Below are 72089 nucleotides of genomic sequence, written 5' to 3' on the forward strand. Positions count from 1 at the left end.
TACTATACTATACAAAGTGGTAGGACACGCCCCCACTACCTTGGCACGTAAGCTGACGGGGCGGGCCCTAGGAGATGCCGTTCGGTCCTGTATAACAGTGAATAGAGCGCTATACGGACGTTATGGGGAAGGGATAATAAATGAATGGTAAGAAAATATAAAATGCACACAATAAAAGGAAAATGACATAACAGGCAAATAGAATATAGATAAAAATACTATCATAAAAAGAATATATCATGTATAAAATTATATAAGGCATAGGCAGTGGCATATGCTATTTGATTAGAGTACTGCTTCACTCAGTTCATGGGGTGTTAGCGTATCAAGTTGGTATATCCAGAAGACCTCCCGTTTTTGTAAGATATCAAACCGATTAAATGGGTTTTCAGGTATATGTTCTATAGGAGTGATTTTTATTGGGTGTTTTTGTTTTTCTGTGGTTGTCGCACAGTGTCTTGACAGACCGTGTTTCTGATATAAGCGTTGTATATTGTGTCTATGTTGATTCAGTCGACAGTGTAGCTCCTGTGTCGTGCGCCCCACATACTGCAGGCCGCAACTGCACTCAATTAAATATATGACGTAGGAAGACTGACACGTCATGTATTGTTTTATGGGGAAGGATGTTTTATTACGGTTTGACATGAATGTGGTTTGATTGTGGGTAATTGTTTTACAGCATAGGCATCGCCTAGACCAGCATTTATAGCTGCCCACATTCTGTGCCGTAATTTTACTAGATTTGTTTTGTGGTTCATTGTGTTGTCTAGGTTTGCTGAGGGCCAAGATGCTTTTTATCGTAGGGGCTCGTCTATATGTAATGATTGGTTTATGCGCTAGGTGTTTTGAGAGGTATGGATCTTGGAGTAATATATGTCAGTGTTTGGCTAGAACATTCTTAATATGCCCATTTGACGTGCTGTACTGGGTGATAAAATTAAGACGATCTTGTTTTTCTTGTTTTTTGGAGGTTTTTGTTAGACACTCCTCCTGGGACACAATGGAGCTTTTTTTCAAAGTGTTTTTTATCAGTTTAGCTGGATATTTTTTTGCCGAAAATCGTTTACGAATGGTGTCTGTTTGTTGTATGAAGTCTTCTTTGTATTTGCAGTTGCGTCTTATTCGTTTAAATTGGCTGTATGGTATGTTTTGTAGACACTTTTTATGGTGAAAACTGGAATAATGGATATAACTGTTGCTATCTACCGGTTTGAAGTATGTTTTGGTGGATATGGTGCTATTGTGACTCTGGATGATAATATCTAAGAATTCGATTTCCGTTTTATTAAAGTTGAGAGTGAAAGTAATGCCCCAATCTGTTTCGTTAAGGTATTGGCAAAAGGTTTTGGCAGAGAGTTCGTCCCCATCCCATATAATGAATATATCATCGATATATCTCCTGAAAAAAATGATTTTGTTTTTATAGGTTGAGTGCTTGGTTATGTGTAGTTCTTCGAACTCCCCCATAAATAAATTAGCGAAAGACGGCGCTACTCGTGTCCCCATAGCGGTCCCCTTACACTGGTGGTAGATGTTTCCATTATATATGAAATAGTTGTTCTCTAATATAAACTGTAAGCTTTGTAGTAAAAAAGAAGAAACTTGGGATGATTTTAAGCTGTTGTCCCTTTCCAGCACTGATTGGATGCACCGGAGGCCTAGTTCGTGTTTAATGTTTGTATATAGTGACTTGACATCTAAAGTGAGAAAAGCATATGATTCTTCCCAGTTTATAATTTTTAATTCCCGGATGAGCTGACTGGAGTCATGTAGATACGTGGGCAGATTTTTGACATATGGCTGTAAATGAAGATCCATATATTGGGATAGATTGCTTGTCGCACATTTGGTATTGGAGACGATGGGCCTGCCTGGGGGGTTATCTTTATTCTTATGAATTTTTGGAAGGTGATAGAAATAGGGGTTGCACGGAATTTTTGGTAGAAGGAAGTTTTTTTATTTTTTATTTATGTAACCCTTACTATGAGCCTCTTTCACTAGGTTGGTTAGACTGGTATTTACATTTATGAAGGGGTTATGGTATATTTTTGAATAATATTCGGTATCGCTTAGAATCCTTTGGGCCTCGTTTTCGTACTCAGTGTAATTCTGGATGACTATTGCCCCCCCTTGTCGGCAGGGCGGATAACTATATCTCGGTTGTTTTTGTCAAATTACCATTATAATTATGAATAACAGATTTTTTGGTTAAAATCTTAAGGTCAGCTGAAATCAAATAAAAAAAAGTGGGTATGCAGTGCCCTTGACTATATGATGGGAAAAAATTGGATTTCGGGCGTACATCGATATGTCTGTACTCCTGGTCTGTTGAATTGGTGTCATGCTTCTGTAGTATGGGGTTTTCCCTTGAGAAGTGTCTTTTTATTGTTAGAATCCTTCTGAACTTCTGGATATCGATAAAAAGCTCAAAGGGGTTAACCTTATTGTGTGGACAAAAGGAAAGACCTTTTTGCAGTAGGCCGGTCTCTTGCTTATTCAGTTGGTATGTGGATAAATTGAATATTTTGATGGTTGTGTTTAGGAGCGGTGTAGAGTTCTTCTTTTTGGTTACTTTAATTTTCCTTTTTTGGACTCCTCCTCTCTTACCTCTCCGTCTAATTTTCTTTTTATTGGTGTTGGTCTGAAGTATTTGGTTATTTGTTGGTGTTTTTTTGGAATGGCACCTGTGCTCCTTGCTACCCCTAAAAAAGAAGGGTGGGAAAAAGAAGAGTGGGAAAATGGAGGGTTTGATTCACCTACTTTTCTCGGTGATGTCGCAGGATTTAAAAAAGGTACAAGGCCCCCTTTCTTGGGATCTGTATTGTCAATTATAACATGACTAGTGGGGGTCTCGGTGGTAGGTTCAGGTAATTTTCTTCACTCTCTGCTGTGTTCACCCCCAAGTACACCACCACCACCACTATATCCCCTCCGCCCGAGTCAAAGGAATTATTTTCCCATACATTCCAAAACCTTACGGATGCGCAGCCATTCTTGGCATCGGCTCAGGAAGAGGAGGTATCAACGGTCGCCACCCAGCAGTCTGACGACAGTACCCAGATCAGCCCAAGGATTGTGGTCCCCGCTGTTGCTGCCTACTCCGAGATCTCTAATGTCAGTGGTTGTGAAGGTGACGAATGCGATAATGACGTGTCGATGGACGTCACGTGGGTGCCCACAAGAGAGGAAGAGGAGGGGAGTTCAGAGGGAGAGATGGAGCAGCAGATAGGGAGGAGAAGGAGGAGAAGCAGGCAGAACTTATAGTGCACAGGAGGCAAAAATCAGACTGCTAATGTATCTGGAACGAAACATCCACCATGCACGGTCACATCTGGTGCTCCCAGGACGCCGGCACATGGCTCCGCAGTGTGGGATTTTTTAAATGTTTCCGCTGCTGACAATAGTGTTGCCATCTGCAGCCTGTGCTGTCAATGCATAAGTCGCGGTATGCCCAACACTCACCTAGGGACTACCGCCATAAGAAGGCACCTGGCCTCCCATCACCGAGCCCAGTTGGAGCAACACCATCAGAACCCACAAAGCCACACTCCCAGCGCTCACCGGCCTTCCAAGATACATCTGACCACAGACACGTGGTCTAGCAAACACGGGCAGGGAAAGTACATAACTTTAACTGCCCACTGGGTGAACCTTCTGACGGCCGTCAAGCATGCAACCCATGGCACCCGTGTAGATTTGGTGTTACCGCCACGGATTGCATGCAGGCCTGCCTCTTCTTCTTCTCCACTTACTCCATGCTCCCTCTCCTCCTCTGCTGACTCCTCCTTTTCCACTGCTACTGTCTCTTTCGTGCTCCCGCCAAGATCCCCAGAACATATTCGACGTGCCAGGTGAGACGTTGCCATGCTGTGCTGCGTCTGTTGTGCCTGGAAGCCAAGAGCCACACCGGTCCTGCACTCCTTTCAGCTTTGCGGTCACAGGCAGATCAGTGGCTAACCCCGCTCAATTTGACAGTTGGTAAAGTGGTGTGCAACAATGGTGCCAATCTGCTGAGCGTGCTGAAACAGGGCAAAATGACACACGTGCCTTGCATGGCACACGTCCTGAACTTAGTCATGCAGCAATTCGTTGCCTAACACCCCCGGGGTCCAGGACGTCTTGCGGCAGGCCAGGAAAATTTCTGGCCATTTTAGAAGATCTTACACGGCCATGGCTCGCTTTGCTGACATTCAGCGGTGACACCACCTGCCCGTCAGACGACTAATTTGTGACTGCCCGACGCGATGGAACTCCACCTTGTATATTCTTGATAGGCTGCTTCAGCAGAAACGTGCAGTTAATTACTACCTGTACGAACTCTGCGGCAGGAAAGGTTTTGGGGAGCTTGTTCTTTTTTCACCGCTCCAGTGGCTGCTCATGCGCAACGCATGCAGACTTCTGCGGCCACTTGATGAGATCACCAAACTGGTCAGTCGCAGCCAGGGAGCCATCAGTGACATCGTACCTTACGCCTTCTTTCTGGAGCCTGCATTGCGTCGCGTCATTGATCAAGCCGTCGAGGAGCAGGAGCAGAAAGATGAGGAAGTCGCAATGCTGGATGAATTCCCAGGGGGGCTACTCCATCTGAGACAAGTCAACAACAGGAGTCTGAAGAGGAGTCAGAGGAGGATGGTGCCGGGGCGGAGTGCTTTAAATGTTTCTGGGATCCCTGGTGTTGTCCGTGGATGGGGGAGGAGAACGAGGATGACATTATTCTGGATGATGAGCAGGAGCCAGGCCACTCCACCGCTTCCAGTTTAGTACAAATGGGGGCCTTCATGCTCCAGTATATGAAGAGGGACCCCCGTATAAAAAGCATAAAGGGCAAGGACCAGTACTGGGTGGCAACGTACTTAGACCCCCGGTACAAACACAAAATGGCGGAAATGTTACCACCATCACAGAGGACTGTCAGAATGCAGCACTTCCAGGCCTTGCTTCGAGAAATGCTGCATTATGCTTCTGCGGGCGCTGGCAGAGGAATTTCCACTCACAGAGAAACAGGTACCAATCCAACAGCGCATGGAAGAAGAGGGCGGTTTGAAGATGTGTTGGTCACTTCGGATATGAGATCATTCTTGCAGCCAACCCATCGACAGCCGTTTTCTGGATCCAGCCTCAGGGAACGCCTAGACTGACAGGTGTCCGACTACATCGGGTTAACGGCCGATGTGGGCGCTCTGAGAAGCGATGAACCCCTGGACTACTGGGTGTGCAGGCTTGACCTGTGGCTAGAGCTGGCACAATTTTTCATGGAACTGTTGGCTTGCCCCTCGTCCAGTGTCCTGTCCAAAAGGACGTTCAGCGAGCAGGGGGGATCGTGACCGATAAGTGCACTCACCTAGCTAACGACAGTGTGGACTACCTCACATTTCTAAAAATGAATGAGGCATGGATCTCGGAGGAATTTAACACATGTGACGAGTCGACTATGTTTGATTGAATTTCCTCATGACAGCCCACAAATATCCGCCACCACCCAGAACAAATCATGGTCCCTGTCTTAGGTAAATACAGCGGCATAAAAGGCCTTTTATGTCAGTTGAATGCCTAATTATTAGGGCCTGTACTGGCCGACAGTTACAAATTTATCCTGTGACCGCCTAATGCACCTCCAGCCACAGAATCCAAAGTTCTTTGCTGTCAGGTGAACGCCTATTGGTTTATTTTTGGGGCCTGTACTGGCCGACAGTTACATATTTATCCTGTGACCGCCTAATGTACCTCCAGGAACAGAATCCAAAGTTCTTTGCTGTCAGATGAATGGCTATTGGCTAATTTTTGGGGCCTGTACTGGCCTACAGTTACCTATTTATCCTGTGACCGCCTAATGTACCTCCAGCCACAGAATCCAAAGTTCTTTGCTGTCAGGTGAAAGCATATTGGCTAATTTTTGGGTCCTGTACTGGCCGACAGTTAAATTTCAATCCTGTGACCGCCTAATGTACCTCCAGCCACAGAATCCAAAGTTCTTTGCTGTCAGGTAATGCCTATTGGCAAATTTTGGGGGCCTGAACTGGCCGACAGTTACAGTTTTATCCTGTGATCGCCTAATGTACCTCCAGCCACAGAATCCTACAAAGTTGTGTGCTGTCAGGTGAATGCCTATTGGCAAATTTTTGGGGCCTGTACTGGAGTGGCAAGTTCTCACAACAATACTTAGTGCACCAATCGGCTACAGGCTCTATCGTAGGGACGGGCTGCTCCTCAATGGGGAAGGGGCAGCTGTGTTGGGGAGAAAGATGGCTAGAAGGTTGGAGGAGTGTTTAAACTAGGGACTGGGGGAGGGAAATTACATTATAGGAGGGGAAGATAGAGCAGATAGAGACCGGGGGCAAGGTAGTGCGACTGGGGGAGGAATGGAAGGAGGGACTAGAACAGTTCAGAAGGAAAGATGTAGGGTAAACAATATACATAAACCTCTCAAATGTATGTATACTAATGCCAGAAGCCTGACTAATAAAACTGGGGAACTGGAATTAGTGATGTGTGAGGAGAACTATGACATAGTGGGAATAACAGAAACATGGCTGGACGATAGCTACGGATGGAGTAGAGTTAACACTCCTGTTTTCTGAGATTTCTGAGTTGTGTTATCTAATCTAAGCAAACACCTTCAATTGCTTTTCAATTGCTTTTGTCTCAAGATAACGCGATGAGTTAAGAAATTTGAGTTAAGAGCTGGAGTGCTAACCCTGCTACATCTGTATGACTGCGCAGTTAATGTACAAGTTTACAGTTTGTTTAGAAAGAATCGTCAAAACCGGAGAGGGGGGTGGGGGTCTGCCTATATGTAAAGTCCTGTCTAAAGCCCACACTCCGTGAAGATATAAGTGAGGGATATGAACATGTGGAGTCACTGTGGGTAGAGATACATGGAGCTAAAAACAATAATAAATTACTAATAGTTTACTATAAACCACCTAATATACCAGAGTCCACAGAAAATCTACTACTAAACGAGATAGACAAGGCGGCAAATCATAATGAGGTGGTTATTATGGGGGACTTCAACTACCCAGATATAGACTGGGAAACTGAAACTTGGATATCTCATAAAGGAAACAGGTTCTTGGCAATAACAAAAGACAATTACCTCTCCCAACTGGTTCAGGACCCGACTAGAGGGACAGCCATACTGGACTTAGTATTAACCAATAGGCCTGACAGAGCAACACCTGGGAAATAGTGACCATAAAGTAATAACCTTCCAATTATCATTCAAAAGAGCGTTTCTACAGGGAGGAACAAAAATACCAAACTTCAAAAAAGCTAAATTTAGCCAACTAAGATAGGCCATAGGCCTAACTAACTGGGACAAAGTCCTTAAAAATAAAAATACAGCCACAAAATGGGATATCTTTAAAAGCATCCCAAAATCTCATTGTGAGAGGTACATACCGTATGGGAATAAAAGGTTAAGGAACAAAAAGAAACCAATGTGGATAAATAGAACTGTAAAGAAAGCACTAAATGACAAAAAGAAAGCATATCAATCACTAAAACAGGAGGGTAGCACGGAAAAACTATAAGGAAAAAAATAGAACATGTAAAAAACAAATAAAAGCGGCCAAACTAGAGACCGAGAGATTAATTGCCAAGAGAGTAAAACTAACCCTAAAATGTTCTTCAATTAAATAAATGTTAAAAAGTATAAATCTGAAGGTGTCAGCCCTTTAAAGAGTAATGAGGGGGGAGTCGCAGAGAGTGACGAGGAGAAAGCTGAATATTTTTTTCTCCAATGTATCCACTGAGGAAAATAAACTGTCAGATGACATGCAGAATGTAAAAATAAATTCCCCATTAAAAGTGTCCTGTCTGACCCAGGAAGAAGTACATCAGCGACTTAAAAAGATTAAAATAGACAAATCGCCAAGACCGGATGGCATACACCCCCGTATCCTAAGGGAATTAAGTAATGTCATAGCCAGACCCTTATTTCTGATATTTGCGGATGCTATACTGACAAAGCCTGGAAACTATAGGCCGGTAAGTTTAACATCTGTTGTGGGTAAACTGTTTGAAGGTTTTCTAAGAGATGCTATCTTAGAGCATCTCAACGGAAATAAGCAAATAACGCTATATCAGTATGGCTTCATGAGGGATCGGTCATGCCAAACTAGTTTAATCAGTTTCTATGAGGAGGTAAGTTCTAGACTTGACAGCAGCGAATCAATGGATGTCGTATATCTGGACTTCTCCAAAGCATTTGACACTGTAGCACATAAAAGGTTAGTATATAAAATGAGAATGCTCGGATTGGGAGAAAATGTCTGTATGTGGGTAAGTAACTGGCTGAGGGATAGAAAACAGAGGGTGGATATTAATGGTACACACTCAGATTGGGTCACTGTCACTAGTGGGGTACATCAGGGTTCAGTATTGGGCCCTATTCTCTTCAATATATTTATTAATGATCTTGTAGAAGGCTTGCATAGTAAAATATCAATTTTCGCAGATGACACTAAACTGTGTAAAGTAATTAACACTGAAGAGGACAGTATACTACTACAGAGCGATCTGGATAGATTGGAGGCTTGGGCAGAGAAGTGGCAGATGAGGTTTAACACTGACAAATGTAAAGTTATGCACATGGGAAGGAATAATGCAAGTCACCCGTACATACTAAATGATAAAACACTCGGTAACACTGACATGGAAAAGGATCTAGGAATTTTAATAAACAGCAAACTAAGCTGCAAAAACCAGTGTCAGGCAGCTTCTGCTAAGGCCAATAAGATAATGGGTTGCATCAAAAGGGGCATAGATGCCCGTGATAAGAACATAGTCCTACCACTTTACAAATCGCTAGTCAGACCACACATGGAGTACTGTGTACAGTTCTGGGCTCCTGTAAACAAGGCAGACATAGCAGAGCTGGAGAGGGTCCAGAGGAGGGCAACTAAAGTAATAACTGGAATGGGGCAACTACAGTACCCTGAAAGATTATTAAAATTAGGGTTATTCACTTTAGAAAAAAGACGACTGAGGGGAGATCTAATTACTATGTATAAATATATCAGGGGTCAGTACAGATATCATTCCCATCATCTATTTATCCCCCAGGACTGTGACTGTGACGAGGGGACATCCTCTGCGTCTGGAGGAAAGAAGGTTTGTACACAAACATAGAAGAGGATTCTTACGGTAAGAGCAGTGAGACTATGGAACTCTCTGCCTGAGGAGGTGGTGATGGTGAGTACAATAAAGGAATTCAAGAGTGTAATAATATTACAGGCTATAGCTACTAGAGAGGGGTCATTGATCCAGGGAGTTATTCTGATTGCCTGATTGGAGTCGGGAAGGAATTTTTTATTCCCCTAAAGTGGGGAAAATTGGCTTCTACCTCACAGTTTTTTTTTTGCCTTCCTCTGGATCAACTTGCAGGATGACAGGCCGAATTGTATGGACAAATGTCTTTTTTTGGCCTTATGTACTATGTTACTATGTTAATCACTAATATCTCATGAGATCTTATAAAATGTGAAGTTGTGTGTATCATGAAAAAAGAAATCGCATCATTAGGTATTTTCGCAATGGCGCTTTTTTTAAACACTCGATTTGCATATATAGCGATTGTTATAACATGCATGTGAAATGTAATCAAATACACTGCTTTAATGTTAAACTACTTACAGTGATCAGAAATTCTTCCTCAACGTCACAAAAATTGTTGCCAACCATCTTTTCTGATCGCATCCAACTTCGGTCTGGTGGAAACCCAGCTGCTGTAGTAGGCCGTGCCTATTTTGCGCATGCGCATAGGCGAAAATTACATTGCCGATATTTCGCATAAAAAAAAATAATGAATGGAGATTGCAAATTCTAATAATACATCTGGTATGTCACTGTCCATGTTGTGGGACTATTTGTGCACTTCTAGTAAGTATTTGGTGGCTGCAAATATGACCTGAAGGTATTCCAGGTTTGCCTGCCTTTAAAGTGAATGGGGCCCGCCGCAAACTTGCAGTTCGCGAACATTTAATCGCGTTCACGCGATCGCGTTCGCGAACCTTACCGGCCGATGTTTGTCCATCACTACTGGTATATCACACCAGTTCCAATTAGTTATTCCAATAGCGTTTGTCTCTATGTATAGCTACAGTATCGCAGCAGAACCGCACACAACTGCTGCACAATACAAATGCACTATAATATACTTTCTATGTTAGAAAGTATATTATAAGTATATTACACCCCTCAGTAAGTCACACCTATCAATAGCACACCTATACCAGTCCTTAAAAGGACTTTTGTGGCTCTATTAGCTAGCGATTGGTGTCTCTATACTCTCTGACAGTCTGTCCCTGCTCCACACAGCAACCTCTCCCTACACTGGCAAAAGACTGAATGTAAAATGGCTGCCAGATCAGGTTTATTAATAGGGTAGGGGGTGTGTCCATGTGCTGAAACTTCTCAATTGGCTGTCCTGTCTCACCTGATGGATGCGTCATGGGTCAAAGTTCTGCACAATGCAAAAGAGTATGGCGCCGGCAGACATTACCATATGTTCGCCGAATTGCAAACAAGCAAAGTTCACCGTGAAACGACCGCCGGGTGAACCGCAAGGCCATTTCTACTCTGACGTTCTTCTTCATTGGCCCAAAGCTGAGAGGGCTGCAGCATAATGTTGTTTTCCCTGCCGCATCGAGGCACCGCCGAACAGGGGAACCATGACACATACCTTGTGAAATTTGTGATGGATACTACGGTGCATGTATATCAATGTATGTGGGCATGTGGTCATTCATCTAGTTTTTTGTGATTAGTTTCCTGCCTTGAAACAGTGTTTCATACAGGAAGATATGCTGGGCTCTTGTATTGGTAAGTGAGAGAGGTTTAGCAAGGAAAGTTAGCAACATTGTGGGTACAGGGTATGGGAAATCCATAATATCATGGAGGAACGTAAGCTACTTGGGTCAGAAGCCCTGAATATGGGGACAATAAAGGGGCTTGATGGATGATATATAGCTAGGTGGTTCTTCCGGATATTGAGGGAACACTCAAGTGTCTCCTTCCAGTTCCTTAAAGGGGTTCTCCAGGAATGAAAAAAATGAAAATACTTAAATATTACTTTATTAGAAATTTATTCCCAAATACCTTTCATTAGTTATAATGGCTTGTTTTGTCTAGGAAGCAATGATCAGGGGACATAACATGGCGCCGTCATATTAGTACACACAAAACCTGTCCTAATCACACTGGAGGAAAAGTTACTTCAGAAGACAGAGAGCTGCCTCATCCTCCTCTCTGATTTGCTTGTCAGGGATTATGATCCTGAATATAGATAAGATCTTCAGTTGAATCTCTGTAGGAATGGAGTTCATGAGGAGACATGAAGTACAGAGAGGATGGACAGGACAGACCAGGGAAAATGGAGACTGGATACAACTGCTGCTGCTCATCAGCCACATCCCCACCTCCTCTCTGTACTTCATGTCTCCTCATGGACTCCATACCTACAGATATTCAGATGAAGATCTTATCATCTGTATTCAGGATAATTACTGACAAGTAGGAGAGGAGCCTCAGGCAGATCTTTACCTCAGTGCTGTTAAGTAACTTGTCGTCCTTTGTGATTAGGACAGATTTTGTGTGTACTAATAGGACAGTGGCCAGTTTATCTCTCCTAACGATTGCAACCCAGACAAAACAAGCCATTATAACTCATGAAAGGTATTTGGGAATATATTTATAATAAAGTAATATTTAAGCATTTTCATTTTCTTAATTCCTGGAGAACGCCTTTAACTCTCCAACGACTGCTCTTGTTTTCCTTTAGGCCAGATTTATAGGACACGGAGCTGCTAACCGTGAGAGACAACTGTCTCCAATGGTCTCCAAAAATACGTTCCTTGAAACCAGAATATTGCATGCCCTGAGTTTCTCCGCACAGGCCCTTGGTCCATGTGAAAAAAAGAAGTGTGAATTGTACTATTGACTTGTACACAGAAAATATGCTTGTCTGAATCAGGTCTTGTGTCACTGTGTGTCAGAGGGGAGCTCATTCAGCTGCAGTAGAACTGCCTATATGACTCCTAAGTATAAAAAGAGGTTTAAAGAACTAAATTATAAGTTTTGCTGAATTTTTTCCCCATAAAATTATATACATATCTGCTCAGCTCCTCCTGCTTTATAATATGTTCAAAACTGTAACCAATTTGATCCAGTGTGTAGTAAAAATAGTAAACTTTATTTCAAATAAAGAGGCAGACTCCATCGCTTACATATTTCAACTGCTACATGCGGTCTTTGCCATAGCATAGACTGTGACTAGTCTCATTCACACGTCAGTGTTTTGGTTAGTGATTTCGATCAGTGATTGTGAGCCAAAACCAGGATTGGAGCCTCCACCGAGATGAGGTATATTCGAAAGATCTGCACCTGTTCTCTGGTTAGAGCCGCACCTGGTTTTGGCTCAAAATCACTGATGGAAATCACTGATGGAAATCACTGACCAAACACTGACTGTGTGAATGAGGCGTAATACCGTGAGTAGTGGTTCAAACACTTTACATTTTCAGCTACATTTGCTATGTTCAGCCATCTTGCATTTCCTCTTAATGCTTTCAATGGGGTGCCTAAAATAACATGAAGTCACTGATTTATTGATAAAATGCTGCCCATTGGAAAAAAAAGAGAAAATATTGACTGACTAGATGTATTAATCAAAGGGGAAATATAATGGCTTAGCAAATGGTAGATTACACTTAGGGCAAAGGCCCGCAATCTTCTGGTACTAAACTTATAGTTATATAAGCTGCTTGTCCTTGAGGAAAACTGGGCCTATATTTACCACTGATTATACCTACTGTACAACACCTGGAAATATTCCCACTGTCAGCTAGCACTGCTTCAATGGTATATAAGGAGATGCCACCAATGGGTTTGCACAGGAGATTTTTCAGGAATCATCTCACAATGCTCAGGTTTCTCGTACTAGCTGCTCTTGTCATTTGCGGTAAGTTCTCCTGTATTTTGCAGTGTGATTACTGTACTTTATTACCATCTAGTAAGGAAAGTAATTTTCAATATTTTCGACAATGGTGGAAATATAGAAGAGCAAATTTCTTGAAATTCTGATTAGTCTCTGATTTCAAAAAACTTGATTTGGGTTGAAATTGATTCTAATCATAATTAAATATGCTCCAATTGCCCTTAAAATTGGAAAATAACACTCTAAGGTCTCATAGGAATCATATTTTTTCTCTCAAAAACCAGAGAAAACTCTGAGTCCTAAAGTCTGAATTTTTGGGGAAATTCAGAACGAATTCCGAATTGGTAGTATCGATTCACTCTTTTCTAATAGAAATGTATAGAAATTTTTCCTCTTTTTCTTTATACCTGTTTGCTGAAATAGTATTCAGCCAAGTTCTTCTAGTGAGTCATTTTCTGAAAGGACATGTACATGCCATAATTTGATGCTATCCGAATAACAGAAACAGAGCGGCTCGCTGTACTATGTTGTTTGCATAGCGCCCATTCAATGGTGTCGGAGTGACACAAACAGTAGCACAGCCCATTGAGATGTTTCTGTAAATTCGACAACCCCCGGCTGGAGAGGATTATTCTGATCTCAGCTATGAGAGGCTGAAATGGGAATAACCCTTTAAGTGATGCAGGTTCCACATAGTATTGAAAATATTGTACACTGATAATCTTAATTGATTAAAACTAATGTTGTAAATCTACATCATTATTACTACAGTATAAGTCACACTATTAATAATATGTCTACCTGAATGTACTAATTACGTTATATTTCTTTGGAAATACATTCCATACACATATAATTTAACATCTTTACCTCATTAAAAACATCAGTATTAAGAAAGATAAGAAAATCGGCAAAAATATTTTCTCTGCATAATAGCCATTGCATATTTTAAGATCTGAATTATTCTGACTGTAGGACAATGTCACGATGATGACATCCGCTATTTTGAAGACATTGACAATGACAATGGACGTGTGGTAGGAGGAACTAACACAGCAAAGAACGCCTGGCCCTGGCAGGTCAGTGTTCACATATATGTTAAAAAGATGTGACAATCTGTATATAAAAATCTAATATATAAAGCTGGGTGTATGTGTGTGTGTGTGTCTGTATGTTCGCTAAAGAAATCCGCACCGTCGCATTTACAATCACAAACTTTGGCACACAGGTTCATCAGGTGTCCGGGAAGGTTTTAGACCGGGTCTCAGCTCTCTAGGATGTACCGTTCCTGAGATATTTCCCAAAAATTCATTAGCCATTAATAGAAGCTTGGTCACATGACCCTTATCAGCCAATAGAAGCTCGCAGGTCTTCCACCCTCCACATACACAGTTTTACTCCAGGTTTCTATAACAACCCAGCCATTTTTTTTACTGCTGTAGGTGAGCTTTAAAGGAAATCTGTCACAAGGATAATCGCTGTTGAAGTAAAGACATGGCCTAATAGCACTTAGTAACTTATTTCAAGATGTGCCTTTGTTACAGCAATAGATGTTTTTATCCTCTGAAAATTCAGTTTATTTTGTATGCAAATGAGCCAGTAAGGTGCCCAGAGGGGCGTCCCTCTTGCAGGAAGGAGCCCAGACATGCCCCCTGCCACAATGTGTCCACCCTCAAAAGACTTAAAATCCTGCCCCCAGGTCCCACTAAGCCACACCCCTTATCTGGTTAGGCCATGCCCACTCCCACTCCTGAGCCAACGGGGATTGAAAAAAATGAAGGTAAAAATCAACTTCTGTCAGCTGCAGAGGTGGGAGGGAGGGTGACTTTCTCCCTGCAGCCTACACTCAGACAGCACAGTGCTGCTGTCTTAGAGTGAGCTGTTAAAAAAGAACACGCCCCTGATCCAGTTACGCCACGCCCCCTCCTCAGCCAACTGAGATTGAAAAAATGAAGTTAAAAATCAACCTCTAGGTCCTGATAAGCCATGCCCAGATCTAGTTAGGTCACGCCCCCTCCCACTCCTGAGCCGACAGGGATTAAAGAAATGAAGGTAAAAATCAACTTCTGACAGCTGCAGGGGTGGGAGGGAGGGTGACTTTCTCCCTGCAGTTTACACTAGGACAATACAGTGCTGCTGTCTTAAAGTAAGCTGTTCAAAAGGACACGACCCCAATCCAGTAAAGGCCACTGTTAAGGGGGCAGGCCCCTGTGGAGGTCACTGTCAAGGGGGTGGCATGCTGTGAAAGTCACTGTTAGGGTCCATTTACACGTCCGTTGTTTCTTTCCTGATCTGTTCCGTTTTTTTGCGGAACAGATCTTGACCAGTTCTGTACTCATTCATTTTTTCAATGGGTCCTTAAAAAAAATCTGACATTGAGTTGTCCGATTTTTTTCAGGACCCATTGAAAATGAATGGGTACAGAACTGGTCCAGATCTGTTCCGCAAAAAACGGAACAGATCAGGAAAGAAACAACGGACGTGTGAATGGACCCTTAAAGGGGAAGGCTGCTATAAAGGTCAAAGTTAAGGGGGTGGGCTGCTGTGGAGGTCTAATTTTAAGGGACGGGGCACTGTGGGGGTCAGTGTTAAGGGGTGGGGGGCTGTGGAGGTCACTGTTTTGGGGGAGGGGTGCTGTAGATGTCACTGTTATAGTGGATAGTGTTGATACCTTTTACCGACACACACAAACATTAAATGAAATAGATTAAATATACCCGAGCGAAGCCGGGTCCTTCAGCTAGTATAATTTATAAAGATAAAAGAATCAGTGTTTTGAATACCAAGATTTTCCCTTATTAAGGCTTAAAGGCCTGTTTACATGGCCCATCGCAGCAGACGACTGTCGGGAAGGAAGAGTTTCTTCCTGACAATCACCTGCTCGTCAGTGGAGGTGAAGAGCTCCATTTACATGCAACGATCCCTTCCACTGTATGGGGATGAGCAATGGCTACTGCTATCACTCATCCCCATACAAGTTCATTTTTTCAGGGCAGCAGGTCACTGTTTACACCGCATGATCTGCTACTCAGAAACAATGATTGAGGTGCCCATATGAACGATTGTTTCACCCGATAATCATGTGTTTCACTTGTTTATTTGGTGATCGGCGGCACATTTACACTGGCAGATTATTAGGAATGAGCGTTCATACAAACGTTTGTCCCTGATAATCTACCTTACAATTGGGCAGTGCAAACCCGCCTTAAAATATAGGTAGGGGCAGAGGCAAGGAATCAACAGTAGCTGTAGTTTCCTTTCTAAAAATAAAAAAAAATTAAAATTGTGCTCTAACAGGGCAAAAATAAAATGTAGATAAACGGTCAAGTAAAAAAGTAAAAAGATTTATTAGGGTGATTTTGCACTGTCCCTGCTGAGCTGTGCCTCATGCATAGTTCAGAAGGCAGATTACCATGGCATGCCTGGAAGGCTTCAGCCGCATCCAGGCTGCCATGGTAACCGATAAGAGCCCTGCAATTTCACAGTGGGGGCTACGATCGGAAGGCAGAGGGAGCTGCATCCCTCTGCCTAATTTCACAGATGCTGCGATCAACGTTGATCACAGCATCTGAAGGGGTAGATGACAGGGTTCGGCGAGATCACAATTCCTGCCATTGCGGCTGGGTGCTGCTGTAGGATATAGCCTAGCCGACACCCACTCATCTCCATACAGATTCATTATTTCTGGCCAGCAGGGCACTCTTTACACCATACAAACAGCTGCCGAGAAACAATAATTTAGATGTCTGCATTAATGATTGTTTCACCCGATTATTGAGTGTTTTGTCATTCATCAGGTGATCAGTGATCATATGAAGGCTCATCCCCGATAATCCGACCTACAATTGGGGAATGAAAACCCGCCTTTATTCTACTAAGTCTGTAACCTCAACTACTAAATGAACTGACCCCTAATGTGGCTTCAAGATACAGGGGCACATATATTAAGGGATTTTTCGTTGAAAAAAAAGTTGCAAGTCGCCTTTTTAACCGACTGCTGAATATTTGGTCGCACAGCCAGTTTTACGCCGTGTTCATAAGTTGGACGGGGTAAAGCAGGGCATGTCAAGGGCCAGGACTCCAGCCTAGCAAATTTACTAAGGCTACTTTCACACTCGCGTTTGGTTTGCGGATCCGTCATGGATCTACACAGACGGATCCGTTCAGATAATACAACCGTCTGCATCCGTTCAGAATGGATCCGTTTGTATTATCTGTAACATAGCCAAGACGGATCCGTCTTGAACACCATTGAAAGTCAATGGAGGATAGATCAGTTTTCTATTGTGCCAGATTGTGTCAGAGAAAACTGGCTCAGTTTCGTCAGACGGACACCAAAACGCTGCAAGCAGCGCTTTGGTGTCCGCCTCCAAAGCGGAATGGAGACGGAATGGAGGCAAACTGATGCATTCTGAGCAGATCCTTTTCCATTCAGAATGCATTAGGGCAAAACTGATCCGTTTTGGACTGCTTGCAAGATCCCTGAACGGATCTCACAAACAGAAAGCCAAAATGCCTGTGTGAAAGTAGCCTAATATTTATGTCTGGAAACAGGCATAAATGTTGGAAAAAACTATGCTAGGCCCTGGCAATCAGCCAGTCCAGGCCCTTCCGCCAGACGCAAGAACTGCCATAGGTGTGCCTAAATTATGATTAGACATATGCCTTGTGTAAGAAGGTAAAAGGAATCATCTTGGATGATAGGTACGTGTCACCGAGGTTCCTGGCCTCGGTGGAGTAAGAGCAGGGTTTTATGTGTCAGCAACAGTTGCTGTTTGACACGTTGGTACTTAGCATGGCTGTAATAGCTGATCCGGGACGGCTCTTACTGGGAGTAGTCAAAGTGCTGGGTGGGTGACTACTCCCCATATTCCAGGCCGGGTTTTGCCAGGCATAAAAACCAGCCAGCACTGCCATGTGGAGAGGAATACCTCTGTCTGACAGTGGAGCTGAGGAGGTCTGTGTGCTGGGATCTGAGGCCTGTTCTGGCCTGGAGAGTGGAGACCCGTGTGTAAGGGGAACAGGCCGCCTAAAGCCTGTATTTGAACTTTCTGAGGCAGAACTGCCACCAAGGTGACTTTTGTTTCATTAACTTGCCTTAGGGTGTGAAGTAACATCAACACTGCAAAAGTGACGGTTTTTTTTTTGGCATCATGTGTGAATAAACACTGAAGTTTGAATTACGAACTTGTATTTTGCCTCTGTACTGCGCCCGCTTATCCTAACTACCAAAGTGAATCCCCACACTTGTCATCAATTAGACAAATCTAAGAGCAGGGCAAAGGGAGACTAAGACCAGCATAAAAAGTCAGCTTTAGTAAATGTGCCGCAAAATTTTCAACATACAATGGTCTTTCCTGGGCCATCGTTGAAAATAGACTCAACATACAATGATCTAACGTTCTTCCAACAGTTAGCTAAAATTTATGGTCAGCTTTAAAAAACAATTGATAAAAGTATACAGTGATCCCTCAATATATAATGGCCTCAGGATACAATATTTTCAACATACAATGGTCTTTTATGACCCATCGTAAGTTTAAATTAGACTCAACATACAATGTCTCAGACTCAGATCCAACCAATCATGGCCACTTCTCTGGCAAAATAGCAGTATAAGTCGCTAGTTAGCAGCTATTTCTGAATGTTATGTACTTTCAGAAAAAGTTTTATCAGTCTTAGTTACCTGCTTATTTTTCTTAAATCTTAATTTTCAGTTTTTATCTTGGATGACATTTTGGCGCTTTCCTATTGTAACTTGAGAGACCACTGTACATGAGGTAGTCTCACCCCCACAGTTTTTCCATCTGTAGGATTTTTTGCAAGTCCATGAAACAGTCTTGAAGAAGATAGGGGTTACTCTCCTACTGATCTATTACATTAAATTAGGGAACTGCAGAGAGGGTGGGGCTTAGCAAAGGGGATGGGTTTAATGACCTACAGCAGACAGAGCAGAGGGTGAGTCTCCTGCTGCAGCCAGTTAGGTATAATTTATAATATTTTTTTATGTTTGGGTTTCTCCAGGTTACTCTTCAGTATCTGTCTGGCAGCAGCTGGTACCACACCTGCGGAGCCTCCCTCATCCGTGCTAACCGTGTGCTGACCGCTGCTCATTGTGTGGACAGGTAATCATTCTAATATCATCTTATTATATTATCTTAATATATTATATATTGAAATTATTGAGGTAATCTCAAGGAAAATATTTATATTTAGACTACAAAACTCTTAGCAGTACCTTTTGAAGGCCCGTGAAAAATATTCTAAATTTTTCAAACCAGCACCTGGATCTGAATACCTTTGTAACTACATGTAATTAAAAATGTATTATAGCCACTGAGTTATTCACTTAAATCTATCTGTACAGCGCCACCTGCTGTTTGCTCTTTTTCTAATTACTGTGTCCTGCTCACTGAGATGGAAGCATATGCTCAGTTCCATTCTTCAACTTCCTCCCCCTAAGAAAGTGCACCCCCCCCCCTTCCCCTAAGCTGCCAGCTTGATATAAATCTAGTAGAGCAATTGAAGCAATGAACAGGGAGATCTGTAGATCCATGTGAGGTACAGGGCTGATTCAAAGTTTGTTAGAATGAGAACATTGTGTACTATATTGTATTGAATTTTAATTTTTACATTAATCATGGTGCAACCCCTTTAAGTTTAAGCCAGTAGGGTGCAGCCACAGGTTGTGGTTTTGCGGCAGCATTTTGCTCCACTTTTCACAACATTGCAGGAAAACCACAGCCTAGTCATTATAAAGTCAAGGGCCCTTTAATTACCCATCAACAAATACAATTGGATGCAACTATGCAGAGACGTACAGTATACGATTAATACAATTGGGCACGGCTAGGATGTTAGCAGGTAATAGCAGGTTCTAATACTGGCAGACTTTATTTGTGCTAGATTTGTCAGCATGTATGTGCTACCAACACACAACTGCCCTTTGCATTATGTCTGGAGAATTAATTTGTTAAAAACAAGAAAAAGTGGTGTGATTTTCAATAGCTCTATGCAGCACCCCCTGCTAGAGGAAAAATCATTATGTATGTAAATGTACACACTCTAAATATCATTTTTCCATCTTGTCTTCTTTTACAGAACTGTTTCCTTCCGTGTGGGCCTTGGAGAACACAGCCTGAGTGCTAACGATGGCACTGAACAGTACATTTCAGTCTCTTCCATCAGGAAACACGCTAGCTGGAACACCAACAATGTTGCTGCTGGGTAAGAAATTGACTGACGTGCAATTTCATTTTATAGGCAAATGAATGCACTTACATAAATCCATAACACATATTTCACAATTACATAATATCTAAAATAAAATTACATTCACGGATTGCACTTGTTATAAAACATAAAAATAGTATTATTGCTAGTATAACTAATACAGTCAGGTCCATAAATATTGGGACATCAACACAATTCTAACATTTTTGGCTCTATACACAACCATAATGGATTTGAAATGAAATGAACAAGATGTGCTTTACATGCAGACTGTCAGCTTTAATTTGAGTGTATTTACATCCAAATCAGGTGAACGGTGTAGGAATTACAACAGTTTGCATATGTGCCTCCCACTTGTTAAGGAACCAAAAGTAATGGGACAATTGGCTTCTCAGCTGTTCCATGGCCAGGTGTGTGTTATTCCCTCATTATCCCAATTACAATGAGCAGATAAAAGGTCCAGAGTTCATTTCAAGTGTGCTATTTGCATTTGGAATATGTTGCTGTCAACTCTCAAGATAAGATCCAAAGGGCTGTCACTATCAGTGAAGCAAGCCATCATTAGGCAGAAAAAACAAAACAAACCCATCAGAGAGATAGCAAAAACATTAGGCATGGCCAAAACAACTGTTTGGAACATTCTTAAAAAGAAGGAACGCACCGGTGAGTTCAGCAACACCAAAAGACCCGGAAGACCACGGAAAACAACTGTGGTGGATGACCGAAGAATTCTTTCCCTGGTGAAGAAAAACTCCCTTCACAACAGTTGGCCAGATCAGGAACACTCTCCAGGAGGTAGGTGTATGTGTGTCAAAGTCAACAATCAAGAGAAGACTTCACCAGAGTGACTACAGAGGGTTCACCACAAGATGTAAACCATTGGTGAGCCTCAAAAACAGGAAGGCCAGATTAGAGTTTGCCAAGCGACATCTAAAAAAGCCTTTACAGTTCTGGAACAACATCCTATGGACAGATGAGACCAAGATCAACTTGTACCAGAGTGATGGGAAGAGAAGAGTATGGAGAAGGAAAGGAACTGCTCATGATCCTAAGCATACCACCTCATCAGTGAAGCATGGTGGTGGTAGTGTCATGGCGTGGGCATGTATGGCTGCCAATGGAACTGGTTCTCTTGTATTTATTGATGATGTGACTGCTGACAAAAGCAGCAGGATGAATTCTGAAGTGTTTTGGGCAATATTATCTGCTCATATTCAGCCAAATGCTTCAGAACTCATTGGACGGCGCTTCACAGTGCAGATGGACAATGACCCAAAGCATACTGCAAAAGCAACCAGAGTTTTTTTTAAGGGAAAAAAGTGGAATGTTATGCAATGGCCAAGTCAATCACCTGACCTGAATCCGATTGAGCATGCATTTCACTTGCTGAAGACAAAACTGAAGGGAAAATGCCCCAAGAACAAGCAGGAACTGAAGACAGTTGCAGTAGAGGCCTGGCAGAGCATCACCAGGGATGAAACCCAGCGTCTGGTGATGTCTATGCGTTCCAGACTTCAGGCTGTAATTGACTGCAAAGGATTTGCAACCAGGTATTAAAAAGTGAAAGTTTGATTTATGAATAATATTATGTCCCATTACTTTTGGTTCCTTAACAAATAGGAGGCACATTTGCAAACTGTTGTAATTGCTACACCGTTCACCTGATTTGGATGTAAATACCCTCAAATTAAAGCTGACAGTCTGCAGTTCAAGCACATCTTGTTTGTTTCGTTTCAAATCCATTGTGGTGGTGTATAGAGCCACAAAATGTTAGAATTGTGTTGATGTCCCAATATTTATGGACCTGACTGTACTTCTATGAAAGTAATATAGATACTATCATTTTCATTATTTTTTATTGTTTATATAGTAGTCATCACCAGCCCAGGGGTGTACAAAAACACAAGAAAAGACATGCTCTGCTTCACCTACTTGATTTAATTGGCTGCCTGCAGCCACCACTAGGAGGAGCTCAGTGCATGATAAGTCATGCAATTACCACTGAATGCAGAAGCAGCAGTAAAAATCTCTTTGCATTGAGCTACCTCTAGTGGCAGCTGAAGGAAAATGTGTTGGATTCCTGGGTCCCACCTCCCCCCAAGCACCATAGCAGTCCTATGCCATATGTACCAATAATTTGTTAGGTCACATCAGTATCTGCACTCAAGAAGCTATTTTACCTCTATTATACCTATGGTCAAGATATCTTGATTATATTGCTATGATTATGACCATCTACAGTATGTTGTCCAAGAATACATTTGTATCTTCTTCCATACAGATACGATATTGCTATCCTGTGGCTGGCTTCCAGTGCTACCGTGAACACTGCTGTGAAACTGGCCACTCTGCCAGCAAGTGGAGCTACCCTGGCCCACAACTACAACTGTATCGTTACAGGATGGGGAAGAACCAGCAGTAAGTGCTTTGTATACCATATTTCCAATCAAGGAGCTCAATTGATTATTAAGAAATTAATTTAAAAAATGTACAGGATATATAGCGAGACATCCTTTAACCATTGTGGATGCCATCTATATCGTGCCTTAAAGCGAACCTTTCACCAGGATTTCACTTAATAAACTATTACCAGTACCTTATAGATTATCCTTATTTCAATGCATTCTTGTGCCGCTTTCCTGGGATGTATATTCATGAAAAAAACGACTTATAAAGTCCTCGTCTCCAGCTCCTGAAGTCACGCTAGAAGTCAAGGGGGTAGCCCTTCCCTCACTCCAGGCTGTAACTCCCCTGCCCTAACCCCTCCTCTAAGTAGTGTAACTGACACCCGGCTCAGTCGCCGGGACCGCGCTTGTACAGGCGGCGCATGCGCCGTCGGACTCAAGCGCGATCCTGTAACTGAATCGCGCGTGAGGAAGAGAAGACAGGCAGGCATCGGGGACGGCGCATGCGCGATTCAGTTACAGGATCCCGCTTGAGTCCGACGGCGCATGCGCCGCCTGTACAAGCGCGGTCCCGGCGACTGAGCCGGGTGTCAGTTACATTGCTTAGAGGAGGGGTTAGGGCAGGGGAGGTACAGCCCGGAGTGAGTGAAGGGCTACCCCCTTGACTTCTAGCGTGACTTCAGGAGCTGGAGACGAGGACTTTATAAGTCGTTTTTTTCATGAATATACATCCCAGGAAAGCGGCAGAAGAATGCATTGAAACACAATGAGGATAATCTATAAAGTACTGGTAATAGTTTATTAAGTGAAATCCTGGTGAAAGGTTCGCTTTAAAGGGAATCTGTCACCAATGACCTCCCTATCCAACTATTTGCATGCACACATCTCGATTTTTCTTTTGTTGATCTGAGGTCCTGTTCCTGAGTTATGATACTTTTTCTTAATTAGGCCTTTGGTGCAATTGCTCTTGTTGCACCCAAGCTCCACTCCTTTCTGTGGCCAGCCCCGCCCCTGGCTGCTTTGATTGACAGGACCAGACAGTGGCAAAGAAGCAAGGGAGGGACTGGCCACAGAAACCTAGGCCCCTATGTCTCTTGGTACCGAATATCCAGAAATCTTTTAATTAAGAAGATAAAGGAGGTGGTCACCATATCAAGCGGTAGCGCTAACCCATTCACATCCTGCATGACAAGTGCTAAAACATCCCCAAGATATACAGAACTTTCAACATTTGTCTAATTACTGTAGTCTAGTCTAATCTTAGTATGATAATTGCTGCAAGGTACAGTAGTGCACAAGCTAAATGTATGTGATCTAAATAACTATAATTTCTTTACAGCTGGTGGATCTCTTCCTGATATTCTCCAACAAGCTACTCTGCCCGTCGTTGCCCACGCAACCTGCTCTCTCAGCTCTTGGTGGGGTACAACTGTCAAGACCACCATGGTCTGCGCTGGTGGAGATGGAATCAAGTCTTCCTGCAATGTAAGTTCTATCTTCCTACAATGTTTTCCTAATACAGAATTACAGGAAGGGTTCCACCACCCAAAACAGGCTATATTTAAAATAACAGCATCGGGCTTCTTGCACACGACCGTATGTATTTTGCGGTCCGCAAAAAAAAGGTTCAGCATGAAATACGGATGACATACATGTGCATTCTGCATTTTGCGGAACGGAACAGCTGGCCCTTCATAGAACAGTACTATCCTTGTCCGTAATGCAGACAATTATAGGGCACGTTCTATTTTTTTGCGGAACGGAAATATGGACATATACAGAAACGGAATGCACACGGGGGACCGTTTATTTGGGGACCCATTGAAGTGAATGGTTCCGCATACGGTCCGCAAAAAAAACAGAACAGACATGGAAAGAAAATACTTTTATGTTCAAGAGGCCTTACAGAAATACTAATATGTATTGAACTTCTTCTTCATCACTTCGTATTAGGGTGATTCCGGTGGACCCCTCAACTGCGCTGTCAATGGTGTGTATGAAGTCCATGGTATTGTCAGCTTTGGATCTTCTCTTGGATGCAACTATTACCAGAAACCATCCGTGTATACCAAAGTCTCCTCTTACACCTCCTGGATCAACAGCGTAAGTGACATATATGAACGTCATAGGAAAAAACTTTCATATTGTAAGGGATCGTCTCTTATCCGGGGGTCATTCTCACAGACTTCGCCAGACACCAGATTGAAGTCCAAACAATGCTTTTATTTTTAAGCACATCAGCACAAAAACAGCAACCAAAATAAAAATCCTCAGCCGTCTGGCCACTGACTAAACAGTTTTTTCCCTCTCTATCGGGATCTGGGTCTACCACCCAGCTCTCCAAAACACATCATAGTGTCAGAGGGTTCTGGCTCCCACAGGCCTTGACACAGCCTGCTCCTTTCCCAGACTGGGAGAGCCCTGAATGAGGAGCTCAGCCCAGATTTATTCGGGCTCCCCAGGTGGCTGCTCATTAACTTCATTACCAGCCTAGCTGCTGCAGAAAATGGGAAAACCCTATTTTCCCAGGCTTTCTTGTTCTCTCCCAGCTTGCTCTGGGTAAGATACACCACTTGAATGGCCTTCCTATGGCCTTCTGGCAGCTCCACTGCCACAATATGTATCAACTGTATACACACCTCAACATTGAAACTGGAACACTAAGAAGAATGGAATTATGGAAATCACAGGATCGATAGACATTTTATTGATGATGATTAAACATCTCAATTTATTCAGTATCAAGTATGAGGGCCATACTCAGAAACACATTAGATTATCAATGGTTGTCTGAGGAATGTTCCACTATGCACTTGAGTACACACATTATCTAGATCGGCTACTGGCAGTTCCCATTGCAGTTGCCAACCAATGAAGTCCCAGATGTGCTAAATAGGACACAAGTCTGGAGACGCTGCAGGCCATAGTAGCATGTTTAGGCCACATGCTCTTCTCACAGTAGCACATGCAACGCACAGCCTGGCATTGTCCTGTTAAGCCATAATCCAAGGAGTAGGACAGGTTTGATGTTCTCTTCTGAAGGCCTCTACATGGTGTTGCCGACATTTAACCAGTTGTGGACTGCCCATAGACTTTAAACATCCAGACAGTCCACATTTATCTCTGGAAAGACATTTCTGAAAGTCCTTTAAGAGTTGTCAGCTGCACACAGATTGTGTAGCTGCAGTAATGAAGCACCAATTGTCTGTGACAGTTGAGCTCCCCAGTCCAAAGCCAGAGATGTTTGTATTACCATGCCTTCACCGTCACTGTATACACAGTGCTCAGTCAGCACTTTGTATACAGATCAGGAAGCTGAAACGATGCTTATTGCTGTGATCATGTGATCACTGGGTCCTGGTAACTGCAGGAGCTTCTGGGTCTTAGCAGACCCAAAATAGCTCTGCAGTTCATGCCAGGTGGCTGTATTCCCTCTGTAACTAATATATCAGCCCCCAATTACAGGGCAAATTAGCTATGTACACTTAAAATGCCCCCAAAGGTCTTGAATGAACTTGTGGGGTGCACAACATGTATGTATCAAAATGACAGAAAAAGGTACAGAATTTAATTATTTAAAAAAAGAAATCTTTTGTAAAGCACTGCTTTTTTTCCCTTTTTTCCTGGGTATGAAAATTTTTTTAATTCTAACTTAAAAATGGCATGAAAACAAACTCTCATGTATAATCAAAGACACAAAATTATTTAAATAATAATAAAATATGGCTTTTAAAGCTGCATGTACTCTGGTCATGAATGGGGTAAATGGCCAAATCATCAACTAGTTAACAATGAGCAACTGGCATGGGAACAGATGTCATCTCCGATATTAGAATTTTATTTCATGAGAATATTTCTGAGCTAGGATGATTTATTTTTTTGTTAGATTTAGGCTAAAGGATTAAGAGACTCACAGGGTCTTGCATTTAGACTGTCCAAACTGTAAAAGTACCCCATCCTTAGTATCTAGTAGATCTACCGTAAGTGAAAAACTTACATTTGCATGCTTTTTCTTTTGCAGAACATCTAAATGGATCCCTCCTTTCTCCCTTGAGAGAAACCTGATAGCAGCTAAAGCACAACCTGTCTGTGTTGTTTTAAATCACAACGTGCTAATAAAGAACAAATCCTCAAGTGAATGTTTCATTCTTTTTTTTCCATATGTGACACATGGGGTAACACATTTTGACATTAGGTAGTGCAGCATTTATCTGCTGTTTTGCTGCGTTACCGCATCTACACAGAGTGAAAGACACTATTTGAAGAAATCATTTCTACTGGTGTGATTAACCCGTTTCCCCCCCCCCCCCAAAAAAACTGATTGAAGCATTGGTGTTATATACCAATAATATACTTTCTATATAGTGCATTTATGTAGTGCAGAATTTGTCTGCAGTTTTGCTGCGTTACCGCATCTACACAGAGTGAAAAACACTTTTGTGGCCTGTACTGGCCGACAGTTACATTTTTATCCTGTGACCGCCTAATGTACCTCCAGCCACAGAATCCAAAGTTCTTTGCTGTCAGGTGAATGCCTATTAGCTAATTTTTAGGGCCTGTACTGGCCGACATTTAAATTTTTTGTCTCTAGCCACATAATCACACCCCTGTCTCACTCCTCTGCTTCTCATTATGGTGGCGTATGAACCACATTCAACATAAGGACCTTCTAATATCACAGGGTCATGTGACTGTGCCCCCTTATACCCTGCATTGTGCCCTCTTACCACACCCTGTGCAGTGCCCTCTTATACTCTTTTATCCCGTCACGGTATGGCGGTGTTATCTGGTCACTGTGCAGAGGTGTTTTCAGGTCATTGTATGGCTATGGTATCCAATATCTGGATGGCCATAACTTTATCCCTTTCCCTTGCTATCCTTTTTTAGACCTGGCATGAGTGGGGAAAATATGCAGATTGCAGTACTAAAGACCTTTGCGCCACAATCTGTGTCAGAAATACGCCTAACATAGACGTATTTCTATATAATAAATGATCACCTAATTGTATGATCATTCGGGGTTAGGGCTAATATCTTTATATTATATAGATTCTAGTGTATTATACTGGGCCCTGTATTTCCCAGTAGAAAATGATCCTTGGGAAACACAGTCCTCATCCCTGACCACCAGGACCAGTTAGCGCTCTGTCAGTACATGGCCTCCCCTCTCCGCCACACTGCTCCGATGTGTACTGGTGCTTATTCTGACACTAGGGCTGGGTTCACATCCTATTTTTGCCATCCATTTAATGCATATCAAAAATGTATGCGTTAACAGATGCATCAGAAATAAATGGTAGAAATAAAATTTAAGCTAACGTATGCATTTTTTTAAATAGACTATGCAGGATACAAAAACGTGGAGTGCTGCACATTTGTATACATCAAACCGATAGGAAATAAAATTTTTCTAGGCTTCAGCAGGGCACATTTTTACGAATTTCCCTTTAAGACGCATAAAAATGGCCCCTTGATTAAAATACATATTTTTTGTGGGAATTTTTGCCAATGATTCCCCTCTGGTATATTACTGTCCATGTTGTGGGACTATTTGTGTACTTCTAGTAAGTATTTGGAGGCTGAAAATATGAGCTGAATGTTTTTCAGGTTCACTAAAGTAAATGGGGCCCGCCACGAACTTGCGGTTCGCGAACATTTGATCGCGATCGCGTTCACGAACCGCCCTGGCCGATGTTCATCCATCACTAACTCTGGCACACATGGCTGACTTCATGTTAGACTGCCTTTCCAGCGACCCTTGCGTTATACACATTTTAGATAGCACGGATTACTAGGTGTTCCCACTTCTTGACTACTGCTACAAAGAGAACTTCTCATCTCTATCATTCCTGTGGTGGAGAGGACGAGTAAAACGGTGCAATACCAGAAGGTACTTGAGAGATTGCTCCAAAATTTTCCATCTGACACCGTGGCTGGCAGAGTCCATACTTCCTTAGGCAACCGAGGAAGGGAGACAAGGGGAACACACAGCAGTTCCAACAAAGGCAGAGCAACACTCTCTAAGGCATGGGACACTTTCATGACACCCTGCCAGCAACCTCACTCTGAAGCGCGGCCTAGTGGTACAAGAAGGGAAAAGTTTTGGAAGATGGTGAAGGAATACATAGCAGACCGTGTCAGCGTCCTCAATGATCCCTCAGTGCCTTACAACTACTGGGTGTCCAAGCTGGACATGTGGCATGAGCTTGTGCTCTATGCCTTGGAGGTGCTGGCCTGCCCTGCCACCAGCATTTTGTCTGAGCGTGTATTTAGTGCTGCTGGTGGCATTATAACAGATAAGCGTATCCGCTTGTCCACTGGCAATGCTGACAGGTTGACTCAGATAAAAATGAACAAGGCCTGGATTGCCACTGACTTCTCAACTCCACCAGAGGAGAGCTGAGCTCTAGAATCAAGGCTCAACGCGTTTCGGGGTTTTACACAAACACCCCCTTCCTCAGGGGCAAATAATATGCATAAACATAAAACATGTCTGTGTTTGTGTAAAACCCTGAAACGCGTTGAGCCTTGATTCCAATAAAGGGATATTTGTCATGCCCTGCTCAGACTATGTGCGGAGGTCTGCCAGATTAGCAGCATGCGTCTAGTCTTGTGTTTTGTTTTGGAGTTGTGCTAGATCCGCCTCACTTCAGGTGCACTGGGTGGGGTCGTTGGTTTAAATTACTCTAACTCCCAGTGTACCGTGCGGTTTATGGCTTCTGTCAGGCTGTGGAAGCAAGGAGTGAAGGATTGGCTTTTCCTGCTCTGATAAGATAAGTTGGTTTCTGATTTCTTTGGTTTGCTGTCTAGGCTGTTTGAGTGTCGTCTGTTCCCTCCTGGTGCTGAGGGAGCAGGCTGTCCCTTTTCCCCTTTCACCATCTCGGGATTCTAGGGTATTCTCAGCCCAGGCACGAGGACACATTATTCCCACCTTCAGGGTCTAAATGTGGGCTTAGCAGAATAGGTAGAGCTGTAGGGATTTGCTAGGAGGTGACCTTATCCCCAGCTTCTCGCCTAGAAACTTGTTTGTTTTGTTATCTGTGTATATGATATCCTGTCCGCCATGACATTATAACCCGCCATACTGTGACTGCCATTGCTCAGCGGTTTGGTGATGGCGTCAATTGATGTGCTAGTTGACCGCATGCAGGGATTATATCTAGAGGTTGCGGATCTGCGTAGTTCGGTCACACAGTGTCAGAATGCTCTGGCATCAGGTGCAGGTCAAATTTGTGGGGGGCCTAAAGTCGCTCTTCCTGATAGATTTGCAGGAGGTGTGGATGACTTTATCCGCTTCAAAGAGTCATGCAAGTTGTATTTTCGGCTGCGTCCATCTTTATCAGGTGATGAAAGTCAGAGGGTTGGCATTTCTCTGCTTAAAGGGGACGCGCAATCCTGGGCCTTTTCTCTGCCGCCCGGTTCTCTGGCTCTCCGGTCGGTGGAAGAATTTTTCAAAGTCCTGGGATTAATTTACAATTACCCAGATCGGGTCTCGATGGCGGAATCTAAATTGCGTATTTTATTACAGGGTGAACATACTGCAGAGGTTTACTGCGTTGAGTTTAGGAGATGGGCTACCGAGTCAGAGTGGAATGACCCCGCGTTACGTAGTCAGTTTTGTCAGGGGTTATCTGAGAGATTGAAAGATGTCCTTGCTTTTCATGAGTACCCAGATTCTTTGGAGAATGCTATGTCTTTGGCAGTATGGTTAGATAGACGTATTAGAGAGAGGTGTAAGGCTCCCTCCGCGCAAGGGATCCCTTCTGTGAGTGGTTTCCTCTCTACTGCTTCCCAGGGTGATGTTACAGGTAACTCTGGGGTAGGGGAGGAACCCAGACAGCTGGGTCAGGTATCTTTCTGTTCTGATAGTAGAGAGTTTAGGAAATTGCATAAACTATGTTACTACTGTGGAAAAAGTGGTCATTTTATTTTTGCTTGTCCTTTTGTTAAACCGCATGTTGATGAGAAAGAGAGAACCGTCCTGACTCTTAGTAGCATGAATGGAGTGGTGGAGCAAGCAGGTATGCAAGCTCCCTGTAACACTCGTTTTCTCCTTCCAGCTATGGTGGCGCTAGACTCAAGAATTTTTTTTGTTAAAGTATTCATTAACTGTGGTGCTGGGGTAAACCTTATTAACTTTCTTTTTCTTCAAAATCTGGGTCTAAGTACTTGCACTTTAGAAAGAGAGATTCCGGTTTTTGCAATTGACTCTTTCTCAAAGGAGTCTCGCTCATATTGCTCATGGTATTCAGTTAAGGGTGGGTGATTCACATGTTGAGATTATGTCTTGTTTTGTCATGAAGGATTTGCCCGCTCCTATAGTCTTAGGGTTACCGTGGTTGACAAAACATAACCCAATTATAGATTGACAAGCAAGACAAATCATTGGGTGGGGTGAATTTTGTTCGGATAATTGTCTTGGCACATCTATCTCTGGTGTGTCCACTACGGCTCTACCTCAGTATCTCTCAGATTTTGCGGATGTCTTTTCGGAGGGTGGGGCTCAGGAATTGCCCCCTCATCGTGACTATGATTGTCCAGTTAATCTCATCCCAGGGGCTAAGTTGCCAAAGTCTCGGCTTTACAATCTTTCTCAACCCGAAAGAGAGGTCATGTGGAAGTACACTGCTCAAAAAAATAAAGGGAAAACAAAAATAACACATCCTAGATCTGAATTAATTAAATATTCTTCTGAAATACTTTGTTCTTTACATAGATGAATGTGCTGACAACAAAATCACACAAAAATAAAAAAATGGAAATCAAATTTTTCAACCCATGGAGGTCTGGATTTGGAGTCACACTCAAAATTAAAGTGGAAAAACACACTACAGGCTGATCCAACTTTGATGCAATGTCCTTAAAACAAGTCAAAATGAGGCTCAGTAGTGTGTGTGGCCTCCACGTGCCTGTATGACCTCCCTACAACGCCTGTGCATGCTCCTGATGAGGTGGCGGACGGTCTCCTGAGGGATCTCCTCCCAGACCTGGACTAAAGCATCTGCCAACTCCTGGACAGTCTGTGGTGCAACGTGACGTTGGTGGATAGAGCGAGACATGATGTCCCAGATGTGCTCAATTGGATTCATGTCTGGGGAACGGGCGGGCCAGTCCATAGCATCAATGCCTTCGTCTTGCAGTAACTGCTGACACACTCCAGCCACATGAGGTCTAGCATTGTCTTGCATTAGGAGGAACCCAGGGCCAACCGCACCAGCATATGGTCTCACAAGGGGTCTAAGGATCTCATCTCGGTACCTAATGGCAGTCAGGCTACCTCTGACGAGCACATGGAGGGCTGTGCGGCCCTCCAAAGAAATGCCACCCCACACCATTACTGACCCGATGCCAAACCGGTCATGCTGGAGCATGTTGCAGGCAGCAGAACGTTCTCCACGGCGTCTCAAGACTCTGTCACGTCTGTCACATGTGCTCAGTGTGAACCTGCTTTCATCTGTGAAGAGCACAGGGCGCCAGTGGCGAATTTGCCAATCTTGGTGTTCTCTGGCAAATGCCAAACGTCCTGCACGGTGTTGGGCTGTAAGCACAACCCCCACCTGTGGACGTCGGGCCCTCATATCACCCTCATGGAGTCTGTTTCTGACCGTTTGAGCAGACACATACACGATTGTGGCCTGCTGGAGGTCATTTTGCAGGGCTCTGGCAGTGCTCCTCCTGTTCCTCCTTGAAAAAAGGCAGAGGTAGCGGTCCTGCTGCTGGGTTGTTGCCGTCCTACGGCCTCCTCCACGTCTCCGGATGTACTGGCCTGTCTCCTGGTAGCGCCTCCATGCTCTGGACACTACGCTGACAGACACAGCAAACCTTCTTGCCACAGCTCGCATTGATGTGCCATCCTGGATAAGCTGCACTACCTGAGCCACTTGTGTGGGTTGTAGACTCCATCTCATGCTACCACTAGAGTGAAAGCACCGCCAGCATTCAAAAGTGACCAAAACATCAGCCAGGAAGCATAGGAACTAAGAAGTGTTCTGTGGTCACCACCTGCAGAACCACTCCTTTATTGGGGGTGTCTTGCTAATTGCCTATAATTTCCACCTGTTGTCTATCCCATTTGCACAACAGCATGTGAAATTGATTGTCACTCAGTGTTGCTTCCTAAGTGGACAGTTTGATTTCAAAGAAGTGTGATTGACTTGGAGTTACATTGTGTTGTTTAAGTGTTCCCTTTATTTTTTTGAGCAGTGTATTTTTATTTCTGTACCGAAATAGGCCACTAAACAGTTTTACCAAAAATAACTGCAACAGTGATGTGCGTATATATTTTTCTCTCTGCACTGAAATAGGCCACTAAATGCTTTTATCACAAATAACTGCAACAGTGACGTGCATATATATTTTTATTTCTGTACTGAAATTGGCCAATAAACGCTTTTACCAAAAATAACTGCAACAGTGATGTGCGTATATATTTTTCTTTCTGTACTGATATAGGCCACTAAACGCTTTTACCACAAATACATTTTTTCTTTCTGTACTGAAATACGCCACTAAAAGCTTTTACCACAAATAACTGCAACAGTGACGTGTGTATATATTTTTCTTTCTGTACTGAAATACCGTAGGCCACTAAACGCTTTTACCACAAATTACTGCAACAGTGAAGCGCGTATATATTTTTCTTTCTGAAATAAAATAGGCCACTAAACGCTTTTACCACAAATAACTGCAACAGTGATGTGCGTATATATTTTTCTTTCTGTACTGAAAGCCGCTGTGACATCACAATGCTGGCTGGCTGCTGTTTGGCTGCATGCAGGCATGTCAATCTGGGTGTTCCCGCTTTCCCAGAGTTCCTTGCCCCATGTCCTCAGTCCTCACATGTGTAGCCGCCATTTTAGGAAAAAGTGTGATACGTTACCACGAAGAGCGAGGAAATTCGGATTCTTTGCGAATCAAATTTTTCCTGAAATTCGAATCTAATTCCACTTCGTCTGATTCGATTCGCTCATCTCTAATTGTGAGTATTGGGAGGCACTGGGAGTGGTTTGTGTGAGTGGTGACATTGGTAGCGGTCTATGTGAGAGAGGGGTGTGTTATCACAAAGGGCATAAGAAGCAGTCTGTGTGAGAAGTGGCATTGGGAGCAGTTTGTGTGAGAAGGGGACATGTCTGTGTGAAAGGGGGGGACATGGGGAGCAATCTGTGTGAGAAAAGAGGGAACCATGAACAGCAGTCTGTATGGAGAGAAGGCATTGGAAGCTGTCTGTGTAATTGAAGGAGGTATGGGTAGCAAACCAGAGGCGGCTCTAGACTTTGTGAGGCCTTAGGCGAAACTCAAACATGAGGCCCCCACGAACACAAGATATTCTCTATCCATCTATCCATAGGTGGAGATGTCTGATCGTGCGGGGTGCGCCCCGATCTGCTGCCCAGCGCCCAGAACGCCGACTCTGCTATGCTTCAGAGCAGCATGTGCCCTCCATTAATCTCTATGGGAGAGACAGAGATACAGCGTTCATGTTTCTCCGACTCTCCCAAAGAAATACATGGAGGGGGCTTGTTGTCAACATAGTACAGGGCTTCTATTCACAGTGCATATTAACACTTTGCATTAACCCTGGTTATACTGAGATGTCACAGTGCATATTAACCCTGTACTGTGATGTCACATTGCATATTAACCCTGGGCTGTCTGTACTGTATGTGACATCACTGTGCATATTAACCCTGTACTGTGACTAACAGTACAGGGTTAACATGCACAGTGAGTGACATGACAGTACAGGGTATACTGGAGTAGGCACTGGGCAGGGTGGCAGCAGTGAGACACACACACACCTTGGGCTAATATTCACTGGTCTGGCACCACTGTCTGTCTGTGGGCGGCAGCCAGACACGGACTGAGGTGAGGGCCCTGGCTCCTTCTTCTTCTTCCCTGCGTGGCTGCGCAGCGCTCTGGGGGCGGGGCTGGCAACGTTCAGAAGACGTGCCTGTGTGCAGGGGCGAAAATAGATCAGGCCCCACCCATGTTTCGCCTCCAGCCACGCTCATATCATGCTTCCACCCCATTACGCCCCTGATCCCATCACTACAGAAATACAGAGCCCCATACCTCTTAATCCAGTGACATCTCCTTTGATGTATATGTTCTATGTCCTCGTCTTCTCCTTTCAGACCAGACAAAAAAAAATTATCTTATTTTACTACTTTTCCATCATCCTCCCATCTTCTGGACAAATCATCCTACTACCCCCAATACTGTGCCGCTGTGCTCCCCAATACTATACTGCAGAAACAGATAATACCCCTGATAATACTAGTACCACACAAAGCCCCCCATATAAAATACCCCTTCTTTGTGGCCTCAATAGAAGCCCTCATAGTGCCCCATAATAATGTGCCAGTAACAAGTGCCCCCATAGATATCCCCCAATTATGTGCCAGTAACAAGTGCCTCTCTTCCCCCCCCATGTGCCAGTAACGAGGGCCCCTCCCCCCCATGTGCCAGTATCAAGTGCCCCCTCATGTGCCAGTATAAAGTGCCCCATATGTGCCTGTATCAAGTGCCTCTCTCCTCCCCCATGTGCCAGTATCAAGTGCCTCTCTCCTTCCCCCCATGTGCCAGTATCAAGTGCCTCACTCCTCTCTCCCCCCCCCATGTGCCAGTATCAAGTGCCTCTCTCCTTCCTTCCCCCCATGTGCCAGTATCAAGTGCTTCACTCCCCCCCATATGCCAGTATCAAGTGCTCCCCCATGTGCCAGTATCAAGTGCCCCCTATGTGCCTGTATCAAGTGCCTCTCCCCCCCATGTGCCAGTATCAAGTGCCTCTCTCCTTCCCCCATGTGCCAGTATCAAGTGCCTCTCCCCCCCCCACCCCATGTGCCAGTATCAAGTGCCTCTCTACTTCCCCACCCTCCATGTGCCAGTATCAAGTGCCTCACTCCTCTCTCCCCCCCCCCCATGTGCCAGTATCAAGTGCCTCTCTCCTTCCTTCCCCCCATGTGCCAGTAACAGATAGTCCGGGGGAAAAAAACACTTTTACTTACTTCCGCTGCGATGCAGGCCTCCTCCGGCCTGTGTCCCGCGCTGTACTGCTCAGGCGGCGCGATGACATCATCACGCCGCATGAACCGGCCTTTGATAGGCTGCGGGCCTTGTGCCGGCAGCCTATCAGAGGAACAGGGAATGGAGACGCCTTTCCCTCCCCTGCCCCACAGCACAACCATCTGTATCGCTGTCCTAAGGACGGCGATACAGATGATTATGGAGATGAACGCTTCCACAATGGAAGTGTTCATCTCCCTGTGACCTGCCGCGGGCCCCCTTCCTGGCCGGGCCCTGGACCACGTCCGAAGTGCCCGACCGCTCGGAAGCCAATAATTGTACTTGCAGCGGTGTCGGGTGAGAGCCAGAGCGAGGCCTCCACCAGCGCGAGGCCTTAGGCAGCGGCCTAAGTGGCCTAATGGAAGAGCCGCCTCTGTAGCAAACTAAACCCTTGGATGTTTTCACAGATCTTAGGATTTTCATAGAGCACTAAAGATGACTGTGCTATATATGTCTATCTATTGTATATGGTCTGTATATAGTCTATGCACTGTATAGATTTTATATGTTGTCTCCAGAAGGCTCCAGAAACAAGAGGCCAAAGATGTCTTAGGGCTAAAATGTCACCTGTGACTCACTGGATTTAACTGCATTGTAATCCCTTATATGATCTGCATAACACCTGTGTAGAACTGGTATCTTACTGGTATATAGTTGCTGTGGTATAGTATCATTCAGTGTGATGCTAAGCTGATAGCTCTGCCCATGCTGCTATCTCTACTTCCTATATTGCTAGATCCAACTAATCTGCTACCTCTGCATATGCTTCCTCCGATCCTATACCCCATGCATCCTCAAACTGCGGCCCTCCAGCTGTTGTAAAACTACAACTCCCACAATGCCCTGCTGTAAGCTGATACCTGTAGGCTGTTCGGGCATGCTAGGAGTTGTAGTTTTGCAACAGCTGGAGGGCCGCAGTTTGAGGATGCCTGCTATACCCCTAGCATTTTTTTGACTACATCCTCATCTCTTGTGGCATGTTGGAATTATGCATATGAAAGTTGAATAATGGATACCTCCAAAGTGTACAAGAAACAGCAAGACTGTTGTTCACTGTCTTTTTGAGGCAACTACACCATCAATAAGCAGCATACATTTCTGAACACCAGAGGCTGGAGGCAACAAACCAATGGACGTATGGGACTGGAGCAACATGCCACATGTAAGTTGGTCTGAGGGCTAAAAATCATTGGATACCAGGGACTAAGGTCAGTGAACAGTAGATATTGTTCTTCATTTTTATTGTTGTGTGGGATGTCAAAGTGTGTTACCCCATGTGTCACACATGGAAAAAAAAAGAATGAAACATTCACTTGAGGATATGTTCTTTATTAGCACGTTGTGATTTAAAACAACACAGACAGGTTGTGCTTTAGCTGCTATCAGGTTTCCCTCAAGGGAGAAAGGAGGGATCCATTTAGATGTTCTGCAAAAGAAGAAGCATGCAAATGTAAGTTTTTCATTTACGGTAGATTTACTAGATACTAAGGATGGGGTACTTTTACAGTTTGGACAGTCTAAATGCAAGACCCTATGAGTCTCTTAAACCCTTAGCCAAAATCTAACAAAAAAATAAAACATCCTAGCTCAGAAATATTCTCATGAAACAAAATTATAATATCGGAGGTGACATCTGTTCCCATGCCAGTTGTTTATTATTAACTAGTTGATGATTTGGCCATTTACCCCATTCATGACCAGAGTCCATTTTTGTTTTTCTTAGTACATGCAGCTCTGAAAGCCATATTTTTTTATTATTTAAATAATTTTGTGTCTTCGATTATACATGAGAGTTTGTTTTCATGCCATTTTTAAGTTAGAATAAAAAAAAAATTCATACCTAGGAAAATGATCTGTTTTTTAAAATAATTAAATTGTGAACCTTTTTCTGTCATTTTGATACAGGAGATATATAGTTTATGGTCGGACGGAGCTAGAAGCTATGATGTGGGCTATTTTTTATTTATTTTTTGTCTTTATTTATTTTACATGTTGTGCACCCCACAAGTTCATTCAAGACCTTTGGGGGCATTTTAAGTGTACATAGCTAATTTGCCCTCTAATTGGGGGCTGATATATTAGTTACAGAGGGAATACAGCCACATGACATGAACTGCAGAGCTGTTTTGGGTCTGCTAAGACCCAGAAGCTCCTGCAGTTACCAGGACCCAGTGATCACATGACCACAGCAATAAGCAGTGCTGACTGAGCACTGTGTATACAGTGACGGTGAAGGCATGTTGATACAAACATCTCTGGCTTTGGACTGGGGAGCTCAACTGTCACAGACAATTGGTGCTTCATTACTGCATCTCCACAATCTGTGTGTAGCTGACATCTCTTAAAGGACTTTCAGAAATGTCCTTGCAGAGATAAATGTGGACTGTCTGCATGTTTAAAGTCTATGGGCAGTCCACAACTGGTTAAATGTCGGCAAAGCCATGTAGAGAACATCAATCCTGTCATACTCCTTGGAATATGGTTTGGGGTGGCATAATCTAGCAGCCAGACACCCCTGGTCTTCATTTTAGGTACACAGTTTGGCGTTACATTGATTTGGTTGTTCAACCAGTGGTATGGCCACTTCTCCAAAGTGTCCCTGAAACAATTTTTCAGCAGGACAATGCCAGACTGTGCGTTGCATGTGCTACTGTGAGTAGAGTATGTGGCCTAAACATGCTACTATGGCCTGCAGCGTCTCCAGACTTGTATCCTGTTTAGCACATCTGGGACTTCATTGGTTCGCAACTGCAATGGGAACTGCCAGTAGCCGATCTAGATAATGTGTGTACTCAAGTGAATAGTGGAACATTCCTCAGATAACCATTGATAATCTAATGTGTTTAATCATCATCAATAAAATGTCTATCGATCCTGTGATTTCCATAATCCCATTCTTCTTAGTGTTCTAGTTTCAATGTTGAGGTGTGTATACAGTTGATACATATGAAAGTTTTTTTTCCTATGACGTTCATATATGTTACTTACGCTGTTGATCCAGGAGGTGTAAGAGGAGACTTTGGTAAACACGGATGGTTTCTGGTAATAGTTGCATCCAAGAGAAGATCCAAAGCTGACAATACCATGGACTTGGTACACACCATTAACAGCGCAGTTGAGGGGTCCACCGGAATCACCCTAATACGAAGTGATGAAGAAGAAGTTCAATACACATTAATATTTTTTTTTTATTCCAGTGTATAGGATATGTATATTTCTGTAAGGCCTCTTGCACGCAAACGTATTTTCTTTCCGTGTCTGTTCCGTTGTTTTGGGGGACTGTATGCAGAATTATTCACTTCAATGGGTCCCTAAAAAAACGGTCCCCTGTGTGCATTCCGTTTCCATATGTCCATATTTCCGTTCCACAAAAAAATAGAACATGTCCTATTATTGTCTGCATTACGGACAAGGATAGTACTGTTCTATGAAGGGTCAGCTGTTCCATTCCGCAAAATACAGAATGCACACGGATGTCATCCGTATTTCTTGTGGATCCGTTTTTGTGGATTGTAATTCTGTATTAAGAAAACATTGTAGGAAGATAGAACTTACATTGCAGGAAGACTTGACTCCATCTCCACCAGCGCAGACCATGGTGGTCTTGACAGTTGTACCCCACCAAGAGCTGAGAGAGCAGGTTGCGTGGGCAACGACGGGCAGAGTGACTTGTTGGAGAATAGCAGGAAGAGATCCACCAGCTGTATAGAAATTATAGTTATTTAGATCACATACATTTAGCTTGTGCACTACTGTACCTTGCAGCAATTATCATACTAAGATTAGACTAGACTAATTAGACTAATTTTGAAAGTTCTGTATATCTTGGGGATGTTTCATCACTTGTCATGCAGGATGTGAATGGGTTACCGCTACCGCTTGATATGGTGACCACCTCCTTTATCTTTTTAATTAAAAGATTTCTGGATATTCTGTACCAAGAGACATAGGGACCTAGGTTTTTGTGGCAAGTCCCTCCCTTGCTTCTTTGCCACTGTCTGGCCCTGTCAATCAAAGAAGCCAGGGCGGGGCTGGCCACAGAAAGGAGTGGAGCTTGGGTGCAGCAAGAGCAATGCTGACATCTTCATTGCACCAAAGGCCTAATTAAAGGGCTTCTGTCACCCCACTAAAGTGATTTTTTTTTTTGGGCTAGTTAAATTTGTTATATTGCGATATATGAAAATATAATGGTGTTACTTACTTTGATCCAGCAGTTTCTTCCAAAAACGAAGTTTTATAATATGTAAATTCGGTCTCTACCAGCAAGTAGTGCGTCTACTTGCTGGTAGCTGCTGCAGAAATCCGCCCCCTCGTCATATTGATTGACAGGGCCAGCCGGGATCTCCTCCTCCGGCCAGCCCTGTCGGCATTTCAAAAATCGCGCGCCTGTGTTCATTCGGCGCAGGCGCTCTGAGATGAGGAGGCTCGTCTCTTTAGAACTCCCTCAGTGTGCCTGCGCCGATGACATCACCAAAATAGAAGACGTCATCGGCGCAGGCGCACTGAGGGAGTGCTGAGGAGGCGAGCCTCCTCATCTCAGAGCGCCTGCGCCGAATGAACACAGGCGCGCGATTTTTGAAATGCCGACAGGGCTGGCCGGAGGAGGAGATCCCGGCTGGCCCTGTCAATCAACACGACGAGTGGGCGGTTTTCTGCAGCAGCTACCAGCAAGTAGCCGCCCTACTTGCTGGTAGAGACCGAATTTACATATTATAAAACTTAGTTTTTGGAAGAAACTGCTGGATCAAAGTAAGTAACACCATTATATTTTCATATATCGCAATATAACTAATTTAACTAGCCCAAAAAAAAAAAATCACTTTAGTGGGGTGACAGAAGCCCTTTAAGAAAAAGTATCATAACTCAGGAAGAGGACCTCAGATCAACAAAAGAAAAATCGAGATGTGTGCATGTAAATAGTTGGATAGGGAGGTCATTGGTGACAGATTCCCTTTAAGACACGATATAGATGGCATCCACAATGGTTAAAGGATGTCTCGTTATATATCCAGTACATTTTTAAAATTAATTTCTTAATAACCAATTGAGCTCCTTGATTAGAAATATGGTATACAAAGCACTTACTGCTGGTTGCTCCCCATCCTGTAACGACACAGTTGTAGTTGTGGGCCAGGGTAGCTCCACTTGCTGGCAGAGTGGCCAGTTTCACAGCAGTGTTCACGGTAGCACTGGAAGCCAGCCACAGGATAGCAATATCGTATCTGTATGGAAGAAGATACAAATGTATTCTTGGACAACATACTGTAGATGGTCATAATCATAGCAATATAATCAAGATATCTTGACCATAGGTATAATAGAGGTAAAATAGCTTCTTGAGTGCAGATACTGATGTGACCTAACAAATTATTGGTACATATGACATAGGACTGCTATGGTGCTTGGGGGGAGGTGGGACCCAGGAATCCAACACATTTTCCTTCAGCTGCCACTAGAGGTAGCTCAATGCAAAGAGATTTTTACTGCTGCTTCTGCATTCAGTGGTAATTGCATGACTTATCATGCACTGAGCTCCTCCTAGTGGTGGCTGCAGGCAGCCAATTAAATCAAGTAGGTAAAGCAGAGCATGTCTTTTCTTGTGTTTTTGTACACCCCTGGGCTGGTGATGACTACTATATAAACAATAAAAAATAATGAAAATGATAGTATCTATATTACTTTCATAGAAGTATTAGTTATACTAGCAATAATACTATTTTTATGTTTTATAACAAGTGCAATCCGTGAATGTAATTTTATTTTAGATATTATGTAATTGTGAAATATGTGTTATGGATTTATGTAAGTGCATTCATTTGCCTATAAAATTAAATTGCACGTCAGTCAATTTCTTACCCAGCAGCAACATTGTTGGTGTTCCAGCTAGCGTGTTTCCTGATGGAAGAGACTGAAATGTACTGTTCAGTGCCATCGTTAGCACTCAGGCTGTGTTCTCCAAGGCCCACACGGAAGGAAACAGTTCTGTAAAAGAAGACAAGACGGAAAAATGATATTTAGAGTGTGTACATTTACATACATAATGATTTTTCCTCTAGCAGGGGGTGCTGCATAGAGCTATTGAAAATCACACCTTTTTTTCTTGTTTTTTACAAATTAATTCTCCAGACATAATGCAAAGGGCAGTTGTGTGTTGGTAGCACATACATGCTAACAAATCTGGCACAAATAAAGTCTGCCAGTATTAGAACCTGCTATTACCTGCTAACACCCTAGCCGTGCCCAATTGTATTAATCGTATACTGGACGTCTCTGCATAGTTGCATCCAATTGTATTTGTTGATGGGTAATTAAAGGGCCCTTGACTTTATAATGACTAGGCTGTGGTTTTCCAGCAATGTTGTGAAAAGTGGAGCAAAATGCTGCCGCAAAACCACAACCTGTGGCTGCACCCTACTGGCTTACACTTAAAGGGGTTGCACCATGATTAGAAAAAGAGCAAACAGCAGGTGGCGCTATACAGATAGAATTAAGTGAATAACTCAGTGGCTATACTAAATTTTTAATTACATGCAGTTACAAAGGTATTCAGATCCAGGTGCTGGTTTGAAAAATGTAGAATATTTTTCACGGGACGACCCCTTTATTTTACTGTCTGTATTATGGCCATGGTGCAAGAGCCTTCAATGGTACTACTAAAATCACTGAACTTGGAGTTTTGTAGTCTAAATATAAATACTTTCCTTGAGATTACCTCAATAATTTCAATATATAATATATTAAGATAATATAATAAGATGATATTAGAATGATTACCTGTCCACACAATGAGCAGCGGTCAGCACACGGTTAGCACGGATGAGGGAGGCTCCGCAGGTGTGGTACCAGCTGCTGCCAGACAGATACTGAAGAGAAACCTGGAGAAACCCAATAATACAAAATATTATAAATTACACCTAACTGGCTGCAGCAGGAGACTCACCCTCTGCTCTGTCTGCTGTAGGTCATTAAACCCATCCCCTTTGCTAATCCCCACCCTCTCTGTAGTTTCCTAATTTAATGTAATAGATCAGTAGTAGAGTAACCCCTGTCTTCTTCAAGACTTGCAAAAAATCCTACAGACTAAAAAACAGTGGGGGTGAGACTACCTCATGTACAGTGGTCCCTCAAGTTACAATATTAATTCGTTCCAGGATGACCATTGTATGTTGAAACCATTGTAACTTGAGTAATCAGTTCCAAAGGCCAAAAATGTAATCCAAGATAACAACAGAAAATGAAGATTTAAGAAAAATAAGCAGATAACTAAGACTGATAAAACGAGTCCTTACATATAACATTCAGAAATAGCTGTTAACTAACAACTCATACTGCTATTTTGCCAGAGAAGTGGTCATGATTGGTTGGATCTGAGTCTGAGACATTGTATGTTGAGTCTAGTTTCAACTTATGATGGGTCAGAAAAGACCATTGCATGTTAAAAATATTGTATCCTGAGACCATTGTATATTGAGGGATCACTGTATACTCTTATCATTTGTTTTTTAAAGCTGGACATAAATTTTAGATAAATGTTGGAAGAACGTCGGATCATTGTATGTTGAGTCTATTTTCAACGATGGCCCAGGAAAGACCATTGTATGTTGAAAATTTTGGGGCACATTTACTAAGGCTGACTTTTTATTGCGGTCTTAGTCTCCCTTTGCGCTGCTCTTAGATTTGTCTAATTGATGACAAGTGTGGGGATTCGCTCTGATAGTTAGGATAAGAAGGCGCATTACAGAGGCAAAATACAAGTTCGTAATTCAAACTTCAGTGTTTATTCACACATGATGCAAAAAAAACGTCACTTTTGCAGTGTTGCTGTTACGTCACACCCAATGGCAAGATAATAAAACAAAAGTCACCTTGGTGGCAGTTCTGCCTCAGAAAGTTCAAATACAGGCTTTAGGCGGCCTTTTTTCCTGAGACACGGGTGTCCGCTCTACAGCCCAGCACAGGCCTCAGATCCCAGCACACAGACCTCCTGAGCACCACTGTCAGACGGAGGTAATCCTCTCCACCTAGCAGTGTTGGCTGGTTTTTATGCCTGGCAAAACCCGGCCTGGAACATGGGGAGTAGTCACCCACCCAGCACTTTGACTACTCCCAGTAAGAGCCGTCCCAGATCAGCTATTACAGCCATGCTAAGTACCAAGGTGTCAAACAGCAACTGCTGCTGACACATAAAAACCGGCTCTTACTCCACCAAGGCCAGGAACCTCGGTGACACGTACCTATCATCCAAGATGATTCCTTGTACCTTCTAACACAAGGCATACGTCTAATCATAATTTAGGCACATCTATGGCAGTTCTTGCGTCTGGCGGAAGTGCCCGGACTGGCTGACTGCCAGGGCCTAGCATAGTTTTTTGCCAACATTTATGCCTGTTTTCAGACGTAAATGTTAGTAAATTTGCCAGGCTGGAGTCCCGGCCCTTGACATACCCTGCTCTACCCCGTCCAACTTATGAACATGGCATAAAACCGTCTGTGCGACCAAATATTTAGCAGTCGATTAAAAAGGCGACTTGCGACTATTTTTCAACTAAAAGTCCCAAAATAAATGTGCCCCTGTATCTTGAAGCCACTTTAGGGGTCAGCTCATTTAGTAGTTGAGGTTACAGACTTAGTAGAATAAAGGCAGGTTTTCATTCCCCAATTGTAGGGCGGATTATCGTGGATGAGCATTCATATGAATACTCATTCCTGAAAATTTGCCTGTGTAAAGGTGCCGCTGATCACCTGATGAAGGACAAAGCACTCATTCATCGGGTGAAACAATCATTAATGCAGACATCTAAATTATTGTTTCTCGGCAGCAGATTGTATAGTGTAAAGAGTGCCCTGCTGGCCAGAAATAATGAATCTGTATGAAGATGAGTGGGTGTCGGCTGTATCATACAGCAGCACCCAGCCACAATAGCAGGAATGGTGATCTTGCCGAACCCCTTCATTTACCCGTTCAGATGCTGTGATCAACATTGATTGCGGCATCTGTAGAGTTAGGCAGAGGGATGCAGCTCCCTCTGTCTTCCTGACAGTCGTCTGCTGCAATGGGCCATGTAAACAGGCCTTTAAGCCTTAATAAGGCAAAATCTTGGTATTCAAAACACTGATTCTTTTATCTTTAAAAATTATATTTTTATATACAGATTGTCACATCTTTTTAACATATATGTGAACACTGACCTGCCAGGGCCAGGCGTTTTTTGCGGCGTTAGTTCCTCCTACCACACGTCCATTGTCATTGTCAATGTCTTCAAAATAGCGGATATCATCATGACATTGTCCTACAGTCAGAATAATTCAGATATTAAAATATGCAGAGGCTATTATGCAGAGTAAATATTTTGCCGATTTTCTTATGTTTCTTAAAACAAGGATGTGTTTTAATGAGGTAAAGATGTTAAATTATATGTGTATGGAATGTATTTCCAAAGAAATATAACGTAATTAGTACACTCAGGTAGACATATTATTAATAGTGTGACTTATACTGTAGTAATAATGATTTAGATTAGTTTGAATCAATAAGGTTATCAGTGTAGAATATTTTCAATACTATGTAGAACCTGGATCACTTAAAGGGTTATTCCCATTTCAGCCTCTCATAGCTGAGATCAGAATAATCCTCTCCGGCCGGGGGTTGTCAGAGTTACAGAAACATCCCAATGGGCTGTGCTACTGTTTGTGTCACTCCGACACCATTGAATGGGCGCTATGCAAACAACATAGTACAGCGAGCTTCTCTGTTTCTGTTACTTGGAAAGCATCAAATTATGGCATGTACATGTCCTTTCAAAAAATGACTCACTAGAACTTGGCTGAATACTATTTCAGCAGACAGGTATAATGAAAAAGAGGCAAAAATTCTATACATTTCTATTAGAAAGGAGTGAATCGATACTACCAATTCAGAATTCGTTCTGAATTTCCCCAAAAATTCTGACTTTCTTTAAAAGAAAAAATATGATTCCTATGAGACCTTAGAGTGTTATTTACCAATTTTAAGGGCAATTGGAGCATATTTAATTAGAATCAATTTGAACCCAAATCAAGTTTTTTGTAATCAGAGACTAAACAGAATTTGAAGAAATTAGCTTTTCTATAATTTCCACCATTGTTAAAAATATTAAAGATTACTTTCCTTACTAGATGGTAATAAAGTACAGTAATCACACTGCAAAATACAGGAGAACTTACCGCAAATGACAAGAGCAGCTAGTACGAGAAAACTGAGCATTGTGAGATGATTCCTGAAAAATCTCCTGTGCAAACCCATCGGTGGCGTCTCCTTATATACCATTGAAGCAGTGCTAGCTGACAGTGGGAATATTTCCAGGTGTTGTACAGTAGGTATAATCAGTGGTAAATATAGGCCCAGTTTTCCTCAAGGATAAGCAGCTTATATAACTATAAGTTTAGTACCAGAAGATTGCAGGCCTTTGCCCTAGATCTGATCTACCATTTGCTAAGCCATTATATTTCCCCTTTGATTAATACATCTAGTCAGTCAATATTTTCTCTTTTTTTCCAATGGGCAACATTTTATCAATAAATCAGTGACTCCATGTTATTTGAGGCACCCCATTGAAAGCATTAAGAGGAAATGCAAGATAGCAGAACATAGGGAATGTAGCTGAAAATGTAAAGGATTTCAACCACTACTCGCAGTGTTATGCCTCATTCACACAGTGTTTGGTCAGTGATTTCCATCAGTGATTTTGAGCCAAAACCAGGTGCGGCTCTAACTAAAGAACAGGTGCAGATCTTTCCCATATACCTTTTCTCGTGGAGGCTCCAATCCTGGTTTTGGCTCACAATCACTGATGGAAATCACTGACCAAAACACTGACGTGTGAATGAGACTTTAGTCCCAGTCTATGCTATGACAAAGACCGCATGTAGCGGTTGAAATATGTAAGCGATGGAGTCTGCCTCTACCAGGAGGAATTGTTTAATGTTTATTTGAATAAAGTTTACTATTTTTACTACACACTGGATCAAATTGGTTACAGTTTTGAGCATATTATAGAGCAGGAGGAGCTGAGCAGATTTGTATATAATTTTATGGGGGGAAAATTCAGCAAAACTTTTAATTTAGTTGTTTAAACCTCTTTTTATACTTAGGAGTCATGTAGGCAGTTCTACTGCAGCTGAATGAGCTCCCCTCTGACAGACAGTGTTATAAGACCCGATTCAGACAAGCTTATTTTCTATCTGTGTACAAGTCAATAGTACAATTCACACTTCTTTTTTTCCATATGGACCAAGGGCCTGTGCGGAGAAACTCAGGGCATGCAATATTCTGGTCTCAAGAAACATATTTTTGGAGACCATTGGAGACAGTCGTCTCTGACGGTTACCAGCTCCGTGTCCTATAAATCTGGCCTAAAGGAAAACGATTTTACGTCAGAGGGAGAATAAACACGGATGGTATGTATATATTATATAATCACAGGGTACCACCTGTCATAAAACGTAGCCTTTATTAATTAATACGTGTAAAATAACAAACTCCCATGTAGACAAACACAAAAAAGAAAAGAAAAGAATAACGACACTTCATGAGTGGAGTGTGCACAAAGTGCGCCTAGTGACAGTGTTTCTGTTTCTCAGTGAGATGGTACAGATACACTGTGATCCAGGCAGGGTAATATCTTCCTAGTTTGGGCCTGTCCCTAAATGTGGCCCTAAGATATTTAACCCTGCCTAAAAAACGAAATAGCCGCCCCGATAGGGGCGATCCCGTGTTCAGGAACCTTCTGTAATGCCCTGGACTGCCCCTGTTTGGGGATAGGTTGGGAAGAGTCTGGTCGAATGCCCAATTTGTGATGACCTAGTGTAGGTACATAAAATAATAAATATAGGTACGCAGAGCAACAGAATATACTGCTATATATGCACTGTATAGATAAGTGCTCAATATAATATGTTGTTTAAGCAATACTGAAGAATAAGATGTTTGATATATATAATGTTCTATGTACACAATCCAGACAGCTGCTCAGTGCATACAATGGTATAGTTCACGGTGCAGCTGTCTATCACAATGCCAAATACACTATTGGTATAGATACAATCTTATCAGTGCCAAGAGTTGCTACCCTGAAGTAACATCACACACCTGGGCACCTCAGTTCCAACGCGTTTTGCCCACCCAATAACCTGGGCTCATAAGGGGACACTTGATTCAGTGACCTAATAGGCATCTATGTTTACGTGAAGAGAACACTGCCTTCCTCATCACTGATGACACTCGATACAGTTGTCATCAGTCTCCGGCTGTCATTCATTGCAGCAGTACATTAGTTATACATAACAAATAACTCTCTTGGTAATGTATAGTACAGTTAGACAAATGGACCAGATATAGTCCCCATGCATACATTTACAATGGACATGATCCCTGTATGGTCAGAAAAACCTGCAAGGCCAAAGTGTCTTGAAGGTGCCGCACTACGTCCAGATACACAGTAATAGAGAAGTGCCAGCAAATAGCCATATACAGGTGGTCACATCTGATCTCTTATATGCATCACATCATAAAACATAGATTGTGGTACTTGCGTGCCCAAGACAGGCTACATAGGGATGGTTCCAAACGCCCCCTGAAGAGTACGACAGCCTAGAGATGTTCCAGCTTGACCTATGGTGGTCTGTAGCAGGGGCGGATTAAGTGCATGATAGGCCCGGGGCTGTCTACCAAACTTGGGCCCCCCCCCCCCCTCCTCCATTTTATTTATTTATTCATTTTTTTGTATGAAGAGGCTGCGGGGCTTCATGGGCGCCACAGTCTCTTCTTAGGCCATATGACATCTTCAGACTAAAAAAAAATACCCCAAATTGTAATAAATGGACATGGAGGAGAATACAGCACCACATACCTCTTACATCCAGGGACATCTGCTGTCATGTAGACCTTCTCTTTCCTCTTCTCCTCCATTTGACCCAGACCACCATGGCAAATTCTTTCAGCCACATCTCGTCTCTACAGTTTGTAACACAGACACGTTAGATTTCTCAATTTTTCCATCAACCTCCTCATCCTGGTGTCCCCACAGCGTCATCCTGCCACCCCCAATACTGTGCCCGTTGTGCTTCCCAATGCCCCAGGAACTATACTGCTGAAAAAATAGTGACCCTAATAGACATAATTGGGGTAATTTATCAAACTGGTGTAAAGTAGAACTGGATTTCCAAAAGAGCTGTCAAATATGAAAGGTGGAATCTGATTGGCTGCTATGGGCAACTAAGCCAGTTCTGCATTACACCAGTTTGATAAATTACCCCAAATGTTCCTATAGTGTCCACAGCAGCTATAATGTTCCCTAGAGTGCCCCCAGTAATAATAACACCCTATATTGTGCTCCAGGCAATAATCCCTGTATAGTGTCCCCAGAAATAATATAATTGCCCCTACAGTGCCTCCCCAATAGCAACACCCCCATATAGTAATTTCCACCACACTGCCCCCACATAGTAATCCCCCCATAGTAATTTGCCCCTACACAGTAATTTCCCCCAAACTGCCCCCATATAGTAGTTTGCCCCCCACACAGTAATTTGCTCTACACTGCCCCCACATAGTAATTTCAACCACACTTCCCCCACATAGTAATTTCCACCACACTGCCCCCACATAGTAATTTGCCCACACTGCCCCCACACAATAGTTTTCCCCACATAGTAATTTGCCCCCACATAGAAATTACCCACACTGTCCCCACATGGCAATTTCCCCCACACTGCCCCCACATAGCAATTTGCCCCCACACAGCACCCACATAACAATTTGCCCCCACACAGCAATTTGCCCCCACATAGCAATTTGCCCCCACACAGCCCCCACATAGCAATTTGCCCCCACACAGCAATTTGCCCCCACATAGCAATTTGCCCCCACACAGCCCCCACATAGCAATTTGCCCCCACACAGCCCTCACATAGCAATTTGCCCCCACACAGCCCCCACATAGCAATTTGCCCCCACACAGCCCCCACATAGCAATTTGCCCCCACACAGCACCCACATAGCAATTTGCCCCCACACAGCCCTCACATAGCAATTTGCCCCCACACCGCCCCCACATAGCAATTTGCCCCCACACTGCCCCCACATAGCAATTTGCCCCCACACAGCCCCCACATAGCAATTTGCCCCCACACAGCCCCCACATAGCAATTTGCCCCCACACTGCTCCCACATAGTAATTAGCCCCCACATAGTATTCCCTCCCATAATAATTTGGCCCCATACAGCCCCCACATTCCCCCCCCAATGTACTCGATTTAACTTCCCTAATATGTCCTCCTGTGTGCCCCCCCCCAAAGTAGGCACATGAAATAAAAAAAATAAAAAATGAACAAAAAAATGAAAAGATAAATACTCACCTACTGTATGTCCAGGGCCAGGCGCTTGCTCGCAGAGTCAGGCGCGTCACAGTGCTGCGTCCCGGCACAGGCGCGCGATGACGTCATCACTCACGCCTGCGCCGGGATTTCTCTACCGCATAGGCCTCAGGCCTTCAAGGCCTGAAGCCTATGGCGGTGATCGCGGACGGGACAGGGAGCTATGCGCTCCCGTGCCCTGCAGCAGTATGTGGGCGTTCGGGTCAGCGTTGGGCCCCCCAGCGGTGCTGGGCCCGGGGCTGCCGACCCGAACGTCCCTATTGTAATCCGCCACTGGTCTGTAGGGGAGAAATGATGGAGCGTTTAGCCTTCCCAGTAACTATATTACTAACCTCCTTTTTCGGAGACTCAGGTCACCTGTGCTTCTAGAAACATACCTGTGCCGGTGCCTCAATAGATTCAATGTGAGGTCGCCGGCTGCAGCTCTGGCTGTGATTTAAATAGTCCGCCAAGTATAGATATGGGCGGGGCCAGTGTCGGCGTGTTCTTAATTAAATTCATGTAGCCTTGTTTCTTTTGCATGGAGTGGGCGTTTCTTGATGACGCCTCCCACATTGCGTCACCACGTCCATTGATGACGTGATTACGCGTAGCTGCGTCATCCGTCCGTGACAGTGGTCACGTGACGGTGCACAGCTACGTAAACCCCATGTGACAAAGCCAGGCCTCACTCTGAGATGGGACGCTTAGCGGTGAGATATCGCATACCTCCGATCACATGACAGCCTGTTGCTAGGTCACCGATCACAAGGCTGTACCAATTGTCACATGGTGATATCACATCATTCTCATACACGCCTCGGACGGTCAAATCAGGCATTAATAATAAATGGGCTCCCCAATTATCCATGTCATCCTACCAGTGCAGATGTAAAAAGGGGACCCTATTGTACAAGCACTATGGATGAACCCCGTACTGTTTGAGTTGCAGATGTACGTGGGGGCATATGGGTATATCCCTCCTGGCACTAATAGAAGCATGGAGGGATTGTTATTCCATGTCCATGTCTAACTGTACAGTTATATATTACATTCTACACATTTCTGTGCCAGGTAGATGTATTTGTTTTTCATCTATTTATTTATTTTAACGTTCAACTCCTTCATTCTAAGAGAGAGTGGAGAAGTATAGTGTTGGAGATAGCTACATAACCTCCCCTTCTTCTGGTCGACACTATGCTATAATGTACCCTTACTCTTATATAGATAGTCTATGGCCAGCTAAAAAAAGCAAGAGAAATCAATGTTCTCATTGAGTCCCAGTGGTGACATTGTGTTTAACATATGTATCCATTTGGACTCCTTATGTCTTAAAATAGTGTCTATGTCACCATCCCTGATAGAATGTTTGATTGTCTCTATCATGGAAAAACGTAATGTGCTGGGATCCGCTCCATGCTGGAGTACAACATGTCTGGACAGTGGTTTGTCGCGTTTATGGCGGACATCACCCACATGTTCCAGTATTCTCTTTTGAAAGGCCCTATATGTTTTCCCTACATAACTCAGGCCGCACCCACATTGTTCCATATACACCAAGCCTTCCGTATTACAATTCGCAAAGGAGCGAGCCATGTACGTGTGGTCCCGGTTGCTGTTAGAGAAGGCATTACCTACTTCAATAAACGAGCAGGCCTTACATTTTCCACATTTGTGGGTTCCAATCCTTCTATCCATAAGCCAGGTATTTTGTGCTGGAGGCGCTTCAAAATGGCTATGCCCTAACTGATCCCCAATACTTCAACCTCGTCTAAAGGTGATCAATGGGCGCTCAGGGAGGAGATCAGTTAGATCCGGGTCAGATTTTAATAGAGACCAATAGCGTTCTATTATTTCCCGGATCTGGTGGGACTCCGTATCATATGTTCCAATAATCCTAATGACCTCTTTTGACGTTTTGTGTTTCCCATCGGAATGGATGAGTGTAGACCTGTCCACGGACTCTGCATAATTCCAGGCCTCATACAGACATGCATCTGAGTAGCCTCTATGTTTGAAGCAATGGAATAGTATGGAGGCCTGGTTCCTAAACTCCGTTTGTTCTGAGCAGTTTCTGCGTACTCGCAGAAACTGCCCTTTAGGAATGCCCCGTTTCAGTGGTTTAGGGTGAAAGCTTTCCCATCTAAGCAGGCTGTTTGTTGATGTCTGCTTTCGGTAGTCGTTAAGGTGTTATTAGTGCTTCTACTGATTTGTACATCCAGAAAGGTTATGCTTTGATGCTGCAGTTCATGCGTAAAAAACAGACCAATATGGTTTTTGTTTAGATCCTGCATGAAGCATTTAAACTCATCTGAAGTCCCCGACCAGAACAACAGAATGTCGATGAATCTCGACCAAAACATTATGTCTGGTCCATTTCATCATGTGTTCAGTGAAGACAACAGTGTCCTCCCACCAGCCCAGGAGCAAGTTAGCAAGTTAGCGTAGGTTGGGGCACATGGGCTCCCCATCGCTGTGCCCCTGAGCTGGTGGTAGAAACTGTCATTATACACAAAGTAATTGTGATTTAGCGCAAATTCTAAGAGCCGAATCACAAACTGATTGGGATGCTTGAGGTCAATGGATCTGGAGTCTAGAAAGCACTTGGCTGCCGCTAGGCCCTTATTGTGAGGGATCGACGTGTAGAGGGCCTCCACATCAATGGAGGCCAACCACACCCCTGGGTCCAGTGTGATACCTTCAATGCGCTTCAACAGATCGGTCGTGTCACAGAGATAAGACGGTAGTGATGTTACAAAGGGGTGCAATATCCTCTCAATGTAGGTGTCCACATGCTCAGTGAGACTCCCTATCCCAGATACAATAGGTCGACCCTTGAGGGGGACGGTGCCTTTATGAATTTTTGGAAGGCAGTAGAACGTGGCCACCCTGGGTTTAGGTGGTCCAAGATAGTCACGTTCCTGTCGATCAATAAGTCTCCCCTCAAGGGCCTCCTGTAGGATCTGAGATAGTTTCTGTGTTATCCTGTAGTTGGATCACATTTAAGTAACTCATAACTGGATCGATCAGATAGGAGTGATAAACACATGTTGCCGTATTATTGATTGGACATCACCACCACGTTACCCTCTTTGTCAGATGGTTTAAAGATGAGGTTCTTATTTATACTCAAGTTCCGCAATGTTTCCATCTCCATAGATGTATAGTTTTTTGTGTTTGTCTACATAGGAGTTTGTTATTTTACATCCAGGTTACACATAAAGCTCTGCTACACAGTACACAGCTCTGCTACATGCAGGTTACACATACAGCTCTCTACATGCAGGTTACACATACAGCTCTACTACACAGTAAACAGCTCTGCTACATGCAGATTACACATACAGCTCTGCTACACAGTACACAGCTCTCTACATGCAGGTTACACATACAGCTCTGCTACACAGTACACATCACTGCTACCTGCAGGTTACACATACATCTCTGTAACACAGTACACAGCTCTGCTACATGCAGGTTACACATACAGCTCTGCTACACAGTACACAGCACTGCTACCTGCAGGTTACACACACATCTCTAGTACAGAGCTCTATTTGATGGCTACAGTTCTGTACACTCTACCAGCTGCTGTGCACATCTGACCCCTCCCCCACACGTGACTCGTCACATGGTCATGACGTCATCACAGGTCCTTTGCTTCTCCAGCAGCTAGCAGCTCCATCAGGTGAAGAGTGTGTGTAGTAGGGCGTATTTTGAGTTAGGGAGGATGGAGTTTTGGCTGATGTCTGAGGGAGGACGGAGTTTTGGATGAGGGAGGATGGAGTTTTGGCTGATGTCTGAGGGAGGATGGAGTTTTGGATGCGGGAGGACGGAGTTTTGTCTGATGTCTGAGGGAGGACGGAGTTTTGGATGAGGGAGGATGGAGTTTTGGCTAATGTCTGAGGGAGGACGGAGTTTTGCATGAGGGAGGACGGAGTTTTGCATGAGGGAGGATGGAGTTTTGGCTGATGTCTGAGGGAGGACGGAGTTTTGGATGAGGGAGGACGGAGTTTTGTCTGAGGTCTGATGGAGTTTTGGATGAGGGAGGACGGAGTTTTGTCTAAAGTCTGAGGTAGGAGGGAGTTTTGCCTGACGGAGGATGGAGTTGTGGATGATGTCTGACGATGTCCTAATATGTATGCCGTAACAGTGGACTAGTGAGACCCCTAGTGGTCATATATTTGCAGCTTATGTTTGGGTGGATGCCGACAAATAATTGCAATAAAGTGATTTGCAGATCTGATAATTAGACTACTTCCTAAGAAATAAGAATACATTATTATATTGTACAGTGACTGTTTCAAGACAACAAAAAACAAAAAAAAACTCAGTCACCTGGAAATAGATGAAGATACAGTAAATTAGTGCCCCCTTTACTATAGTGCTGCCCATGTACTCTTAATAAAATAAAAAAGGACTACTTACATCACACACCACTTGAATTTGTCTCTGATCTAGAGCTCAATAAAATATAAAATATACATTTTAATAAAAGCCTAAAAGGGGTTTTGAACCCATAAACACTGCATGCAAAGCAAGTGTCTTACCACTGAGCTATGAGATGTAGTATACAAAAAAGCACAGTAAACCTAAAATCTTTTGTGACCCTGACAAGTGAAGGAAGTCAGATATCAGTGTCACACATCATTTAAATTTGCCTCTTATCTAGGGCTTAATAAAATGTAAACATTTTTTAGAGGCTGAAAGGGTATTTGAAGACAGAAAGCCTGGACATGTGGCAACGGCATTACCACTGAGCTACCAGCTTGCCTTGTATTTGCTTGGGATTTTTGTTCATCTATGTGATGTAGCATACAAAACCACAGTAAACCTAAAATCCTTTGTGACACTGACAAGTGAAGGAAGTCAGATATCAGCGTCACACATCAGTGTCACACATCATTTAAATTTGCCTCTTATCTAGGGCTTAATAAAATGTAAAAAGAATTTAAAGGCTGAAAGGGGTTTCGAACACAGAAAGCCTGGATATGGGGCAATGGCACCAGCTTGCCTTGTATGAGTTTGGGATTTTTGTTCATCTATGTTTTTTTTTTATATAATTACTAAATGCTATCTTTTTGTTTTTAATGATTTTGGCCACTTCTGCTGAGTACCACAGTGGTCTCTTTCTTTTTTTTGCTTTTACTGACAAGCCTAATGCAATTTTATGTTGCCTTCAATAGTGCCACTTTTAAGTAGTCCCCTTTCTCCTGGACTCCATTGAAACTGTTCCAATCTGATAGGGACTCGTATACCACTAATCTAATTTTAGAAAAGTCTGTTTTTCTAAAATGTAAAACTATTGTTTTTGTGTGGTGTGACTCAGTCACTGTACTTATAGTAAACCACACTGACTGGCGATTACTAGATCCCAAGCTTTCCCCTACAGTAATATCAGATACCAAATTCCCATTTGTGAATACTAAATCTAAAATGGCCTCCTTCCGGTATGGCTCCTCAACTACTTGCTGTAGAGATAATCCCAGTAGGGAATTTAGAATATCTGTACTCCTGGCAGAACTAGCTATTTTGGTTTTCCAGTTTTCATCAGGAAGATTAAAGTCTCCCATAATGATAACTTCCCCCTTCAATGTCATTTTAGCTATTTCCTCAACTAGTAGATCATCTAATTCTTTAAATTGGCTAGGTGGTCTATATATCACACCTACACGAGTTACCTTATGATTATCAAGCTGCATGGTAACCCAAACTGACTCTAAATTGGTCTCGCTAACTTGTATCAAATTAGATTTCATGCTATCTTTCACATACAGGGCCACCCCCCCTTCTTGCCTTCTCTGTCTTTCCTGTATAGAGAGAACCATGGTATTGTAATGTCCCAGTCATTACTCCCATTGAACCACGTCTCAGTAACAGCCACTAAATCTACCGTATTTTTCGCCCTATAAGACGCACCGGTCCATAAGGCGCACCTAGGTTTTTGAGGAGGAAAATAAGAAAAAAAATAATTTAACCAAAAGGTGTGCTTTTGGTGGGTTTGAACTAATGGCGGTCTGTGCATGACACTATTATGAGGGATCTGTGGATGATGCACTGTTATGGGGTGGGGGATTTGTGGATGGAACTGTTATGTGGGGGATCTGTGGATGGCACTGTTATGGGGGGAGCTGTGGATGGCATTATGATGGGCTGGGGGTCTGTGGATGGCATTATGATGGTGGCGGGATCTGTGGAAGGCATTATGATGGTGGGGGGGATCTGTGGATGGCATTATGATGGTGGGGGATCTGTGGTTGACACTTCTATATGTGTCATCCACAGATCCCCCCATAACAGTCCCATCCACAGATCCCCCCATCATGCCATCCACAGACCCCCCCCATCATTATCCCATCCACAGATTCCTAGGGAGGGGCTGTAGTAGGCGGGGAGAGCGGCGAGGCAGTGCAGGCACTGAACTCTGGCCCCGCCACTCAGTATGTACTGTATTATACGTAGTGTTAATCATCATATCTAAACTGAGTAATGATGCGCTCCCTCTGCTCCCCATGTTTACTGTACTTACCGGTACACATGTCACGCTCCTGTAGTAAGCACTAGCAGTTAGCAGGCAGGCCGGGCGGCCGTAACTCACTGAGGTCACGTGCCTGCTCCGCCTGCTTCGTTCATAAAGTAGGCGGAGCAGTCACGTGACCTCCGTGAGTTACGGCCGCCCATCCTGCCTGCTAGCTGCTAGTGCTTACTACAGGAGCGTGACATGTGTACCGGTAAGTACGGTACACATGGGGAGCAGGGGGAGCGCATCATTATTCAGTTTAGATATGATGATTAACACTACGTATAATACAGTACATACTGAGCGGCGGGGCCAGAGTACAGTGCCTGCACGGCCCCGCCGCTCTCCCCGCCTACTACAGTCCATCCTCCCTCCTCACTAATACATCGCAGACTGCGATGTAAATTGCAAGCCTTCGACCCATAAGACGCAGGGGCACTTTTCCCCCACTTTTGGGGGGGGGGAGTGCATCTTATGGGGCGAAAAATACGGTATATTCTCAGATGCCATTATAGCCTCAAGTTCATTGATCTTATTCCCTAAACTGCGTGCATTTGTAGACAAGAATCTGAGCTTGTCATTTCTTGACCTTTGTGCTACTGGCATCTTCTGGCATTGTTCCAGGGGGCAGTCGGACTGCTGGATTATCACTCTTAGCAAATACTTAGAACTGTTCACTGAGGACATTCATTCCCTTGAGAGAAAGATGCAAACCATCTTTCTTGCACAGTTCTTTTCCATTCCAACGAGAGCTAACATGAGACACAAAGCCAAACCCTTGGTTCAGACACCATTCACCAAGCCATACATTGAATTCCTTAATGCGCATCTTCCTGTCATGCTGAAAGTTATGCACAGGCAAAACTGCAGAGAATGAAACAGTTGATGCAACCTCCCGTATATCATTTCCAAGTGTGTGAAAAGCTTCCTTCACCTTTGAAACCTCATTGCAAGCCAGATCATTTGTCCCAAGATGGACAATAACATCCACCTCCCTTTCCTGCTTTGCTTGCCTAACAATATTAAGGATCCGTCGTCTATCCCTGCTAGCGGTAGCACCAGGGAGACATCTCACAACACCATTTTCCTCAAACTTCACACCTCTTATGATGGAATCGCCCACCAACAGCTGCTTACTATCAGTCCTCACCTTCTCCTTTTTGTCTTTGGCTGCAGTCTTGCATACATTAGGCATGGGAGATGATTGTTTCTCACCCACTGTGCTTGAGCCATCCTCCATGTTGCTCTTGCACTCTGAAAGTGCTGCAAATGAATTATGGAGAGCCACAGAGTGTGGGACATGTCTTCTATCAACAACTCTCAGTCTACCAGAACCTGTAGTAACCCATCGTACATTTCTAGGGGGCCTCTGTGGCAGTGGCATTGCAATGTTCTCAGCCTGAGTTTGTTTAACGGTTAATTTACAAATCTCAGATTTCAAAAACGCGATTTCCTGCTGCATTATAGAGAGCTCTCTACAGATCAGACAGCATCCAAACCTCTGAAGAGTGGAACCTGAAATAAAAGCACAACAATTCCTGCACAGAACCAGGTCTGCCATTTTAAAGAGGGGAAAGATTATAAACAAGCAAATCTTACTTGTTTAAATTGTATCCACCTCCAGATTACCACCTGATTATTTCCTGAATATCTCCAATGCACTTATAAAAATCAGCACTTGGAAAAAGCAGCAAGCTATAATTAGGCAAACTAATACTATGTGGCTATAGTGATAACCTGTCTAACAAATTCCTCACCTGTTTTGAAACACAGTGTCTGAGTATCCACCAGAAACACCACTGAAGTTCTTCTACAGAGGAAAAGCTTTGAGTTAGTCTAATTTAGTCTCCTGAATATCTCCAATGCACTTATACAAATCAGCACTTGGAAAAAGCAGCAAGCTATAATTCTGCTGCGATACCACAGGTATATAGAGGGACAAGTGTTATTGGAACAACTATTTGCAATGGGTGTGATATACCTGTTGCCCCAAAAAAAACTGATTGAGGGGTGCGATATACCTGCTTCCACAAAATACGGATTAAGGGGTTTGATATGCCTGCTTCCACAAAATACTGATTGAGGGGTGCGATATACCTGCTTCCACCAAATATTGATTCAGGGGTTATATATACCTATTTCCACAAAATACTGATTGACGGGTGCGATAAACCTGCTTCTACAAAATACTGATTAAGGGGTTCTAAATACCTGGTTCCACAAAATACTGATTAAGGGGTGCGATATACCTGCTTCCACAAAATACTGATTGAGGGGTGCAATATGCCTGCTTTCAACAAATAATAATTTAGGGGTTCTATATACCTATCTCCACAAAGTTCTGATTGAGGGGTGCGATATACCTGCTTCCACAAAATACTGATTAAGGAGTTTTATATACCTGCTTCAACAAAATACAGATTGAGGGGTGCGATATACCTGCTTCCACCAAATATTGATATAGGTGTTCTATATACCTGTTTCCACAAAATACTGATTGAGGGGTGTGATATGAAAGGTCTCATAGACACCACTCTGACCTTGACCCTGACTTTAACAGACAAAATTCTTCCTTACAGACTGCAGTAGAAAGATTTCAAGGGCTTATTAAAGAAAGAAAACATAGACAATTCAATAGAGACTTAAAAGAATTTAAGGAAAATAGGGCATATCAGCCTGAGAATAAACAACCCCCCCCCTCCCCTCAGAGTCCGAGATATCCTCATCAGAACAGGAGTTCTCTAAATCGGAGCCTCCTCAATTTATTGAAAGAAATAAACAGAGGCCAGAGGGGAAGGGGATGATCAAGCAATTGGAGATGGCCAAGGTCAGGTGGTCAGAGGGAAAGTGTGGGCAACTTCTCATTCTCCTCACCCTTTTCTATATCCGCTCCTGGTATACGGGGGGGGGGAATTTTTAGCGAAAGGCACCCCCTACCAACTTCGAGATCGAGTAGGGATGGGGAAGGACTAACTGGACAAAATGAGCTCTACAGATAATTAATCTCTCTTCTCGTACCTTGAGTATCACTGAGAGTGATGTTTTGAAGAAGGCCTGCTGAAAAGGGGGACAACTTGGTTGTAATGGACATAAGTCTGTATAAATGTATATGTGAACGCTTACTCAGTGACTGCGACTGTTATCGTATTCTGCCATCCGATCCCACAGATGGGTTCCTTGGAAATCTCACATGTATTCTGGATAAAGCGTTCTGCAAAAAAATTATAAGTGAAGCCGAGTACTCCTTCCTGAAACCAAACTCACCCCAGATAGCCACATTTTATGGGCTACCAAAGATCCATAAAGGATTAGTCCCTTTAAGGGGTCGCCAGATTGTTTCTGGCGTGGACTCCATCACCCAGAACTGTGGGATTTACATTAATAAAATTCTCAAACCCTTTGTGTTGGCCCTTCTGTCGTACACAAGGGACACGATGGACTTTCTCTGGAAAATTGAGACTATCAATATAGATTCATCGTGTTCCCTTTCAAGTATTGACGTTGAATCGCTATACAGTTCCATCCCTTACTCCAAGTGCCCTATGGCAGTGACTGAATATCTCAAGACTAAAGCGGTCTGTTTTAACGCACACAATGACTTTGTTCTTACATTACTTGAGTTTGTGCTTACACATAATTATTTTCTGTTTGATGCTAGTTTCTTCCACCAGCTCAGGGGGACAGCGATGGGGAGCCCCTGTGCCCCCACTTATGCTAATCTCCTCCTGGGCTGGTGGTAGGATAAGCTGGTCTTCCCTGACAGCCAACCTTGGTGGTGCGAGAAAATCATCTTCTGGACTCGTTATATAGACGACGTGTTCCTCATTTGGAGTGGTGACTTGGACCAATTTAAGTCATTTGTAAAAACTTTGAACTCCAATGAGATAGGCCTGTCATTTACGTTTGAGTTTCATCACAAGACACTTACCTTCTTGGACATCAGGGTGACAAAGCAAGCAGATAGATTGGTAACCACTACCTACAAATAATTTGCTGCACTGGGAGAGTTACCACCCAACTAATTTAAAGAGAGGGATACCCCGTGGCCAATACCTCAGAATGAAGAGAAATTGTTTGGACCTAGATAGCTTCTATGACGAATCTAGGAAGCTGCAAGATCGCTTTAAGACAAGGGGGTACCCCCAAATCATACTGAGGAATGCATTACAAAAAGCTGAAAAATGTGACAGAGATAACCTGGTTCCCAGGAGCTCTGATCCCAAAAATGAGATTATTAGAATCATCTCAACATTTGATGTTGAGAATAGGGGTATCAGGGAAATACTCAAGAAATATTGGCCTATCCTCCTGATGGATTCAGACATAGCAGAGGCTCTGTCACCTAGCCCAAGCATAACCTTCAGATGAGGCAGGTGTTTAAGAGATCATTTAGTCCATAGTCACTTTACACGCCCAGTACCACCAGAGACATGGCTTGATCACAAACCGTTAGGAACATTTTATTGCGGTACATGTATGGCATGTAGTTTAATTAAGAAGACCAAAACTAATATCTGCTCGATCACACAAAGCAGCTATGTAATAATGGATTTTGTCAGCTGTCGGAGCAAAGGAGTGGTCTACCTGTGTCAGTGCTCCTGTCCCCTTGACTACAGTTGCAAGAAAAAGTATGTGAACCCTTTGGAATGATATGGATTTCTGCACAAATTGGTCATAAAATGTGATCTGATCTTCATCTAAGTCACAACAATAGACAATCACAGTCTGCTTAAACTAATAACACACAAAGAATTAAATGTAACCATGTTTTTATTGAACACAACATGTAAACATTTACAGTGCAGGTGGAAAAAGTATATGAACCCTTGGATTTAATAACTGGTTGAACCGCCTTTGGCAGCAATAACTTCAACCAAACGTTTCTTGTAGTTGCAGATCAGACGCGCACAACGCTCAGGAGTAATTCTTGACCATTCCTCTTTACTAGGGTTGAGCGAACCCGAACTGTAAAGTTCGGGTTCGTACCGAACTTTAGGATTTTTGGACCCCGGACCCGAACATTTTCGTAAAAGTTCTGGTTCGGTGTTCGCCGCTTTTTGAAAGGCTGCACAGCAGCCAGTCAACAAGCGTCATACTACTTGCCCCAAGAGGCCATCACAGCCATGCCTACTAATGGCATGGCTGTGATTGGCCAGAGCAGCATGTGACCCAGGCTCTATATAAGCTTGGGTCACGTAGCGCTGCACGTCACTCTGCTGTTACAAGTGTAGGGAGAGGATGCTGCTGGACTTGTGATTTAAGGGAGAGCATAGGAGAGAATCTAACTCAGCGATCTACAGACAAATAGTTGTGTGGGTGCAGGGCACTATCGTTTTACCCTGCCCTGAGCTCATTGACCAAAAATACTAACTTTTAGAATTCTGTTAGTTAGGTGGGTGGTGGCGACTGCATCTGAGCTTTTGGGACATTGCAAATCACCATTTTTTTGGGGCAAACTACAACATCTGTATTAGTCAGTGTAAAGGGAGAATATTAATCACCAATATTTATGAAAATATCAATAATTAATATTCATAAATAGGAGGAGCCGTCTACCGATGACTCCGCCTATTTATACCTTTATATTAATAATCACACTATACTTTCACTTTGCTTCACACTACCCGCTAAACTAGCTGCAAGCGCCTAACTGAGCTAGCTACCGCTAATAACAACACGTTACACAGTAGGTATAATACAAATAATACAAGATATTTATTAATTCCAACAGTACACTACGCAGCTAACAATACAGTACTAGAAATACAGTACTAAACTACACTATACGGTTCCCAAATTCCACCCACAAAGCAGCCCACCCCACCTGACTAATTCTATCCCTAAGAGAACGACGAAGGGTTAACGGTGGCACTGCAGGGGTGAATGCAGGCCACAGACATTGCAGGGGTACAGAATAGGGAGCAGGGATGCTCCTGTATGGTTAGGGTATGGGACAGCACTGCAAGGGTTAATAGGGATGCCTGCAGGGATGGTATAGGGACAATGGGAGTAGGGGTACGTTGGTGGGATAGATGGGGGTTGTGTAGGGGATATGGGAGGAGGTATAGGGAATCGTTGGTGGGATAGGGGATATGGGAAAGTAGGGGTAATATAGGGGTTAGTTGGTGGGATAGGGTAGGTACTCAGCCCTCCAGGGGATCAACGGCTAGTCGTCCAGGGGTTGATTCCCGCTTGATCGTTTCCAGGGGTCTTCTCTTCAGGCGGGGGGGGAAGCTCCGCCCTCCCCAGATTTATATCCGGCGTCTCGCACTGCCGCACCGCGCGCCACCATCAGGAACACGTGGGCTGGCGCAGTGAGGTGACGTCACTGCGCCAGCCTGCGCGCCTCCGGGTGAGCGCGGCCCCGACGCGCCACTTGCTAACAGGCGGGAGAAGCCTTTGATCTCCCGCCTGTAGCACTTTGCATTCCGGCCAGCGCAATGGTAATCGCGCTGCCGGAATGCGCACAATAGAAGGAGGGGAGGTTTCTCCCTTCCTTCTATCATGCATAATTATCTCCAGCAGCGCTGGAGATAATTAAAGCAAAGGACTCAGATTCTGTTGAATCTGAGTTCTTTGTAGTCATCAGGATGACCGGACATTTGTCTGGTCATTCTGATGCAATCAACCAGATTGCATCAGTGTGAATGCTTGGGGCACATTCACACCGATGCACCTGGTTTCAGATATTGGGGCCTATGGATATGGGGGATATCTATAAGGAGACACATAGGGGGCATATAAATAAACCAGGGACCGCATATTTCCCACAGGGGCCACAATGAGCCCCTGTGGGCCACCAAGGGCAGATGTGCGCAGATGCTAGGCACATCTGCGCACATCATCCTATGATGTGGCAGTCAGTGCATGCATATATATCATACATGCATGCACGTGTTTGCATGCATATATGGATATTTATGCATACGTCTCAACCCTTCCTCCACAATCCCCCTGTTGTCGGAAATACGACAATATATCTTGGGGGAAAGAGTTGAGATATATTTGCCCCCCCCCCTCAACCCCATCCTTGGTGGAAGTTCAGGAAGAACTGTAGTGCACACTGATCTTTAGGTACCTAGACATCCCTCGTCCAGCTTCCGCCGACCTGCCCTTCACTGTAACCCACTCCTCCATCTACAGGATACATCGTCGTCTTCTCGCAGGAACTTTCTTGACATCTTTTGAATAGTCTTCCAGTGTCGGCCACTCCCAATGTTTGGAGTGACCACACCCCTACAGTCTCTCGGTAGTATTGCCGATCTTCAGGTATCGTCCCCCCCTCCCAAGGAATCTGGAGCAGGTTCACCCTCGCAGTCTTTAACTGGCCTTTCTTTCAAGTAATAATCTTCCAGTGTCGGCCACCCCCACTTTGGAGTGACCACACCCCCACAGTCTCTTGGTAGTATTGCCGATCTTCAGGTGTCGTCGTCCCCCTCCCAAGGAATCTGGAGCGGGTTCACCCTCACAGTCTTTAACTGGCCTTTCTTTCAAGTAACAGTCTTCCAGTGTCGGCCATCCCCACTTTGGAGTGACCATACCCCCACAGTCTCTCGGTAGTTCTGCCGATCTTCAGGTATGGCCCTCCCCCAAGGAATCTGGAGCGGGTATACCCTCACAACCTCAGTCCCAACTTTCTTCAAGCACGACTTTCGTCCAACATCTCTTGTTCCATCTTGATGGGTGCGGTTCTCCCGTGGACAGATTAATAGGTCTTTACAAGGCATGTCAGATTTTTAAGCATGGTGATGTCATGGTACCTAAATTCTAACTGCGGGAACACCTCCGCCACACTACACATCCAGCCCTTCCCTTATGAACTTCACCGATCCAGGGTTCAAGGTGGCAAATGGCAAACAGAGAAGGCCTGTCCCTATCGTGCCCTAATCTTATCCCCATTCACACAAAATCAGGTCACATCCCTCCCAACATCACCAAATTCCATTAAGTGTGTGTACCCATAGAGACTCATGCAACCTGGCCTATCTCTACACCTCCAAAGACACAGGTAGGTCATAGACCCACGTGTCAATGGGAAACGACTATCGGATGCAAATGTGTACAGTCAAGTTTTAACTCACCGCAGTGCGTTGGGCGAGTTTTCCTGGGTATAGGCTGTCACACATTTGTACCTAGAGTGTCCATGGGTACACAATCAACAACAAACCAAATCAATATATGTACATAGTGCTATGGGGTTTCAGGATAGCACAAGTTATACGTCCTGAACCCTCATAGGAAACAAAGTGTGTCTATAAGATATTTGGCTACAGGACTATGTTGGAGTTATGAATCAGAAAAAATGGACGGCACTATGCTTACTTTAAGGTCCGGGTGCACGGTCAATAGGTCGTATCCCCACAGACATGTAATAATGAGACCGGCACTCCGTAATTTCTTTGCAGAGTAGAAAACTTCTTTATTCGTCACCCATACGTGACGCGCGTTTCGGCACAAAAATGTGCCTTTATCATACAACAGGTGATAGTAGCTCATTCCCACATGTAAAACACACCATTTAAATACACCTTTTAAATAACCCGCCCCCTAATCACATGAGTAATCACGTGACTGTGGCTGAAGGCATCCGCCCCCCCAGTCACATGACCAGTCACATGATCATGACATCATGTTGCTACGTGACACTAATGCAAACAAAACTCAATCTGAGAAGAAAATAGAACAAGGCAGAGTATATTATATATTGCTATAAGATCTGAGTAGTTAAGTCAGCAATCTATTATTCAACCAAATGCCCAACATATTACAATATATTTCTTTTTAATCGTCATACGTTCCACAGGCTAATTTCAAATGAAGCTGTTCAATGAGTATTCCTTGTTTAGACCCTTAGGGGCAAGCGTCTCAAGCCAGTGGATCCAATATGCTTCACGTTGGTGGAGCATCTGGATTCGATTCCCTCCACGTCGAGGTAGGGTCACTTCCTCTATAATTTGAAAACGCAGTTGTGAGATGCGGTGTTTTTTTCTCAATAAAATGTTGAGGGATAGGTAACAAAATGTTCTCTTTCCTAATTGTGGATTTGTGTTTCCCCACTCGATCTTTTATGCGCATTGTGGTCTCTCCAACATAACACAACCCACACTGACATTTTAGTAAGTAAATGACGAAACTACTGTCACATGTAAAGTGACCCCGAACTGGGATTTGTTGTCCTGTGTGTGGGTGTGATATGTTGGAGCCCTTAATAACGCTTGAACAATGGACGCAGTTCAGACAGGGAAATGTTCCCTTCCTGACTGTGGAGAGAGTGAGCTGTCGTGAAGAAGTCCTGTCACTACCTATGTCCGCCCGAATGATCTTATCTTTGATGTTCTTATTACGTTTGTAACACATCATAGGTAGTTCCCTAAATTCCTGGAATGTGGGATATGATCTTTGTAAGATATTCCAGTGTTTATTAACCACTGCTTTTACTTGATTCATCCAGGGATGATATTTTACAATCAGTGGTACTCGCTGTCCTTTCTCTGTCTTTTTTTGTTGTTCTATAGGGTTTTCTACCTTATTTCTCTGTTCCTGCAGCAGCTGGGAGGGGTAGCCTCTATCTACAAATTTTTGTGTCATTTCCTGCATCCTAAGACTACGTGTGTCTGAGTCCATTACAATTTTAGCCACTCTTTTAAATTGCGAATAGGGCAGTGATTTTTTTACGGCTGGAGGGTGATTACTGTGGAATGATAACAGGCTATTTCTGTCTGTTTCTTTGACATGTAAATCAGTTGTGTTCCTATTATTCATTCCCCTGATCACCCATGTATCAAGAAAAGATACACGTTGTAAATCTTGGTGCAGGGTGAATTTCAATTCAGGTCTTATGTTGTTGATGTAGTCCATAAAGGACATAAGGGTCTCAATGCAGCACCGCCAGACGCAAAAAATATCGTCGATAAAACGTTTCCAAAATATACAATGGTTTTGATATAGCACATTTGGGTAGATATACTCTCTCTCAAAATGTGCCATATAACAATTTGCGTACGGCGGTGCGGCATTGGACCCCATCGCGGCCCCACATCGCTGCTGGAAAAATGTGTCCTGGAATAAAAAGTAATTGCGTCGCAGAACAATGGAAAGTAGAGACAGAAAAAAATCCCTCTCAACCCTAGTGTATGTGCTCTCATCTAATAATGCTTGAGTTGCCTTTAGGCCTTTTTCATGAGTAATGCTAGTATATAGGTTACATACATCGAGGGTGACTAGGATACAATCTTGTGACAGCTCAATCTCCCTTATTGTCTCCAAAAAATGTTGTGTGTCCCTAAGGTATGATGGGGCCTTTTTTGTGAGAGGGGTCAACACTTTATCAAGAAATATTGCAGGGGAAGAAAGGACTGAGTCCGTGGCTGCAACAATCGGGCGTCCAGGTGACTGCTCCAAGGATTTATGCACCTTGGGGAGTGTATAAAATACGGGTGTTACAGGATGTTGGTTGATTAAAAATTCAGCTAATTTTCTGTCGATGACATGGCGTTTCAAATTATCATCCACCAAAACCTGTAATTCCTGCTTAATTGCCCAGACCGGGTCCCCCTGCAATATTTCATAGACATTCTGATCAGACAATTGTCCCAGTATTTCCCTAACATAGTAATCCTTGTCTAATATGACAAGGGCTCCCCCTTTATCCGCGGGTTTAAAGACCAGGGAGTCATCATCTGTCAAGTGATTGACTACGTGTCTCTCCTGAGTGGATAAATTATGGTGTATGTAGTAATCTCCCTTTTTGAACTTTGTGATTAACATGGAAATATCACGCTGTACCAATTGTATATAAGTTTCACTGGGATGATATATTTTTGGAGGCATATATTGGCTCTTTAGCCTCAAACCAAATTGTTGCAAATTTAGCATAGATTGTACATTATCAGGTGAAACAATATCATGTGAGACTACATTGTAAAAATGGCTTTTAAGACGTATGTTACGGAAAAAACGGTTTAAATCCATGTCCAGTCCAAATGTGTCCAGACTAGCAGTCGGACTAAAGGATAGTCCCTTTTCAAGGAGTCCGATTTGGAGTGGAGAAAGATTCTTGGAGGACAAGTTTAGTACTAGGGTATGCTGGGTACCTGTGACCGAGTTAGACGTGGAGCTTCGGTCGTCGTGGTTGAGATGTAGCAGTGCCAGATTTGTCTTGCCACATGTAGACCTGATTTCTTTGATAATCCTCCATGTCTCGAATATATTACGACGACCTGGCCGCAGAGCAGGCACAGCGTCCTCCGATTCTGGAAGCAACTCTACAACTGGCCAACGCACAGGTTTTTTAGGAGCGCGCAGACGCCCATGAAGGCCAACACCAGGCGGGCAGGCCGACGCCATCATCGGGGACGCCGAAGCTCCACGTCTAACTCGGTCACAGGTACCCAGCATACCCTAGTACTAAACTTGTCCTCCAAGAATCTTTCTCCGCTCCAAATCGGACTCCTTGAAAAGGGACTATACTTCAGTCCGACTGCTAGTCTGGACACATTTGGACTGGACATGGATTTAAACCGTTTTTTCCGTAACATACGTCTTAAAAGCGATTTTTACAATGTAGTCTCACATGATATTGTTTCACCTGATAATGTACAATCTATGCTAAATTTGCAACAATTTGGTTTGAGGCTAAAGAGCCAATATATGCCTCCAAAAATATATCATCCCAGTGAAACAGCGTGATATTTCCATGTTAATCACAAAGTTCAAAAAGGGAGATTACTACATACACCATAATTTATCCGCTCAGGAGAGACACGTAGTCAATCACTTGACAGATGATGACTCCCTGGTCTTTAAACCCGCGGATAAAGGGGGAGCCCTTGTCATATTAGACAAGGATTACTATGCTAGGGAAATACTGGGACAATTGTCTGATCAGAATGTCTATGAAATATTGCAGGGGGACCCGGTCTGGGCAATTAAGCAGGAATTACAGGCTTTGGTGGATGATAATTTGAAACACCATGTCATCGACAGAAAATTAGCTGAATTTTTAATCAACCAACATCCTGTAACACCCGTATTTTATACACTCCCCAAGGTGCATAAATCCTTTGAGCAGCCACCTGGACGCCCGATTGTTGCAGCCACGGACTCAGTCCTTTCTCCCCCTGCAATATTTCTTGATAAAGTGTTGACCCCTCTCACAAAAAAGGCCCCATCATACCTTAGGGACACACAACATTTTTTGGAGACAATAAGGGAGATTGAGCTGTCACAAGATTGTATCCTAATCACCCTCGATGTATGTAACCTATATACTAGCATTACTCATGAAAAAGGCCTAAAGGCAACTCAAGCATTATTAGATGAGAGCACATACACTAGGGTTGAGAGGGATTTTTTTCTGTCTCTACTTTCCATTGTTCTGCGACGCAATTACTTTTTATTCCAGGACACATTTTTCCAGCAGCGATGTGGGGCCGCGATGGGGTCCAATGCCGCACCGCCGTACGCAAATTGTTATATGGCACATTTTGAGAGAGAGTATATCTACCCAAATGTGCTATATCAAAACCATTGTATATTTTGGAAACGTTTTATCGACGATATTTTTTGCGTCTGGCGGTGCGGCATTGAGACCCTTATGTCCTTTATGGACTACATCAACAACATAAGACCTGAATTGAAATTCACCCTGCACCAAGATTTACAATGTGTATCTTTTCTTGATACATGGGTGATCAGGGGAATGAATAATAGGATCACAACTATTACATGTCAAAGAAACAGACAGAAATAGCCTGTTATCATTCCACAGTAATCACCCTCCAGCCGTAAAAAAATCACTGCCCTATTCGCAATTTAAAAGAGTGGCTAAAATTGTAATGGACTCAGAGACACGTAGTCTTAGGATGCAGGAAATGACACAAAAATTTGTAGATAGAGGCTACCCCTCCCAGCTGCTGCAGGAACAGAGAAATAAGGTAGAAAACCCTATAGAACAACAAAAAAAAGACAGAGAAAGGACAGCGAGTACCACTGATTGTAAAATATCATCCCTGGATGAATCAAGTAAAAGCAGTGGTTAATAAACACTGGAATATCTTACAAAGATCATATCCCACATTCCAGGAATTTAGGGAACTACCTATGATGTGTTACAAACGTAATAAGAACATCAAAGATAAGATCATTCGGGCGGACATAGGTAGTGACAGGACTTCTTCACGACAGCTCACTCTCTCCAAAGTCAGGAAGGGAACATTTCCCTGTCTGAACTGCGTCCATTGTTCAAGCGTTATTAAGGGCTCCAACATATCACACCCACACACAGGACAACAAATCCCAGTTCGGGGTCACTTTACATGTGACAGTAGTTTCGTCATTTACTTACTAAAATGTCCGTGTGGGTTGTGTTATGTTGGAGAGACCACAATGCGCATAAAAGATCGAGTGGGGAAACACAAATCCACAATTTGGAAAGAGAACATTTTGTTACCTATCCCTCAACATTTTATTGAGAAAAAACACCGCATCTCACAACTGCGTTTTCAAATTATAGAGGAAGTGACCCTACCTCGACGTGGAGGGAATCGAATCCAGATGCTCCACCAACGTGAAGCATATTGGATCCACCGGCTTGAGACGCTTGCCCCTAAGGGTCTAAACAAGGAATACTCATTGAACAGCTTCATTTGAAATTAGCCTGTGCAACGTATGACGATTAAATAGAAATATATTGTAATATGTTGGGCATTTGGTTGAATAATAGATTGCTGACTTAACTACTCAGATCTTATAGCAATATATAATATACTCTGCCTTGTTCTATTTTCTTCTCAGATTGAGTTTTGTTTGCATTAGTGTCACGTAGCAACATGATGTCATGATCATGTGACTGGTCATGTGACTGGGGGGGCGGATGCCTTCAGCCACAGTCACGTGATTACTCATGTGATTAGGGGGGCGGGTTATTTAAAAGGTGTATTTAAATGGTGTGTTTTACATGTGGGAATGAGCTACTATCACCTGTTGTATGATAAAGGCACATATTTGTGCCGAAACGCGCGTCACGTATGGGTGACGAATAAAGAAGTTTTCTACTCTGCAAAGAAATTGCGGAGTGCCGGTCTCATTATTACATGTATGTTGGAGTTATGTCCTGAGCCTCCTCCTCCGGTTAGTTCAGTAAAGTTCTGTCTGGTTCTGGTGTGTTTGGTCAATAAGTCCCTTGACCCTCCGATACACAGTCTAATGTAGATGACGATGACCAGAACCAGAAGAAGTTTCACTGGACATCTCCAAGTCTTTCTCCAGAGCCTGAGATAATGCTCCCGCTGGATTGTGGCACAGTCCTCCATCTCTTGAAAACCTCTGAACTAAGGTCGCTTGATTGCCAAAATCCAGTGGGATCCTCTGGAGCCTCACAAGAGTGTCAGGGGGGATAGCTAGTCCCTTCTGTGGCGTCATCTGGGTTTTTCCTCTGCTCCATAGTGAACACACCTATGACAGAAGAAAATACCAGGTGCCCCTGGGGGATTTCTCCCCTCCGGTGCAGTTAGTTGCACTACCCCGGCCCCTATACCTTTGACCTATGAAGAGAAAAGGCATTGGGCTGACCTCCATCTCACAGGACCCTTCGTTATCCCAACACTGGTGTGAGAACACCCTACAGCGTCTCCCCATGCCTCTGCACCAACAGATCAGGATGGGTATCTTACTAAGTTAGGACATCTGAGGGGAGCTGCGGATGAGGCACCATCTAGTAATTAATGGCACTGTATCCCCGTCCATTCAGGTGTACTCAAGCTGATTTCCCCCTGTCATCCTGTGGAGGCTGGCAGAATCCATGGCATAAGTACTGCCTAGACTCTTCAGGACTCCACAACACAAGGACACAGTCCACACTCCGCCACCAGTCACCCTGCGTCCAATCCCAATCAGAGCTGTGCCACCTGGTCGGACCAGAGTGCGCAGCGCCAACATTACACCAATGTTGCCTGTCCGCCTTAGTCCCCAGTATAACACAGCCCCACCGAAAACCTTGAGCATAAACAGTGTTATCTGTGTCGATCTGAGACCCTGGTTGTCCAGAATAATATCACACCATCCTTTGTGTGCTGCATGGAGAAGGTCCTTTAATCCGGAAAGCCTTCTCCCGACCAGCAGGTATTCCCGTGTGACATTATCTGCTTGCGAACCTATACGTTCCCGATCCACAGTATAACACTGTCCCACTCCAAGGGGACACAAGAATGAAACAAAACAGCAGCGACTGGACTCACAGCGGGGAATGTAAACTACAATAATCAGCAGGGTGAGACACATTCAAAGACAAGGACCCCTACCGTACACATAAAAAACATAGAAACAGGTAACAAACACACAACATGGACATACACGGGGAGCAAATGGTGTAACAAATAGTACAGGGGTTTCAAATGTTGCCTAGCCTAGCTTGGCCATTCTGACCCCTCAGCGCCTGATGAGTCATGTGTCGCTCAGAGGTAACCCCTTTATGGCCAAACTGACTGGACCCCACTGCACGATTTGTTACCTGGATCCCATCACTGGACACATTGCA

General features: G+C 43.6%; 2 protein-coding genes across 2 annotated transcripts; one reads left to right on the forward strand and one right to left on the reverse strand.

Annotated features, from left to right (window-relative positions):
- The first annotated feature begins 12924 nt into the window (after window positions 1–12924).
- On the forward strand, window positions 12925–26643 carry LOC120993950 (chymotrypsin-like elastase family member 1). Its single transcript, XM_040422411.1, has 8 exons — window positions 12925–12964; window positions 13916–14019; window positions 18965–19065; window positions 20042–20167; window positions 22455–22591; window positions 23918–24063; window positions 24532–24685; window positions 26600–26643. Exons 1-8 carry the CDS (start codon window positions 12925–12927, stop codon window positions 26641–26643), a joined length of 852 nt encoding a protein of 283 aa, XP_040278345.1.
- Window positions 26644–38508: 11865 nt separating this feature from the next.
- LOC120993951 (chymotrypsin-like elastase family member 1) lies at window positions 38509–45886 on the reverse strand. The gene is made up of 7 exons (XM_040422413.1): window positions 45847–45886; window positions 44833–44933; window positions 42418–42518; window positions 41500–41625; window positions 40729–40865; window positions 39199–39344; window positions 38509–38781 (listed from the first exon to the last, which is right to left on the reverse strand). The coding sequence occupies exons 1-7, from the start codon at window positions 45884–45886 to the stop codon at window positions 38509–38511; spliced, it is 924 nt and encodes a 307-aa protein (XP_040278347.1).
- Between the last annotated feature and the right edge of the window lie 26203 nt (window positions 45887–72089).

This window comes from Bufo bufo, chromosome 3 (genome assembly GCF_905171765.1).
Source record: "Bufo bufo chromosome 3, aBufBuf1.1, whole genome shotgun sequence".
NCBI classification, from domain to species: Eukaryota; Metazoa; Chordata; class Amphibia; order Anura; family Bufonidae; genus Bufo; species Bufo bufo.

Excerpts from the sequence above, each read along its gene's own strand:
- LOC120993950 (XM_040422411.1), top strand. The coding sequence starts at position 12,925 with ATGCTCAGGTTTCTCGTACTAGCTGCTCTTGTCATTTGCG. Across the intron at positions 14,020-18,964 it reads AGAACGCCTGGCCCTGGCAG|GTTACTCTTCAGTATCTGTC; the intron begins GTCAGTGTTCAC and ends GGGTTTCTCCAG. Across the intron at positions 24,686-26,599 it reads CTCCTGGATCAACAGCGTAA|AACATCTAAATGGATCCCTC; the intron begins GTGACATATATG and ends TTTCTTTTGCAG.
- LOC120993951 (XM_040422413.1), bottom strand. The coding sequence starts at position 45,886 with ATGCTCAGTTTTCTCGTACTAGCTGCTCTTGTCATTTGCG. Across the intron at positions 40,866-41,499 it reads ACCAACAATGTTGCTGCTGG|ATACGATATTGCTATCCTGT; the intron begins GTAAGAAATTGA and ends TCTTCCATACAG. Across the intron at positions 38,782-39,198 it reads GAGTCAAGTCTTCCTGCAAT|GGTGATTCCGGTGGACCCCT; the intron begins GTAAGTTCTATC and ends ACTTCGTATTAG.